Source organism: Erigeron canadensis, chromosome 4 (genome assembly GCF_010389155.1).
Source record: "Erigeron canadensis isolate Cc75 chromosome 4, C_canadensis_v1, whole genome shotgun sequence".
Taxonomy (NCBI): domain Eukaryota; kingdom Viridiplantae; phylum Streptophyta; class Magnoliopsida; order Asterales; family Asteraceae; genus Erigeron; species Erigeron canadensis.
Window position 1 is genome coordinate 22,867,996 of NC_057764.1, and position 68,353 is coordinate 22,936,348.

At 32.9% G+C, this 68,353-nt stretch overlaps 13 protein-coding genes across 18 annotated transcripts in view; 9 read left to right on the forward strand and 4 right to left on the reverse strand.

Annotated features, from left to right (window-relative positions):
• The first annotated feature begins 1,314 nt into the window (after nt 1–1,314).
• On the forward strand, nt 1,315–3,509 carry LOC122597832 (transcription initiation factor TFIID subunit 11-like). The gene is made up of 5 exons (XM_043770405.1): nt 1,315–1,377; nt 1,661–2,007; nt 2,459–2,546; nt 3,042–3,141; nt 3,230–3,509. Exons 2-5 carry the CDS (start codon nt 1,688–1,690, stop codon nt 3,355–3,357), a joined length of 636 nt encoding a protein of 211 aa, XP_043626340.1. The 5' UTR covers nt 1,315–1,377; nt 1,661–1,687; the 3' UTR covers nt 3,358–3,509.
• Nucleotides 3,510–4,043: 534 nt separating this feature from the next.
• LOC122596730 (putative pre-16S rRNA nuclease) lies at nt 4,044–7,514 on the reverse strand. The gene is made up of 6 exons (XM_043769355.1): nt 7,211–7,514; nt 7,055–7,114; nt 5,866–5,978; nt 5,214–5,282; nt 4,958–5,009; nt 4,044–4,830 (listed from the first exon to the last, which is right to left on the reverse strand). Exons 1-6 carry the CDS (start codon nt 7,469–7,471, stop codon nt 4,711–4,713), a joined length of 675 nt encoding a protein of 224 aa, XP_043625290.1. The 5' UTR covers nt 7,472–7,514; the 3' UTR covers nt 4,044–4,710.
• A 2,658-nt stretch (nt 7,515–10,172) lies between these two features.
• LOC122597179 (probable serine/threonine-protein kinase PBL28) lies at nt 10,173–10,802 on the forward strand. The gene has a single exon (XM_043769809.1). It carries the CDS (start codon nt 10,173–10,175, stop codon nt 10,800–10,802), a length of 630 nt encoding a protein of 209 aa, XP_043625744.1.
• Nucleotides 10,803–11,012: 210 nt separating this feature from the next.
• On the forward strand, nt 11,013–13,494 carry LOC122597180 (synaptotagmin-1-like). The gene is made up of 5 exons (XM_043769810.1): nt 11,013–11,084; nt 11,281–11,529; nt 12,408–12,749; nt 12,867–12,995; nt 13,082–13,494. The coding sequence occupies exons 1-5, from the start codon at nt 11,013–11,015 to the stop codon at nt 13,211–13,213; spliced, it is 924 nt and encodes a 307-aa protein (XP_043625745.1). The 3' UTR covers nt 13,214–13,494.
• A 1,967-nt stretch (nt 13,495–15,461) lies between these two features.
• Nucleotides 15,462–16,463, reverse strand: LOC122597181. The gene has a single exon (XM_043769811.1). It carries the CDS (start codon nt 16,461–16,463, stop codon nt 15,462–15,464), a length of 1,002 nt encoding a protein of 333 aa, XP_043625746.1.
• Nucleotides 16,464–17,758: 1,295 nt separating this feature from the next.
• On the forward strand, nt 17,759–20,978 carry LOC122595057 (nodulation receptor kinase-like). Its single transcript, XM_043767344.1, has 5 exons — nt 17,759–18,863; nt 18,962–19,237; nt 19,344–19,691; nt 19,798–19,926; nt 20,419–20,978. Exons 1-5 carry the CDS (start codon nt 17,952–17,954, stop codon nt 20,551–20,553), a joined length of 1,800 nt encoding a protein of 599 aa, XP_043623279.1. The 5' UTR covers nt 17,759–17,951; the 3' UTR covers nt 20,554–20,978.
• A 170-nt stretch (nt 20,979–21,148) lies between these two features.
• LOC122595059 lies at nt 21,149–24,443 on the reverse strand. Of its 4 annotated transcripts, none has more exons than XM_043767349.1 (7): nt 24,029–24,443; nt 23,434–23,523; nt 23,200–23,358; nt 22,811–22,871; nt 22,337–22,461; nt 21,519–21,608; nt 21,149–21,412 (listed from the first exon to the last, which is right to left on the reverse strand). In XM_043767349.1, exons 1-6 carry the CDS (start codon nt 24,305–24,307, stop codon nt 21,528–21,530), a joined length of 795 nt encoding a protein of 264 aa, XP_043623284.1. In that variant the 5' UTR covers nt 24,308–24,443; the 3' UTR covers nt 21,149–21,412; nt 21,519–21,527. The 4 variants fall into 4 exon arrangements, with proteins under 4 accessions (XP_043623284.1, XP_043623283.1, XP_043623282.1 ...); XM_043767348.1 differs by having other exon boundaries at nt 21,493–21,608; XM_043767347.1 differs by having other exon boundaries at nt 21,149–21,608.
• Nucleotides 24,444–32,594: 8,151 nt separating this feature from the next.
• On the forward strand, nt 32,595–33,324 carry LOC122597182 (serine/threonine-protein kinase CDG1-like). Its single transcript, XM_043769812.1, has 2 exons — nt 32,595–33,204; nt 33,287–33,324. The coding sequence occupies exons 1-2, from the start codon at nt 32,595–32,597 to the stop codon at nt 33,322–33,324; spliced, it is 648 nt and encodes a 215-aa protein (XP_043625747.1).
• A 117-nt stretch (nt 33,325–33,441) lies between these two features.
• LOC122595058 (synaptotagmin-1-like) lies at nt 33,442–35,811 on the forward strand. Its single transcript, XM_043767346.1, has 5 exons — nt 33,442–33,506; nt 33,698–33,973; nt 34,487–34,825; nt 34,912–35,040; nt 35,563–35,811. Exons 1-5 carry the CDS (start codon nt 33,462–33,464, stop codon nt 35,698–35,700), a joined length of 927 nt encoding a protein of 308 aa, XP_043623281.1. The 5' UTR covers nt 33,442–33,461; the 3' UTR covers nt 35,701–35,811.
• Nucleotides 35,812–36,207: 396 nt separating this feature from the next.
• LOC122595060 (centrin-1-like) lies at nt 36,208–42,908 on the reverse strand. 3 transcript variants are annotated; one of them, XM_043767352.1, is made up of 6 exons: nt 42,444–42,908; nt 39,610–39,699; nt 39,391–39,526; nt 37,007–37,131; nt 36,518–36,607; nt 36,208–36,398 (listed from the first exon to the last, which is right to left on the reverse strand). In XM_043767352.1, exons 2-5 carry the CDS (start codon nt 39,613–39,615, stop codon nt 36,527–36,529), a joined length of 348 nt encoding a protein of 115 aa, XP_043623287.1. In that variant the 5' UTR covers nt 39,616–39,699; nt 42,444–42,908; the 3' UTR covers nt 36,208–36,398; nt 36,518–36,526. The 3 variants fall into 3 exon arrangements, 2 of the variants coding, with proteins under 2 accessions (XP_043623287.1, XP_043623286.1); XR_006323186.1 differs by having other exon boundaries at nt 36,208–36,607; nt 39,368–39,526; XM_043767351.1 differs by having other exon boundaries at nt 36,208–36,607.
• A 1,310-nt stretch (nt 42,909–44,218) lies between these two features.
• Nucleotides 44,219–47,852, forward strand: LOC122595858 (autophagy-related protein 8f-like). Its single transcript, XM_043768321.1, has 6 exons — nt 44,219–44,345; nt 45,536–45,586; nt 45,705–45,760; nt 46,257–46,309; nt 46,759–46,877; nt 47,601–47,852. The coding sequence occupies exons 2-6, from the start codon at nt 45,550–45,552 to the stop codon at nt 47,696–47,698; spliced, it is 363 nt and encodes a 120-aa protein (XP_043624256.1). The 5' UTR covers nt 44,219–44,345; nt 45,536–45,549; the 3' UTR covers nt 47,699–47,852.
• A 5,627-nt stretch (nt 47,853–53,479) lies between these two features.
• LOC122595884 (zinc transporter 5-like) lies at nt 53,480–58,866 on the forward strand. Its single transcript, XM_043768356.1, has 3 exons — nt 53,480–54,052; nt 57,591–57,740; nt 58,522–58,866. The coding sequence occupies exons 1-3, from the start codon at nt 53,480–53,482 to the stop codon at nt 58,825–58,827; spliced, it is 1,029 nt and encodes a 342-aa protein (XP_043624291.1). The 3' UTR covers nt 58,828–58,866.
• Nucleotides 58,867–66,616: 7,750 nt separating this feature from the next.
• LOC122595883 (zinc transporter 5-like) overlaps nt 66,617–68,353 on the forward strand; it is a 3,244-nt gene continuing 1,507 nt past the window's right edge. The window contains exon 1 of the mRNA XM_043768355.1: nt 66,617–67,332. Coding sequence (XP_043624290.1) covers nt 66,736–67,332 — 597 coding nt within the window. The 5' untranslated portion in view covers nt 66,617–66,735. The remainder of the gene's footprint in view (nt 67,333–68,353) is intronic.

A 68,353-nucleotide genomic window follows, 5' to 3' on the forward strand; every position in this document is an offset into this window, starting at 1 on the left:
ACGTAAAAGCAATTTCATTGCGGTCGACGATATGATGAATTTTTGCGGTTGGATGTAAAAGGGGCGGAAGGGGACAAATTGTAAATTAGGGTTTTTTGCTATGTGTTTCTACATGATGGAGAGATGGAGGTTGAATTTTTTTAAGTACATTTTAGTCACAGTTTATAAATTGAAAATAAAAATGTATTAAGATGGAAAGTAAATTAATTCTTAAATTTAAGGGATAAGAGTTCAGTTTTTTTATAAGGGAGTATAAATATAAAAGTATAGATATAGATATAAATAACTATTAACTTATATGTATCAATTTAAAATTACTTGCATTATTAAATAAATATTAAAAGTGTATATTTATTTTTATAAAATGTTGGTGGTACATAAATCTCACTAATATTTTCGTAAGTAAAAAATCTTGGCAAGAAATTTTTTCAAAAAAAAATCTATATAAATTAAAATTGGTCTTGGTTTGGTTTAAGTGTATTCAAACCGAAACCAAATCATCATATTTGATTTACTTCGTTCATTCATTCGGTTTGATTTAGTTTTCGATAGGAGAATTTAGAATTATCAAATAGTAGAAAGAAAAAAAAAATCAAAAAAGCTTGAACCAAATCATCTAACACACCAAATATATCAATGCCAAACAAATACCACATTTTCTATAGCTTAAATCAGATTTAACCCGATATATTTATTTGGTTTACTTTGTCTTTGTAGTTTGATTTTACTAGCATTGTACCTACGTAATGTTGTGATGCTCGTGACGGCGACAGGGTGGTAGTGGGGATGTGGTGGAGGCGACGTCGAGTAATGTACATAATTAATGTAAAAGTGATTGATGTAAAGACTTAATGAAGATAGTTTAAAAGATAAAAAACTGATAGTATAACTTAAAGATTAAAGGTATTTTAATATTTTCCGCATATAACTTTTAACATGAAACTATTCTTTTTATAAAATACTATACATAATTCCCAACAAGCTGAATCATGAATAAGCAACTCATTAAAAAAATGGGAAAATGACTAATTTTCTTAATAAAACAACTTAAAAATCCTTATAACACTTTAAAAAGGTAATATATGGTATCCACTAATTATTTTTTCTAATCTTGTCATCTGATTTTTCCATATGTGATCATTGAAGGAGTTTTAGATTATTTTATTAAAAAATTTAATTATTTCCCTTCAAAATGCATAACAAGCTTTTTCCAAAAGTACGCGGTCAAAAAGAAAAGAAAAATAAGTATAAAAATTTGATTATTTGTGTATTGTGGAGGGACTATACTTGTGTTTTAACTAATCTTCTTCTTATAATATAACCTTTTTTATTGCCAGGCATCCTTACACACACAGACGCCAGGCAGCCACAAAATTGGTTAGCATCCAAAACCTTATTCATATTTCATTAAAATTTTGATTAATGTTATCATATTGTTTTTACAGTTTTCTATGATATACTAAATATCCATTGTCCCCCCTAAATAATCTAGGATTGCTGTGACATTAAGAATACATTTATGTTTATTTTAGGCTTAATGCTATAGAAATGCAACATTTTGTATGTAACATATACAATTAAAAAAATATACCAATGTATAATATGCAGAAATATTGATTTTTAACCAAAATTATACATGTATATATGTATGTATCTATAGGTGAGAAGAAATAGTTCATAGAGTCCAATGTCGCAATCAAAAGATCCTTTTGAAGCGGCATTTGAGGAAGTAAACGATTCACCGCCTGAATCTCCATCTGCCCGTGATGAGACTGCGTCGCAAACTCTAGCACCACAACCGAACATTAACTCTCAGAGATATGATTTGGAAAACAAGATTCATCATTTGGGCCAACAGAAAGCACGATCTAAAATGGCGTCGACAAGTACAGGTGCTCCTAGTAATAAGAACAAAGAAGATGATGATGAGGAAGAAGAGGATAATATGGATGTTGAACTTGGAAAATTTCATTCTAAAGGAGACCCGGATAAAATGGCCAAGATGCAGTAAGTTTTATTTTGTTGAATGTTTTCTCGGTGCGTTTGAAATATAGTTATTGGTCATCGTTTGTTTGATTATTAGTGAGATGTCTACTACAATGCCCTTAAGGATTCTTGGTTACCCAAATCAATTTTTAGTGATATTTAGAGCAGCCAAAGTGGTCTATCTGCCGTGTGATGGTCACCACGGGCTGAACACGACTCTGTGTTTGGTCATTAGGTGTGATCATCACAGGGATGCCACAGTGTGGATCCCTCACTCTGTGGTTTTGTAGGGATTTTGTTCTTTTATTAGCTCAGTGTGATTATTTAGAGTAAAAAAGGAGTTCATTGCGAGGACAATGTGATGTTGATGTGGCAATTTGATTGAAATTTTGTTGAAGAAGAAAATAATAGAGTCAGAGTATGTAGTAACTTAATTACTAATGTAAGACCTTCACCAATGTTTATGTTTCAGATCAATATTATCTCAGTTCACTGAAGAACAAATGAGCAGGTATGAATCATTCCGGAGATCTGGATTTCAGAAATCTAACATGAAAAGGGTATGTATCATTCTTCCCTCTCCCGCATAGACCCACACTTTGGACATTTGTATACTGTTTTTGCTTTCTCAAATCAATCTGGATTAGAGGATTTGTAATAGTAGTTACAGAGTAAAAGATGGAGCCATGGAGGTAATTGGTCTGAATTAGAGAAAGCAAAATAGGTGGGGCGGCAGATTGGGTAATATTAGACTAGGATCACATAAGTTGCCAGAGACTTTCTTAAACCTTCTTTTTGTAAATAATCAATGTATATATACGTTATATGTTGACAAAATTAGATTGTTAAAATATAATCTTAACTTTGATAATGAAATGACTTGGGAAATAATTAGCACCTTTCAACTGTTAGACCCATTATGAAGAAAGTATGGCCTAAATTGGACCCGTTTTGCTATCAGTGGCTGAATTTCTACCTCTGCTTTCCATAGACCATTATACTGAGACAAAACAAATTTAACCTTACTTTATTGTTATTCTGTGCTTTGAATAAAGTTATTAGCCAGCATCACCGGAAGTGCCAAAATTTCAATGCCAATGACTATTGTGGTATCTGGAATAGCAAAAATTTTTGTTGGTGAACTTGTTGAAACAGGTACACACATAATTACATGCAGACACTTGATTGATTCAAAGATTTTGAATTCCAAAAGTATAATATAAAGCTGAATATAATTTTGCAGCAAGGATGGTGATGGCTGAAAGAAAGGAGTTAGGGCCAATTAGGCCATGTCACATACGCGAAGCATACAGAAGGCTCAAACTTGAAGGCAAAATACCTAAAAGATCGGTGCCAAGGCTCTTTCGGTAGCACAATGAGCTACTTGTATATGCAAGTTTTGATCTTTACATTTTTTGTCATCGAAATCTTCATTTATTTTCTGGGATTGACGTCATTATGGCAAAAAAATTTTTGGTGATTAAACTTTACAACTGAAGCTTGATATATTTTATTTTATTTTATTTTTCTTGGTTTTTATTTACGTATAATAAGAAGTGTAGATATGACAGATTACTCCAATTATTTAGCTCTGAAATGTTATATAATGTTTAGATCAGTATAAACCATGACTGTGTCATTATAAGTGACAAATTTTGGTCAGTCCTAATATCATTTTTATGACTTCGTACTTTTATCAATTTATTTAAGATGGAATGCTTAAAAAAATAATAATTATGAAACAGTGGTTATGAGGTGATGCATATTCAGCATATACTATTCATATTTTTTAAATCATTATATTTTTGTTTGATTTAATGGAGTTAGATTATTACAAATATGAGAAAACATCAAACAAATATAGAACATTTCTTGATTAACTAATCAAATTTGGTTTTATTTACGATGCTAGGCTAAAATATGCGTTCTTCACATTTCAATACCACCGAAAATGTAGGATAAAAGTAGCATAGCGTATCATTCCTGGTGCAGGTTATGCACGATTTAGATTAGCACAGTTCTAACGAAAACTAACATAGTAACATGTGATCACAGAGTTATGCAGGAATTTTGTTTTTGAAATGCAATTAAACAAATCTCACAAATTCCACACATATTTACAAAATAGAGTGATACAGGCATTGAGATTCTTTTTCAAATATGTTTAAAGAACAAACAAGAAATTTCAAGAAAAATGAATGAATGACATAATGTCATTTATCATACTTACATTCCAATACTTATTACATATTTACAAACCAAGCAGAAGTATACAAACTAATGCAATTAACTTCCATTCCTCTTCTTCTCAATGAAACACGTCCAAGTTTCAAAAGTTAATGAGCCAAACTCTCCCAAAGAAGTTTCATTTAGGTTGTGTCCACTCCAATCGGTCAAATGGGTAAACTTAACAGATTCAGCAGAAAAGGGAACGGGTCACAAATTAGATGAAAGGCCCACAAGGCGGCCTAAATGTATAAAACCTTGTTAACCGATTTATTGCAAGAGGTTAAACTTTTTTTATACCAATGTAGTTATCCGATTCATCTATTGCAAGTTACCACTAAATAAAATCTACCAAATGGATAAAATAATGGTCGTGGGTTGGCCTGTACTGACCCAAACCAAATTTGGCCTGCACAAAGAAAAATACCAGTTTTGACCAGAACCCCTCTGCCATTACCCAATTGCCTGACCCACCCATTTTTCCACCTCTACTACATCTTAGAAGTCAAATTCGTCGGATGGTGGACCTTTTCTTAGCTTTTCTTGGAGGTCCAATTGCTTCGGCAAAACTATTTCGGTTCCTTGCCCTGATTCTGAGAAATACCTTTCCAGCACCATCTGCAATGTGAAAGGAGACAATATCAAAAAGCAACTAAAACTTGTTTCCCATTGAGCACAAGATCTGTGGATCAACATTGAAAAATTGATTAAAATGTAGATACATTGTCAAGCTATTAACTCTTACCATAGCTGCATAAGAATCAAGACTTTCTCTGCGAGCAGATTTGCTGAGGCCCCTGCAAAATTATTCTCTTAACATATAAGTTTGAAGGAGTGGATGTGCAGTTTGAAAGCTATCATGTGAACTTGACTATGAATAATCAGCAGACATTAAAGCATATACATTTCATTGAAATTATGTAACGTTAAAATTCACATAAAATCCTAGCAATGAATAGATATAAGCAAAAAAATTTAGATAGAGTGAGGACGGTTAATACAGGTTAATCATACGGTTCATTGCATCTGTAGATGTTCCATGTTCGTCCTGCAGATATACTCTCCAACCCCTACATTCACATAAAATTTGAACTTGCATTAAAAAATATAATAATAATATTCAATGCTATCATTAACTGACAAAAACATCCTTCATTGGTAACAAAACGGGGAAATGTTATGAACTAAAATTAAGATTATCAATGGAAGATAATGATGAATTGATGATACCTAGCTATAGAAGATAACATTGATTAATACAAGATATCACAAAATAAAAGTTATAATTTTTTCAAAGATAATTAAAATCAAGCATCTAATTATGAAGGAACTGACAGGGAGTTGTAAAAATAATCTACACATGTTAATTAGCATACAAACATTACTTTGAGGCATTAATGCTACTTTTATCCAGAAAATTAGTCCACTTTTGATATATAAAGGATCAAGCAAGAAGTTTCTTCATTTTAAGCGTGACAAGAAATAATTCCTAGCATGTAAATAACCATAACTTCTTTTAATTACATAAATAGGATAGAAATAAAATTATGGAAGTTTATCCTTTTTTATTGAATTCTGAAATTTGCATATAAAAACAGTCATAGTATAATTAAAGTAATGTTGGGACCAAACCACAAAATTAGCAATTTATACCTCTCTGCAGCTCGAATGGCAATCCTACCAGCTACACTCCGAACTTTATTGGATTGTGGTGTCTCTTTTCCATCCGAAGAGATGGGCAAGCCGATGATAAACTCATCTACCTCCTATGTCAAAATGTGACCAAATCACATATCGCAGAAGGACGCACAAAAATTTAGACTATGAATTATGGTGGATTGTTTAGCCTGTTTTCAATCTATGTTAACAATAGTATGTTATACTCCTAGTGGAGCACTGCAGAATACTATCTTCGGTCAAGGTTGTGTCAAACTCTTACTCCACTGTAGTAATTTTATAAGGAGTACCACATTCTACAAAAATATATATATATATATATATATATACCAAGTGCTTAGTCAAACCTAAAGATAATTCAATTCAGCTTTGTCTATCTCCAGAAAAGCTATACAAATAGCAACAGATTTATGACCTCAAAAGAGTGTATTACCTACTTTGCATATAGCTTCAACTTTACTACACAAAATGATAATAACTATTGTCAAAATCAATGGGAACAGTGGAGTTAGTATACAAGTTCAAAACTTTTCTACATTCTCAGCCTTTTAACAGTCTTCATACCAACATTATCTCCCATTGACCCCATAAAAGTCAACATTTGACCTTTTTCTCAATGTCAAATGCTCCATTCTTATAATCAAAATCATTCAAGATTTTTTATAAGCAACAATACTTACTACCTGCCAATGGGTTCGTGGCTCATTGGTAAGGTCTTGGACCTTGGGGAAATCCACCAAGGTTCGAATCCCTCTTCCTACATTTGTCCGGATACTGCCCAATTGGATGTCAATGTGGTGTCTCAAATCCTAACTACTAACTCGCTATTAAAAAGAAAAAAAATACTTACTACCTTACATATATCAAACATATTAACCACAATAGTTGAAGTTACAAAACTAAACATAAATTATACGGTAATAGGTTAAAACTCTAACACAAACCACCACCCAAGGTGGCTTCACAGTTCAGACGCCTTATGTCCTCAGCAATATGTCTTAGGTGAAAATGGGGTGGCTAGGAAAAAGGTACGGAAATTGTCACCTATATACCCTAATTAGGCCGCGTACATCTAATTCAAATACTCATCTTTCCCGGGTACATCGAAAACCTCATTTTTTTCACCATTAAAACTCTTAACAAAGATAAAAACATACACACATACTTGTTTTTGAGCAATTTCAAGCAGGCCCATTTCAAGCTTTTGACCTCTTAGTTCCAAAACCTACACACACAATACAAAACCCAAAATCAAAAAAACTTAAAAAGCCTATCAATTACTATCAAAAAAATGGGGATTGAATGTGAAAAAAAAGAAGACCTTGAGGGGTTTAATTGAAAAGCCTTTGCTAAGAGCAACACCAGTTCTTGATAAACCCAAATCAATACCTAAACTGAATCCACCCATCCAACTTGTATCTATCTTTCTTCTCATTGCATTTGGTGGAAAAGGGTGTTCTTTTACTGCGATTTCTGACTTCATAGTAGAAAACTGCATTCTTAATGAACTTGAGGGGGTGTTTGGGTGTATAATTGGAAGATTAGTGGCTGAAAATGTAAATAGTTGATGTGTTTGCGCCATTTTTGCTCTCCTGGTTTGAACTTCTCTGGTCTTGGAGAGTGTTTAGCAGTTTTGGTCACAATTGGGGAGGATGATAATATTTTGGAGTTTCTTATTTCGCCCCCCTTGACTTTGGTAGATTTTCAAAATACGCCCATAAACTTTTCATACATCATGCGTTTAACAATGATAATAATATATTTTCTGTACCTCCATACTACGAGTATATTATAAAAAGAGAGAATACTAGATTTTAGACTCATGTCCAATACTGAAAATATTATCAATATTTTATCTTTATACATTTAAGTCATAAAAGCTTATAACTTTGAAGATATACGGTTCCAAGTGTTATACTTTGCAAGTTGTAATATTGATAAATTGAAATAATCACAGGTTCGCCACTGTCATTATTAGCCAAGACATATTGATTGAATTGTTTGTCGTAGTCATTTCAAAAGGCACATGCTACAATAATTCCTCCATTAGAGAATCTTTTTAAACCAGTTATACTCATAATGATGATATTATTATGAAAGATAATTAAAAATTAAATCATAAACATACTTGTGATCTTGTAATTGACATTCATGTACAAGTCTTTGATTATGATACGGACCCATAACACGAATATATATATTTTCAATCACATGTCCCTTGATAATTAGATAACAATTAGGATTGTTTTCGTATTCTTTGATAACAATTAGGACTCTTGATTTGAGTGACAATTGTAACTTTAAACATTAATACGGGAAAATATTTTGTACCTTTTTTTTATTAAGAAGTAGAAAGAATCTTGAATGGAATTCATATTATACGCGGATTGTTTATAAAATTCTAAGGATAAGATATATTAGTAAATATATAAATTTTAATGTAAAAAATGTAAGTAAAAACAAATATAAAAAGATATACTTCTAGAACATTGAATACATATATTGAACACTATTGGAAATAATATCTGATCTTTAGATGAAAGATATATTATTCTATTTAATATATTCTATTGGATAAATATTAGCTATAATTTTATCGGATATATATTAGTTATTAATATTTATTTATTATATTAAAACTATTGGGTAAAAAGTGTAAATTTGTGATGAAAAAATAAAAAAGTGTAAATTAAAGTCAAAATTGAAAACAAAAGTCAACTTTAAAAAATCAAAAGTTGTGATTGGTTGATAAATTATTATAGCAACAGTGTTTTAATATAATAAAAGATAGTCACAGATTGAGTTATATGGGAGAAATTATCTAAGATACCCTGAATGATAAAAATATCACTGTCGTATTGCGCGAGTACTGTGCTAGTATCTAAAATAGTAATTAGCTAGAACTTCTTTTAGGAAAATGGGATTTTCATGACAAAACTAACAAGAAAATTATATTTTATTATTTTTTAAAAAGTTTTTCATGAACAAAATTCCAAATAAATGAGATTATTTTGGATATATATATTAAGGTTTGGAGAGATACATAATAAATTAGGGGCGATTCTAAATAGTAACTACAAGTTTAGTTGGAGTATATAAATGTTAGAGAAATAAAGAAGTGTAAATTTGATTTTATTATATCACTAGCATAATATTTGTGCGTGTTGCACGTTTGACATAATTTTTTTATAATCTGAATCTTTTTTTTGTAATCTGAATCTTTCTTACAATAATTGTGATTAAACAGAAGCATCGGAAAAATTAGCAAATGTAAGGTTAAGATACAGGAAAAGAAGAAGGAAAAAAGAAAAATTGGCAATTGATCCACATATTCTTATTTGTATCGATAGATTAATTCGAATAGGTAAATACTAGATTTTAGGTCCGTGTTAATTACAAGGGTTTACAATTTTATCAATATTAAATATTAGTTTATTATGATTTAAATTGTTTAGTTTACTTTAAATAGTAACTTAAATAAGTACGCGATTAGTTTATAATTTATAAGTTTTTATTAATTATATAATCTTTAAATTATAATAATAATAAATAATAAAAGAAACAATAATAATAATAATTAAGATTTTTAACATGCTTTTAAAAAGAAAAGGTGTCTTGTAAATAAAAATATTCTATTTATGATTTACCATAAAATATTTGGATTCAAATAAAGAAAAAAATATATGTATATATTTTCATATATTACTAGCACTTTACTCGTGTAATGTGGTACGCGGTGGTCGTGGCGATGACGATGTGGTGGTGGGACGACTGTTAGCAGTAGATGAGACGCTGAGTGGTGTAAATAATTGATGTAAATGGTTAATGTAGATATTTTAAATAATAAAAAATCGATAGTGTAATTTAATGATTAATAATAAGAGAGTAATGTAGGTGAAAATATTATAAAGGTTTCTAAGTGAAAATCATAAATACTTTTCAACACTTCTAAAAATAAAGTGCTATTATTTCAACATCAATTATTTACACCACACGATGCCCGCCTCTATCACCGACAATCCCACTACCATAAGGTTGCCGACACAAATCCCGCGGTATTACGCGGGTACCATGGTAGTACATGCAAATGAGAATATACAACTTAATATATAAAATGTCAACGGTGCATAACGTGCAGTCTACTCTGTATACATATGACTATATGAGACATGTATAAGGGATGCTTTTATGTATTGTGTAATACATATAACATATCTACTTTAAATCTTGGAGCTCGATCTAAGTTTTACTTTGTCTTTGAATTCTTTTTGACCACCAACACGATGGCTCACGAAAGACAGTTTGACCACCTCAAAATCTCATTACAAAGTATAAAGTTAACAACCAACAATTTTGCTACAGAAAATTTGATTGGCCAAGGTGGATTCGGAAAAGTTTATAAGGGAGTAATCGACCATTCCTTGGGCCAAGACGCCAAGGTTGCTTTGAAGCGTTTAGATCGTGTGTTTGGGCAAGGAGACCCCGAGTTTTGGAAAGAGATTATGTTGCTGTCCTTATACAGACATGAAAATATAGTCTCTCTCTTAGGATATTGTGACGATTCGGGTGAGAAGATCCTAGTGTACGAGTATGCATCCAATAAAAGCCTCGACTTTTATATCAACAACAAGGAACTAACATGGGTTCAACGTCTTCGAATATGTTTAGGGGCGGCACGTGGACTGGCATACCTACATGCTCCTAGTGATACCCAACTTAGAGTATTGCATCGCGATATTAAAAGTTCTAATATATTATTAGACGACAACTGGAATGCCAAAATCTCGGATTTTGGTCTCTCCAAATTTGCTCCTGCTAACAAAGATTTCACATTTCTTATCTCTAACGTTGTTGGCACATTTGGTTATTGTGATCCGCTCTATATAGAAACGGGCTTATTAACAAAAGAGTAAGATATTTACTCTTTTGGTGTAGTGTTGTTTGAAGTATTATGTGGGAGGCTATGTATTGGCATCAACAATGGCGATCGTCAGTCTTTTGTAGGAATTGTGTGAAAATGCTATGAAGAAAACAAAATAAATGAAATTGTTTTTGGGAGTATAAAGGATGAAATAAATCCTCATTCTTCAAAGGAATTTACCAAGATTGCTTATCAATGTTTAATGAAAGATCGTGAAGAACGTCCATCAATGGACGAGATCCTCAATGCACTTGGAACCGCACTTAGATGTCAAGTAAATTTCTTTTCTCTAGATGATCAACTAGTTTATGATAGTCTAAATCCGAAATGCAAATTTTTTCACTTTTAGTTATATCCTTTCTTTCTGTAGTAAAACCGTAACGTGTCATTGATATACTAGTATGAAAAAGATGCAACATATAGAAGTTTTGGATCTATGGGACTGACTTATTGAAATATGTTTTACTTAGTGCTCAGATGTTGGTGTCGGTAGTAAACAAACTCGCATTGTTGGAATTTTGAATGTAAAAGTACTAAAAGGATTGGAGCTTTATATTGAAAATCCTTATGTGATACTCAAACTAAGGAACTTGCGAGATCAATTAATTCCATCTATGAAGAAGACGGCCATAAGGTACGGCTACAAGAAAAGGGATCCGTATTGGAATGAAGAATTCACTCTGTATGTTGAATATCCTGATCAACCGCTAGAAATATGGGTTCATAGCAGCTCATCGATGCATGAATAAGTAATATCTTGACTCTATAATCTTCATAGGGTTCAATTTTGTTTCTTACAAAAAGGCGTATAATCACACACATATATACAAATTGTCCGCAATTAAACTTGAACCAACAACTTCACAGTCGATGGGTCACTTGAAATGTACCACTAGGCCAAAGGCCCTTTGGTTCAAGGATTCATTAAAAAGATGTACTACTTAAAATCTTGAATCATTTACTTAAAGATATCACACTTATGAATTATATGATGGTCATCCTATAAAGAGGAAATGACTGAAGTGGAAACTTTTTTCTAAACCGGCATATCTTACGGGCGTTTTATCAAACAAGTTCTATAAAAAAATAAAAACAGTAAAACCAGGTTTAGGAAACCCGGTTTTAGCCACGTCGGATGAAACCGAATTTCCCACACCCGTTTCAAATTAATTTGCATTTGAAACCGGTCTGGCAAACCCGGTTTCAAATGGAATTTTTGAAACTGGGTTAGGGAAATCTGGTTTCGTCCGAAGTGGCCGAAATCAGGTTTCCCAAACACGGTTTTATAAAAAAAAAAATTTGACAAAAACTTGTTTGACAAAACACCTGTCAATTAGGCCTGTTTCAAAAAAAAAAAAATAATCAAGTGAAGTGAAGTGGTCAATACTTGTAACTATTTTTCACAATGGCAAAATGGATAATTTGAAATTATAAGGAGGTTTGGAAATTGGAAGTTAAAGTTTGTATGTATTTACTCGTATATGTTTAGCAACCATTTATATATTGCGTAAGATGAGTAAGTAGTTATGTCAATGTATGGAGTTATGAGAATATGAAATTTGTAATTAAATTAATGCACGATATCTTTGTTATGTAGGTAGAAATCCATGAGCAAGTCGGGAGGATCAAAGATCTAATATTTAGCAACATTACTTCTGGAAGTCCACAGACTCGAAAAATTAGGCTTTTTAATGTTAAGGATGGCCGTCACGGTGGAAGCTACTTACAAGGGAAAATCATGGTTGAGATAATGTACATACCGTGCTCATATTACACTGCTTTTGAAGATATATGCCCACTACAAAAGGCTCCTACAGGGACTCCTAAAGGAGGAGGATTGCTTCTTGTTATAATCCACGAAGCCATTGACCTTCAATCAAGTTATCACAGCAATCCGTATGCTTCATTGCTTTTCCGAGGAGAATTAAGAAAAACCGTGGTTTGTTTTCTAATTACACATAATGAGTTTGGTATTAACCTTGTTTCAAAAATACAAAATCTTCTTAGTTTCCCGTATTCTTTTAAATTTGTGTATTTTGAAATTTGATTTCTACAGCCAATAAAAAAGACATCTTATCCGAAATGGCAAGAAGAGTTTACATTTGTGTTAGAACAGCCACCAACGGAGGAAAAACTGCATCTGGAAGTCATTAGCACTCCTTGGATGGGAATAATATATCGAAAGGTACAAAAGATAATCAATTGCATGCATAAAAAAATTGTATTTTACTTCATAGTTAAATTTCAGGGGTTGATGTATGTTGTCACCAGGAAGAATCGATGGGATATATTGATGTAAAGGCTGTTGATGCTGTAAAAGAAAGACGGATTATCAACCGTTACCGTCTTCAAAATGTAAAACATGGTTCGCTTATGGTGGAGTTGCAATGGAGATCAATCTAACTAGATGACCACTAGTAATAACCAAGAGTCATTGATGGCAAGCTAGCGGCAGCCACATATATCATATCATCGTGTTTATGTAGTAACTGAATGATCACCATGTCATTTTTATTTAAGGTTAAGTGCGCCGAAATTTAATAAACTATATCTGAAAAGCTATAGTGTGCATGAATTTAAATCAACCTTAATTTATTGTATCATTAATTGTATGCATGAAGTTAGTAAAAATGTTTATGGGATCTATATATAAGTCAACCTTTATTGTATCATTAATTGTATGCACGAAGTTAGTAAAAATGTTCATGAGATCTATAAGTAACAAAAAGAATATAAAAATGAATGTAGGTCAAAGAAAAGTACAGAATTTTCTCTCGTTCGTTTACCAGTATCATCATTAGGTACCAATATTTACTTGCTACATCCAAAAAGCCCGGTGAATCTTGTAAAAAAAGAGCTATAGCCTGCAGTCATAGGATGGACAACTCATTCGAAAGTTTGTAGATCAGGACTACAAAGTTATGCATAAAGGTGTTGTACTGTACAACACTGCAAATCATAATTGGTGCGACTAAAACTTGGTGGTGTACAGATCACCACCCTAAAGCATATGATCATCATCATCAACAAAACCCGAGTTTCCTGCTGAAAGTTGTGATATATACTTTCTTGCTTGGTGTTGACTTTGACTGCTTCGGCTGGAAACATAATCAAGTTATTGAGGAGTTTATCAATTTATTAACTTTTGAACTAGACTTATATATGTGTTTGTGTATGCATTTGTTTGTATGTTTTACATATCTGATGCGGCTATGACTAGGTAACACGAACACAAACTTGGTTCTTGAAGGTTAAAGGCGATGTATATCTATATCTATACCTCTTATAATACAAACTAAAAATCTATTTTAAGAAATTTAAGCAATTTTTTCAAAATTCTCAGATTGCTCATAATATACACATTACCTCTCTAATTCTATCTATACCCCTTATAATACAAATTAGAAATCTATTTTAAGAAATTTAAGCAATTTTTTCTAATATCCTCATATTGCCCATAATACACACATTACCTCTCTAATTCTATATCTCTAAACACAATCAGACAAACATCCTACTACCAAAATCTAACACACAGTCACTTCTTTTTCTCCTTCATATTTACACACACACATATCAATTCCTCCTGGCCCCCACTATTTTGTATTATTATCACCGTTTAACCGCCACAATGAACGGGCACCAACCATAGTTAATGGAAAAGGAATATTATCCCAAGGACAAATATATAAACTGAATAACTAAGAAAAAATTCTAAGAATAGGATGACTCTTTAAAATATGGCTAATTTTAGGATAATTTGCTTTTTAACTTCTAAAACTAGGATTTTAGATTATTTAATTCTTTTTCCATACCAAACCAACCAACTATCCTACTTTCCAGCCACTTTTTGCATTTTTATGTGAATTTCAATTCTGACAAAACATAACTAAATAAACATAAAATTTTACATCATCTCAAAGCTATGTCAAGAACTAGATTACAATACAAGATGATAACTAAATAAGCATGATATTTTACATCATATCAAAGCCATGTCGAGAACGGGTACAATTTTGTTGATTGTGACCGGCCTGTTGGCATTGTCCACATTTACGGGTCTTTTTGGGATGATCGATGTCCATTTCGTTTCTGATGCGGCTTTCACGTCTTCGCCCTTTTCCAACAACAAGTTTAGTGTAATCTGCTTGAATTTTCCATTGAGGATCAACCCAATAATCAACATGAGGTAACGGAGTGAAATTACCATTGTATTGTTCTCTATACGTTGAAGTATGGTACACCTTATCGATAATACGAAGGGGGTTGTCTCTTCTTTGCCGAAAAACAGCTACTGCATGTGAACATGGAAACCGGTATGCTTGCCACTTTCCGCACGTGCAACTTTCTTCATAATAATTGACCGTGTGTACGTTTCCACCAGAACCATTAATTTGATGTTTCGTTACAACTTTATACACGCCTTTACTGAAATCAAACTCTTCTAATCGGTGACTTTGAGCATGAGTATCAGTAGCTTTGAATATACGCCATGTGTTCGGTGGCAGAGATGTGTTGATGCTCAACCCCATTGAACTATACTTTTGGAACATTTGTACGGTTTTATTAAATGTATGGTTTATACACGCCTTTATGGGTAATTTTCTAGCTCCCCGCAACACGTTGTTGTAACTCTCTGATATGTTTGTGGTCAAACAATCCATCGGCAACATTCATCAAATGCTTGACACCATTGGCTTTTATTAACTTGGTTTAAATAGTTCCAAGCCATTGGATCAAGCTGCTTCATATCATTCTCATATTTTGCAAACTTTCGTTTTTGACAAGTGCTACCCATTGCCCAACAAAGTTGTTTAAGAGCCATGTTTTTAAACCTTGCATTAAAATTACTTCGAATATGTCGAAGACAAAAACGGTGATATCCCAACGGCTCATTCCATTCCTTTAGATTCTTCATAGCATGAATTATTCCCCGATGTCTATCTGAAACAACGCATAATCGTCTATCATGCGCAACATAATACCTTAACTGTCTCAAAAACCAACACCAACTATGACTTGTCTCTTCATCGACAATGGCATATGCAATCGGTAAAATCTGATTATTGGCATCTTTTGTAACAGCAACAAGCATTTTCCCTTTGTAATCGCCTCGTAAATGTGTACCATTCACACAAACAACAGACCTACAATGGCGAAATGCCTCAATTGACGGTCCAAATGCCCAAAAAATATATTTGAAAGTCATTATATTTGATGAGCTGTTTGGATGATGAAACCACTTGATAATGGTGCCGGGATTTGAATTCTGTAATGATGCAATGTAAGTAGGCAACTCATCAAAATTACTCTCCCAATCTCCATAGAGAATCTCCATGGCTTTTTTCTTCCCATACCATGCCTTTTTGTAGGAAACATTCACATTTAAGTGATTTTTTATATCAACTTGAATGTTCTTCGAAGGGTAGGAAGGATCATTCTCAATTGAATGAAGAATATGTGAGGCAATGATTGTAGAGGTCAAATTTGTGTTGTAGTTGCTTGCATAAGCTCCAATGCAATTATGTGTGTTAACCCAACGTGTGACTTCCCATTTCTGATGTGTTTTAGTCTTAAGTGCACGAATATACCAATCACATTTTGGCGCATCGTAAATGTTGCTAGAACTACCGGTTTCTTCCCCATTAGCCATCTTGCATTTTGCTACCATGTATCACCTTTGCTTTCAACCACTCTAAACTTCCTGTTTTGGGGCAATGACCATAATGTTATTTCCCTTTTTAGTTGTTTTTTACTTTCAAATCTCATTCCCTTTCGAATTTCGTTTTCTGATTCACTCCAATAATCAATGTGAATATCGTCTTCCTCTTGTGGCATATCATCATTGCCAACTCTAACATCGTTAGAAAACTTCACCCCCCTTTCGTAACATGGTTGAGCACTTCTTGTGTTACACTCATCTGGATTCTCACTTTCATTGCTTTCATCATTAGAATCTTCCCCAAGATTACTAGCTAGCACACTGTCATCATCACTCGAATCTGAGTTCGGTTGTTCACCAAACTTGTTACCATACTCATATCTATTATCATTAGGGGAATGAAGTGGTATATTATTTGTGACATGTGTAGGTGCATTTAGTGTCTCAAAATAGTGAGATTTCTCATGAAACGGAGACATAATAGGAGAATAAAAAGGAAATGCAGGTGAGGAACTAACTTCAAAGGACCCATGAGAAGATCCAAAAAATGGTGGTGGTTCATGAAAACTTTGCAAGAGACTCGAAAAACTTGTATTACTTGATGGAATTATTTGTTCATTTTGATGTTCTTCCATCTCAACGTGTATTATTAGAGAATTTTTAAAGGAAAGAAGTTTGAACACTCATGTTTGAAAGGAATTTTGAAACATATACTATATATATGAAAGGTTAATGTAAAACGAATATATTCTTCTTTCTAATCAGTTTTAGTTTTATCAGCATAAAGTTATGGGTAATTGTTTCTGCTAGATTTTCAATCAAGTAAAAATTGAAGAAAAGGAATATATTCTTAGTCAAATCAAAATATAAAATGTATGATTTAGAAATGAAAAAAAAAAAAAGAAAAAGGCTGGAAAGCGATAGTGGTTGATTGGTTGGTTTGGTATGGAAAAGAAATTAAATAATCTAAAATCCTAGTTTTAGAAGTTAAAAAGCAAATCATCCTAAAATTAACCATATTTTAAAGAGTCATCGTATTCTTAGATATTGGATTTTTTCGAATAACTAAGTACTATATATATCACTCACAAATGATATGATATACCTTTCGAAAACACAAAGCTAACACGTCAGATATTTATCTGTTTTGTCTCTTTTCATACATACACCCCACATACTAACGTGTCCATACTTTATTCACCCGTTTCATTAATAATTTTAGACATATAAACAGAAATGAAAATGTACAAATTTGACTTTATTATTCCATAAGCAGTCTACGCTGAATTAGAAATAATTCAAATTTCAACTGTTCATACACCGCGTCGAATGGCAGTCTATCTCAGCTCTGACGCTTCTTTTAAGTTTTGTGTGATAGATATCGATCCCCTTCAATTCAAATCTTTGGAACTCCATCTTAATTGCTTTCTCTTTCAATTCTCTTAATTTGATCATCACATATATATATATATATATATAATGGCTCAGGTGAAACAGTTTGGCCACCTCAAAATCCCATTACAAAGTATAAATTCAGCAACCAACAATTTTGCTAAAGAATATTTGATTGGCCAAGGCGGATTCGGCAAAGTTTATAAGGGGGTAATCGACCATTCCACGGGCCAACACGCCAACGTTGCTTTGAAGCGTTTAGATCGTGTGTTTGGGCAAGGTGATCCCGAGTTTTGGAAGGAGATTATGTTGCTTTCCTTATACAGACATGAAAATATAGTCTCTCTCTTAGGATATTGTGACGATTCGGGCGAGAAGATCCTCGTGTACGAGTATGCATCTAAGAAAAGCCTCGACTTTTATATCAACAAAAAGGAACTAACTTGGGTTCAACGTCTTCGGATATGTTTAGGGGCGGCACGTGGACTGGCATACCTACATGCTCCTACAGATACCCAGCTTAGAGTATTGCATCGCGATATTAAAAGTTCTAATATATTATTAGACGACAATTGGAATGCCAAAATCTCGGATTTTGGTCTCTCCAAATTTGCCCCTGTAAACAAAGATTTCACATATCTTATCTCGAACGCTGTTGGCACTCTTGGTTATTGTGATCCGCTCTATGTAGAGACAGGTTTGTTAACGAAAGAGTCAGATATTTACTCTTTTGGTGTAGTGTTGTTTGAGGTATTATGTGGGAGGCTCTGTATTGGCAGTAACTATGGAGATCATCAGTCTTTTGTGGGATTTGTACGAAAATGCTATGAAGAAAACAAAATAAAAGAAATTGTTTTTGGCGGTATAAAGGATGAAATAAATCATCATTCTTTGGAGGAGTATACGAAAATAGCTTATCAGTGTTTAATGAGAAACCGTGAAGAACGTCCTTTGATGGACGACATCCTCAAAGCACTTGAAAGCGCACTTAGATGTCAAGTAAACTTCTTTTCTCTTAATTGATCAACTTACAATTTTATGGCATTTTTTTTTTCACTTTTTGAGTTTTGATTTCATATGTAATTGATATTAATTAGTGCTCAAATGCTGGTGTGGGTAGTACACAAACTCGCATTTATGGAATCCTGAATGTAAAAGTACTAAATGGATTGGAGCTTAATATTGAAAATCCTTATGTGATGCTCAAACGATTCACATATAGCCTTACATCTACGAAGAAAACCGCCATTAGATACGGCTACAAGAAGAAAGGGGATCCGTATTGGAATGAAGAATTCACTCTGTATGTTGACGATCCACGTAGGAGTCAAGAGCTACAAATATTTGTTTGTAACTCATTGACATATAAACAAGTAATATATTGACTTTATAAATCTTCATAATTTTCTTTCTTAAGAAAGGCATATATATATAACCACACATATTTACAAATGTTTGCATGATTTCATTGTAATGTAGAAAGAAATTCATGAGATACTCGGAATGACCAGATTACACTTAACCAACTTCACTTCTGAAAATCCAGAGCCTCAAGAAATTAGGCTCTGTAAAGTTAACAGATATTGCTCGGAAGATCACACAGAGGGCTACTTACAAGGGAAAATCATGGTGAAAGTGATGTACAAACCGTGCGCATATTACACTAACTTTGAAGATGTTTGTCCACTGCAAAAGGCTCCAACAGGGACTCCTCGAAACGGAGGATTGTTTGTCGTTATTATCCATGAAGCCGTGAACCTTAAATCAAAGCATCACTACAATCCTTATGTTTCGTTGCTATTCCAAGGCAAATCAAGAAAAACTATGGTTTGTTTCTCTAATTACACATATATAGTGAGTTTGGTAGTACCATTGTTGCAACATCTTCTTAATTTCCCCTATTCTTTTAAGTTTTTGTGTTTCATTTTTGCAGGCGATAAATAAGGCAAAGTCTCCGTTATGGCGGGAGGAGTTTGCGTTCTATTTGGAACAGCCACCGACGGACGAAACACTGTATTTGGAAGTCATTAGTACTCCTTGGATGCCTATAATACATCGAAAGGTATAATAAATCTGTAATGGATCCCAAAATTTCATCGCTAAATTTTTGGCATTAAGAATATTTTTAGTGACCGTCTATACAATAATAAAGAATTTTGTTAGCAACCGCCTTTACAATAATAACAAAAGGTAAAATGTGTAGAAACTCTCTGGTTTCATGTAGCATCTGAGTATCTAGAGCATACACCACATATATTTCATGTATGGTGAAACCATCCTCACACATAGAGCATAAGAGATATATTTCTCCACTTGCCTTTGACAAGGTTTGAACCTGTAATCTTACAATTTTCATCTTGTGAACGCATGTGATCATATGGCGGCGATACCATTTGATCTATGATCAATTGGTTTACAATGATAATAAGTAATTGCATGCATAAAAAAGTTGTATTTTACGTTATAAAATTATGAGGTTGGCGATTTACACATAAAGTACCTGTAATAGCGTAATGTAGCAATATATATATGAATTGATGTATGTTGTCATCAGGAAGAATCAATGGGATATGTTGATATAAAGGTTGTTGATGCTGTAAAAAATAGACGGATCATCAACATTTATGACCTTCAAAAAGGAAAACATGGTCGGGTTAGAGTGGAGTTGCAATGGAGAACGCCTGAGTAACAGTCATTGATGGCAGCCACGTTTATAAGAATAACAAGTAGAAGCAAGAGCCACTGACCCATAAGGCGCCAGGTTATGTTCGATCTTCCATAAGGCATGACGTTATGTCAAACATCATCATACCAGCGCTTCACTCATCACAACATAGTCTAAAAGTTTGACTATTTTCATTCATGTTGGATAGGGTAAATTGGCGAAACAAGTTCGCTGAACTCAAGTTCGCTGAACTCAAGTTGAACTTGGGTAACACTGCCTATAGATGTTCTTGAAATGGTGTATTATGTTCCAAATGATCAACACAGATTTTTATTCGCCAAGTAGCTAAGCAAAGACTTTTGATTTGTTTCCAAAAGTGTATTTAACAGATTAAACTCCGTAATAGGGAGTTTCATTTACAAGTCATACAGAGTGAAGGTTATTTTTCATAGAGGACTTTACAGAACATTACATGAGGTCAAAATCTTATTGTCTATTCATGTCGTGCATTAAATATTTCAGTGAAGGGTGTCTCATATACAGTGAATAATATTACAAAATCTAGGCTTTATAGGAACCAGCCATTATAAACCCTATTAAACAGGGCATCAAGTCAATCTTCCATAACAATCTCATTTTCACTTTTATCAATTGCAAATACCAGTAGCAGCTCAAGCGTAAGGCAAGTAAAGCCAGGGCTTTATGCCCCAAAAGTTTAAAAGCCTCATGTTTTTATATTTATACATAGAATCTGGTACAAACGAGAATTACAAAAAAAGTTTAGGAAAATAAGAAACAGCCACCTTTGAAAGGCCCCGTAAAAAAGCTCGCTTTAGGCCCCCTATTAGGTTGAGCCGCCTCTGGCAAAAACAATCCACCAAACCTTCATCATACCATGAGCAGAGCCTTAATAACTTCATTGCAACATGCATGTTTAAAACAGGTAATCTTGATTCAACTCACCAGTTACAACTACTACACGTATGTACCTCGTTAACTCATGAATCCTCTTCTGCATTTGCAGACCCTTGTCTCATATTGCAACGTTCAACAATCTTAGTGAAATCCTCAAGGCTTAGCTGACCACCAGACATGCACAACAAATCAGCAAAGGCAAATAGCTTAAGGTTGTAAGTTTAAACCATTTACTCATATACGATTGATCTCTAACAGGACAAAGAGGCAAAATCCCTTCCGTCCCAATTTAAATGTCCTAGTTGGACATTTTGGGTCTTTCTTTTTTGATTTTGACTATCAATATATATGTTAGATGTTACATGCTTTAGTTAGATAGAAGGCTTGTGTTATACATACTTGATGTAAAATACATGAATAGATTGGGCTTTAAATGTATTTTTCATAGATATAATTTTCATCACGTATTATATAACACAAACAAATATATTCACGGTTAAAATTGCAAAAAAAAAAAAAAAAAAAACTCAAGAAATAAAATAGGACGTTTAAAAGCAAAAGTCTCAACATTAGCCAAAGTATATTTCAGATGCACAAAAATCTCTTAGTATAACATTACATAATTCTTGAAATATAGAAGTAATATTACTGGTATTATTTTTGTGATCATATTTGATGCAATAAATACTTGCTACAAATAATATTTCGGAAGTGTTCCCATCAACCCAGCCTACCCATTTTGATTTTTGATTGATAACAAAAATTACCAGTTTCAATCCGGTACCCAACCCCAACACCTCCATTTTTCCACCTCTTTAAGATAGCAAAGATCTGGTTTATACAAGAATTTGTAAGTATGGTGATCCAGACAGATTTTAGATACGGCACTAACCTTTCCATCTATATCACTATCAAATAACCGGATCATATGATCCATCTCCTCATCATTCCATGTAAAATCATGTAAAGCTGCTACTCTCCGCAAGTCCCATAAATTAATTCCCCCTTTGCCCGTTTCTGCAACAAACAAGTATCCCTCTGATGACCTATTGGGATAAAAGATTGGCTAAAACAAATAAGGTAAATGTAGCTCCAATTTTAAATGCCAAATATAGCAATCCTAGCTCACCAGGCTCCTTATGGTATATACAAAAAGACTGCTATTGTGAATTGAACTATTGATCACAATGTGCAAGCTTTATCTTGTTCCAACAAGTTGAACAGATTAGTTAGCTATACAAAATCTAGAAATTTTCTACTTTTCTACTGGAAATGATATTGCAACTTAAACGAATATTGTTGAAAGAGTTTAATCTTGGTACCAAGTAAAACAGTTGAAACAATAGAAATTAGCTTATGAAATTACCATCAAACTGAAAGAAGTGTAGTATCAACTCATCTTCAGTCATTTGCACTCGACTTGTGAACTGCTTTCCATTGTCCAATTAAAAATGCAACACACTCGGAGTTAGATATTAAACTATATACATAATCAATATTCAACCTTCCCATGTGACTTGTGACCTTCTTTGTCATCTTATTTAGTACGTCTTTTATTTTAAATTTCATTTAAATGGACCAAAAGGTGAGGCAGAACCCGTCCCAATTAACATATTACGGAACCCACCCACATGACCGCCATTTTTCCAACTAGGCAAACCTTTTACACTATTCAACAAGTCAGATGTTACAACTTTCATTGGATCTATAAGTAACAAAAAGAAAATTAAATAAATGTAGGCTAAAGAAAAGTACCAAATTTTTTCTCTTTCGTCTACCAGAATCATCATTGTGTACAATCTGCTTCCTTTCCGTATTTTTGATCCTTGATGCCTTTGTATCAGAGCGCTGAGGAGAGGTTTTGCTCGCTACATCCAGAAAGCCCGGTGAATCTTGTAAAGAAAGAGCAATAGCCTGTATCCATAGGAAAGACAACTCAGTCGAGATTTTTTTTAGGGCTACAAATTCATGCAATTGGTTGAAACTTACCTTCATTAAAGCATCATCATCAACAACAAAACCCGAGTTGCCTGAAAGCTTTGAGACTTTCTTGCTTGGTGTTGACTTTTTCAGCTTTGGCTGGAAACAAAATCCATATATTGATGAGTTATCATCTAATTTCAAGTATTATGCATCTTTTGCATTGTAAACTTGACCAATTTTTGAAAACTGATGAGATACATTATACTTTGCAAGAAGGAGAAGCATTTAAACGAACTATGGAAGTGTAAAAAACAAAGAAACGAATATAATTTGTTCCACTGTTTCAAACTTAACAAAAGTGTAACGTTCTTTTGCATTTTCACAAGTAAAAAATAGTTAGTTTGCAAAAGGATGTATCAGGCATAATGTTCCAAAAAACAACCGTTTGGGCATATCAACTCAATCTACTAACTTGCTTACCTAGCTATCTACCAACAAACCTAAATTCCGATCATAAGAATCCATACAAACGAACCCCATAATTCTAAAAATTTGACAACGCAAACCTAAATGCTACATTTTGTATACATGATCATATTTATATAATAATACATACATTATTCTAAATATCATAAAATTTCTAATAAATATCTCTTAATACCTTAACATGATAATCTTCATCATCGTTGGCTTCTCCCGATTCGCTTGAAGAGCTAAAATCATCATCTTTCGGCTTATAATCCTCATCATCATCTTCTTCATCTTTTTTCAATTTCTTTTTTCCTTTTTTGTTATTTGAAATAAAAGAAGAAGTAGAAGCAGCCAGATTATGCAAGCCCAATGCTTTCATTCTTTCTGTGTTTTCTTGTATTCTTTTCATTCTTTGCTTTTCATACTCTGTCATTTTCTCTGGGCTTTCTGATTTATTTGCTTCTGGCATTTTGGGTTTTTTTTATTATCGATTTTAAATTAATTGTGAATTATCTGAGTGGAATGAATTTGTGAATTAGGGTTTGTATAGATGGGAATTAGGATCAGAAGATTGAATTTTGGGGGATTTTTAGTTTAGGGTTTTCCTTTTTCTTATTTTCTTAATTTTTTTTCCCCAGAAGTTTAACAAACGCGGGATTACTTTACCTAGCCCACGCTTAAACCCTGCTCTACCCAAACTTCTAGATCGCGTTTGGTTCACAAAATTTGATGGAATCTGATAGAATTAGAATTGAATTCCATTTCTTAGTGTGTTTGGTTAGTTAAAGATAGAGGAATCACATTCCGTTGGAATGTTAACATTCCCTCATTTGATGGAATCTCTATTCCTTGGGGATGGGGGAAGGAATCTCATTCCATCCCTCACTTGAATCTTTAAAAAATCAAAAACATTCTGTCAAATTCCATTCCTTCAAATTCCAATTCCTTTGAAAGATTTCATTCCTTCCAAAAACATTCCGCGAACCAAACGCGCTCTTAGTTTAACAAACGCGGGAATTTTATTAGGTTTTTATGACAAACTTTTAAGCAAACATATCTACAATTGAGGGAAGGTAATAGGTTGCGTATTCGAACCTGGATTTGCCTTTTTTATTCGTTATTTTACTTATTCTTTTAGCGAAGTGGCTTGTTGATTTAAGACTCTCGTCAGAGAATACTATAGTGGCTTGTTGATTCAAGACTCTCGTCACAGAGAACACATAAGTCATCATCAATGACAGAGTTCTATACCTTGAGCATCAGCGGTGGGAATGCGGTCCATAACCATTTGCCACATGAAAATATTAATCTTTTTTGGAACTCTTAAAGTCCACTCCAGGATGTACCTGTCACTGAAGTTCTGCCCACTGATCATCTAATTCCTGATTGCTTTAACTGTAAACACGTTGCTTGTGTTACTTCTCTAAATCCATCTGTCCATTCCTTCACCATTGCCACAAACTCCATTGAGAAGCTGTTGGACCCCGTAGTATTATACTTGATCAACTCGGTACATCTCACAATTGTTCTTTATACACCAGAGCTTTGGTTGTATATAGGAAGACATCCCCAGCTCTGTTTTTTTTGTCATGAATTGCCTTTATCACATTCTTCCATAGACTATTTGATTCCATCTTGTATCACCAAAGCCATTTAGTAATAAGAGCCAAATTACACTCCTTTAATTTAGACAGACCCAAACCACAATCCGTAGCAACGCTTGGATATAAAAAATAGTTATTAAAACATTATCCAAGTGATTCTTTTTAAATATATCAATTTATTTGAGAAATATACAAATTGAATAGGATGGTTGACTTAATTATATCCTGACTACTGGTTAAGTCTAATAGGTTGCGTGTTCGAACCTGGATTTGCCTTTTTTATTCGTTATTTTACTTATTCTTTTAGCGTTTATCACATTCTTCCATAGACTATTTGATTCCATCTTGTATCACCAAAGCCATTTAGTAATAAGAGCCAAATTACACTCCTTTAATTTAGACAGACCCAAACCACAATCCGTAGCAACGCTTGGATATAAAAAATAGTTATTAAAACATTATCCAAGTGATTCTTTTTAAATATATCATTTTATTTGAGAAATATACAAATTTGAATAGGATGCTTGACTTAATTATATCCTGACTAGTGGTTAAGTCTAATAGGTTGCGTGTTCCAACCTGGATTTGCCTTTTTTATTTGTTATTTTACTTATTCTTTTAGTGAAATTTAAAGCATAGGTCTCCAGAATATTATAGTCGTGGTACTTTATTTGAAAATATATATCCGTAGCAACGCGCAGATATAAAAAACTAGTTATTAAAACATTATCCAAGTGATTCTTTTTAAATATATCATTTTCTTCGATGGAAATAGAAATATACAAATTTGAATAGGATTGTCGACTTAATTATATCCTGACTACTGGTTAAGTCTACGCTGAATTAGGTAGGCTCAATACATGTGCGAATTTGTGTTACATAACAAATAATAAGGGGTAGTTTTAATATGTTGTAATAGTTTAGGGGGTTATAGTGTCAAGTTAGAAAGTTAGGCAGTTAAGTCGGTTATGTAGTTATATATATAGGTTGTTGTAATATTGGATCAGTAGTTATGAAATCATTTTGATGTGAATATCACATTTCTTCTCCTATACAATTTCTCTCTGTAACAATTGGTAGAGCCACCGATCTTCCGGCGTTCTTCTGATCTGACTCCGATTATGTAACACCCCGAGCTAGGGCTCGAAATATTATGGAAATCACATAGCACAAGGAGGGATTATCGTTGGCAACTAAATGAAAAATAATGAATTTGGTGAATACATAACCAATCAAATATTCATACAATGCACAAGGAGCACGTGACCATCAAAGTTTACAAAAGAATATTCAAAAGATGGATATCGATCCTAAGCATTAGTCAAAAATGGGCGAATGAATCCTTGATCCATATAAGTCCATGCCTGAATCCCAAAAGCTAGTCACAATCATGCATCACGTCCTTGAACCACTTGATTTCCTGAAAAGTGTACTAACAAGTCAACACGAGGTTGGTGAGTTCGTAGTGGTGGCCCAAGAGGAACCACCGACAATAACCACATATCATAGAAACATGAACAATCATCGCATACAAGAAGTCTTACACGTCATCCAACCAATGCATCACCATATCACAACCCGATAAGAAAGCCAATGCAATGTCAATGTCATGATGCGAATGATATGCATGCCAAACCCAAATGCATATGATATGTATGGCCATCATGCCATCTATGCAATGATACTCACATGTCATCACCATGATCAATGTGGCATCTCAAAAACATCGGAGAATATACGTCTATAAACCCAGATGACCAACACCAGTGTATACGTCTATACCTGGATAAACACATTTATCTCAACAGACAACCAAATCATCTCAATGCAACCATCACAATGCAAATCCAACAATCCATCAATCCAACATCCAATAACCCAACCATATGAACAAACTATACATACATACACTTGAGAGGGCTTGCTTTCAAAGAGTCATTGATGTATGTATACAGGGTGTACCAGCGGCTAACCCTCCACATCTCAAACCTTTTGAAAGCGAAGTTGACTTTCATGTATGTACTCCTAACCTAAATATAACCTTTCTCAAAACCAACATGCACAAAACAATTCAATTCAACCTTCAATCATCATTCAGTCAACAAACAACTAATGCAAACAAATAAACACACAATGTACACTTTTCAGCCCGAATCTCAATAGATTAGGGAGATACGAACTCACCTTGATCAGCTAAGAGTAGATAATACAAGTTAAAAGCAACTAAAGTTATCTTGCGTTCACCTCACGTCCACCACCTATAATTATAATATTATATGCAATTATTAATACAATTCATTCACGTCCCAATAAAACAAGTACAATCCTACCGACTCCCGAGACTTGATAAAGTTGTTAAAACGCCTAGGTGAGGTCCATATCAAGTTTATGTAGAACTACAACACACCAAAGCGTTAGTAACTTTCTCCGAATAAGACTTAGACTCAAAAGATTCGACCCTTTTTGAAATGGGGAAGGTTTCAATAAAAACTAAGGTTACTACAAGAAACTAGATTCATTTACGAATCCAACGATAGGTCACACGTCTCGATTGGACTTTCGGTTTGAAAGATACAAGCGTTTGAAAACAATGAACGAAAACTGCCGACCAGAAAAGCCTTCACTGCGCCGCAGTGAGGCTTGGCACACCTCACTGCGCCGTAGTGAGGTTTAAAGCCAAATCTAGACGCAAATATTGGTTGCGCCGCAGTGAGGCTTGGCACACCTCACTGCGCCATAGTGAGGTTCAAGGCCAAAAACAGACGCAAGAAAGGGCTGCGCCGCAGTGAGGCTCTGCCGCCCTCACTGCGCCGCAGTCCCACTCCCTGCAGCCCAAAACCTGCACTTTCTAACATCAAAGTCGACCCAAATCACCATTTAACCTCAAAATCTATTCCGACACTTCTACAATTTAGTTTTAATCCCACAAAATCAAACATAGACTATATTTAAACATAACCCATCTTACAATTTCATTCCATAACTCGATTTAAGCTCCAATTCATGAATCAAACTTCCTAAAAACCCTAAACCACACATGCAAGCTTTTCGACTCGAATTATGACCCAAACCCACTCGACATCAACTAGAAACAGGTAAATGAAGATAAAATAAAGGTTATGGAACAAGTTTAATGTAACACCCGTCATTTACAAACATGGATTATCAAAAAACTTTCGCCTAACGGCGTTTAATAATAGCGGAAAGAGATCACATATAAATCTGCCCATCCGTAATCGGATGAAACTTTTGAAAACATATGGTGTTACTAAATGAATCATCGAAATAATAAAAGAAAATCCAAGTGTTGACACCAACATATATGCCAAACATTATTACATAGTCTTTAATCATAATATCGTAAATAAAGTAGCCAAACAAAAGGCTAAGGGTAGCTTAAGCATCAAGAACATAAATGTTATTGTCTTTAATGTCTTTACCCATGCTCATCAAGCTATCCTTTCTTTAGCTCAAAACTCATCTAATCTGATGGCACAACATTTTCAAAGAGCAAGTGTTAGCTAATAAATTAGCTAAGTAAGAATGACATATTTGAAAACATTTGCCGATTAGATATATTAACAAAATCATATCATCATTATATGTTAATATCACATGAGCATCATAAACATCATAAACATAAGAAACATCATAAACATCGTAAGCGCCATATAGCATAACACATTAGGAACATCATAATCCTAAGTGTGCCTATCATCATAAAGCTTTACTTTTCATCTTTCTTTACTTTCTTTATATCTTTACTTTTCTTTTGCCTAGGCGTAGGCTATGTGACATAAGCCACACATACTTAGGGATGTGGGGTTGTGTGTAGGCGGTCATAAACCATACATGGAGTCCTCACACCCGACATGATGGGTAAACCATAAGGTGGTCCATCGACGTCGTTAAGGAAAGACAAATTCGTTTCCAACTGAATAAACCGTTTATGCCTTTACGCATTGGTGGTTAGTTACTCCACCCGGAACAAACCATATGGCTTTTTGTAATCAGCTTTCACACGTGCACAAATCAAGCATCTTTCAACAAAATGAGCAAATTCTCCCTTGATGTTCGGCCACCAATAGATAGGCTTCAAATCTGCATACATCTTTGTGTTACCGAGGTGAACTGAATATCTTGACCTATGGGCTTCTTAAAGGATTAACTCTCGGTTACCACCAAGCAATGGTACCCAAATTCGACTTTCATATATCTTAAATCCACGGTTGTTCGTTTCCATCTTAAATCTTTTCTTCTTCCCAATGCTTTCCTTGTCGATATTATCTTTCATTAAAGCCTTAACTTGAGCTTCCTTAATGCGGTTAAGTAACCCCGACTTTGCTTGATCAACCATGCTCATCAATCTACAAGAAATATTCTGCACTTATCTACTTAATGTATCCGCCACCACATTGGCTTTACCAGGATGACATTTAATCTCACAATCATAATCTTTCATAAGTTCCATCCATCTTTGTTGTCTTACATTCATATCCTTTTGAGTGAATACATATTGCAAACTTTTATGATTAGTGTACAATGTACACTTAGTGCCATATAAGTAATGTCTCCATAGCTTCAATGCAAACACCACAACAGCTAACTCTAAATCATGTGTTGGGTAGTTCTTTTCGTGAGGCTTCAACTGACGTGAAGCATAAGCAATGACTTTGTCCCTTTGCATAAGAACACAACCCAAACCTAAAATAGACGCATCACTATAGACAACAAGATCATCGGTACCTTCAGGTAAGGCGAGGACAGAAGCTTCACATAACTTTTTCTTTAACGTTTGGAAGGCCTTTTCTTGTGCTTCAGTCCACTCATACTTCACTCCTTTCTTTGACAATTCAGTCATAGGCTTAGCTATACGAGAGAAATCTTGAATGAACCTTCGATAGTAGCCCGCTAAACCAAGAAAACTCTTGATTTCCGTGGGTGTCTTTGGCTGTTCCCATTTGGAGACAGCTTCAATCTTTGCGGGGTCAACTTTAATACCTTCAGATGAGATGACATGCCCGAGAAATTGAACTTCTTGAAGCCAGAATTCACACTTTGAGAACTTTGTAAATAACTTTTTCTCCCTAAGGACTTCAAGAACGGCTCTTAAGTGCTCACAGCGCTCAGCTTCAGACTTTGAATAATATAGAGAAGTTCTTAAATCTATTGAACACTTTCACAAGTCACTACACTAAATTGGTGGCGTAATTAACATCAATTGTAGGGGCATCTAATGATTAAAAAAAGAAAAAAAAAGTGAAAACACTAATTTTGACTAGCTACAGGTCTACATAGGGCTCTATTAAATTAACTCTATTTTTTTATATATATTAGACGTATGCCCGCATGATGCAGCGGCGATGGTGGTAGTGAAGATGGTGTGGTGACGGCGGCAATGGTGGTAGTGGTGGTAAATGTAAAATTAATTGATTTAAGTGGGGTTAATATGTTTATTTAAAGGTTGGATAACCTTGTTGTAAAATATTTCATTTAGGGTATTATAGATATATAGATGAAAATGTTTAAATTAATGAATAATATGATAATTTCAAAATCTTAATTACTTAAAGGGGGAGGGGGTACTTTGTTTTATATAGTAGTATGAAAGTATAGATATTGATGAAAATGTTTAAATTAATGAATAAAGAAGATGGGTAATGTGGTCATTTCAAAGTCTTTTTTTTTTTAACAGCAGTGGTGATTGGACTCAACGGCATGCCTCTTTATCGTCCGGTAGAGATCGACCACGTCACCAGCACAGTCAATCCGAGGGCATGACTGGTGGTGGAAGTCCCACTACCGTTCTAGAGGAAACTAGCTAATGCTAGAGAAATCCCCCATGCTCCACCTCATTGGTAAAGACATCCCAGTATGCCTTTCAAAAATTTTGAACCCGGGACCATTATTTGGCTGAAAAACATAAGGGGCATTAAATGTCTAGTTGGGCTAAATCCCAATGACCATTTCAAAATCTTAATTACTTTAAGGGAGAGATGGTAGTTTGTTTTATATAGTACTATAGATATAGATATTGAAGTATAGCTAGTGTTATATAGTGGCAACTTAAGGTTTTTGGAGGTCTTAAAACGAAGTCGGTTTTGGGGGCCTAGTTCATAAGCATATAAATTAAAGTAAACAAAAAAAAGTTAGTTCGACTTATGTTATGGAACTACTATTAATGAAAAGATGCAAATGTTGGTTCAAAAATCAGTAAGATTGTTACTTCAATGCAAATTATATAATGGTACTTCTTTTAAATTAAGTCTATCATACAAAATATTGAGGCCCTACATTGTTGGGGGCCTAAAGTGATTGCATAGTCCCTTAGTACTGTTGAGCCACCTACGACTCTTATATTTTATTAGATTGTAATGATGTTTTGATTATATTTGTTGAATCATGATAAGTTTAATAACCTTTTTAATAAACGAGAGCAAGTACCCCCGCGTTGCGGCGGTAAAATGATGAGGGTGATAGGTCATAGAGTGTGCTAGATCATAGGAAGTGATATGCCATAGAGTGTCATAACCAAATGTCTTAGCCGGACTCCATCATCAGATTTAAAAATTCGTCGAAAATATATCGAATGACATCTCTAATGAAAGAGCATGAAATTTTAAAAACACCCATATAATTTTATAATTTATCGATGTACGGTTTTTGAGATAAAAGATTTTGAAAGAATTAAAGGAATAAAATGATTTATGGAGGAGAGAGAAAGTTATATATATTGATATATATAGTATATCATGCATTATCATGTGTATATTGTTGAAATTGAATGTTGAAAGTTGAAAAGTTAAATTTGTTTTATAATATAGTATAGATATAAGATAAAATAAAAATAAAAACAAAAACCATAAACCTGTTTAAACGTACAGGTCAAACAAGTTAACCCGACTTTTTCAAACATCGGGTGAACCCAAGTGCCTGTATTTCCGCACGAAACAGTACATACGTTTTATATTATATGCAGACAACTGTATTGGGCCCTGCAAAAATAAAAATAAAAAATTTCATAGTTGTCTAAAATTAAAAAATGTAAAAACAAAATGAAAAAAATGTCAAGTGTACATTTCTTCCCCTTCAGATCTTTGAAGCTCGATTTAGTACTGCTTTCTATTTGAGTTCTGTTGGACCATTAACATCATGTCTCACGTAAGACAGTTTGACCACCTCAAAATCCCATTAGATAGTATAAAGTCAGCAACCAACAATTTCGCTAAAGAAAATTTGATTGGCCAAGGTGGATTCGGGAAAGTTTATAAGGGAGTAATCCACCATTCCACAGGCCAACACACCACGGTTGCTTTGAAGCGTTTGGATCGTGTGTTTGGGCAAGGAGATCCCGAGTTTTGGAAAGAGATTATGCTGCTGTCTTTATACAGACATGAAAATATTGTCTCTCTTTTAGGGTATTGTGACGATCTTGGCGAGAAGATCCTAGTGTACAAATATGTGTCTAAGAAAAGCCTTGACTTATATATCAACAGCGAGGAACTAAGATGGGTTCAACGTCTTCACATATGTATCGGGGCGGCTTGTGGACTGTCATACCTGCATGCTCCCACAGATACCCAACTTAGAGTATTGCATCGCGATATTAAGAGTTCTAATATCTTGTTAGATGAAAATTGGGATGCCAAAATCGCAGATTTTGGTCTCTCCAAATTTGCACCTGCAAACAAAGATTTCACATATCTAATCTCCAACGCCGTTGGCACAATTGGTTATTGTGATCCGCTCTATGTAGAGACAGGTTTATTAACAAAAGAGTCGGATGTTTACTCTTTTGGTGTAGTTTTGTTTGAGGTATTATGTGGGAGGCTCTGTATTGGCAGCAACAATGGGGATCATCAGTCTTTTGTGGGATTTGTAAGCAAATGCTATGAAGAAAACAAAATAAAAGAAATTGTTTTTGCCAACATAAAGGATGAAATAAATCATCATTCTTTGGAGGAGTTCACGAAAATTGCATATCAATGTTTAAGGAGAAACCGCGAAGAACGTCCATTGATGGACGAGATCCTCAAAGCACTTGGAAGTGCCCTTCGATGTCAAGTAAACTACTTCTTTCTCTTGATCAACTTACAAGTTTATGATATTTTGAATTCAAAATTCCTTTTTTCTTTTTTTTTTTTTTTCCATTTATAGAGTTTTAACTTTTTATTCTAATCATAAGTATGAAAAAGATGCAACATAAAGAGGTTTTGGATCTATGAAACGGACTTATTGAAATCTGTTTTACTTAGTGCTCTGATGCAGGTGTCGGCGGTAAACAAACTCGCATTTATGGAATCCTGAATGTAAAAGTACTAAATGGATCGGAGCTTAATATCGAAAATCCTTATGTGATACTCAAACTAGTCACCACAACAGATACATCCATTCATACAACAATGAAAACGGCCATATGCTACCAGAAAGGGGATCCGTGTTGGAATGAAGAATTCACTCTATATGTTGAGGATCCTGATCATCAACTGCTACAAATATGGCTTCATAACAGCTCGTCGATGTATGACCAAGTAATCTATTTGACTTATAATCTTCATAGGGTTCAATTTTGTTTCTTACGAAAAGTTTATATATAATAATAATAATAATAATAATAATAATAATAATAATAATAATAATAATAATAATAATAATAATAATAATAATAATCACACGTAATAATATATATTAGTTAATTGGCCATTTATCAAATGGTCATATTTATGAGTGCTGCCTTAAATGTCATCATCGTAATAACTAGAGTCTTTTCTACAATGGCCAAATGGATAGTTTGAAACTACATAAGTAACTAACGCCCAATGCCGTCTTCCACGGGTTTTGGGTCTCAATACCTCGACGGTGTATGGGGAGGTTAAGATGTAGACAGCCTTACCCCTACCACGACGGTGTAGAAAGGCTGTTTCCAGGTTCTATCTAAAGATAGAAAAGGACCTCCGGCCTTGCAGGTTTGAAACTACATGTATGTTTATAAGAGTTATTGAGTAGTTAAATAAATATGCATGATCGATTTCTTTGTTTTGTAGGGAGGAATCCATGAGCAAGTCGGAGCAAGAAACTGGCAATTTAGAAACTTAACTTCTAAAAGTGCACGGACTCAAGAAGTTAGGTTTCATAAGGTTAAGGATGGCTATGAAGATGAGGGAGACGTACAAGGGAAAATCATGGTGAAAATGATGTACACAGCGTGCCCATATTACACTGCTTTTGAAGATGTATGTCCCCACCAAAAGGCTCCAACCGGGACTCCTCAAGACGGAGGATTGCTTGTCGTTATAATCCATGAAGCTCGAACCCTTTACTCAAATCATCACAGAAATCCCTATGTTTCATTGCTCTTCCAAGGCGAATTAAGGAAAACCGTGGTTTGTTTTTTCTAACTAATTAATTACAAGCATCTTCTTAATTTCCCACAATCTTTTTTAAGTTTCTTTCATTTTGTTTTTCGCAGGCAATAAAGAACACACGTAATCCGAAATGGCATGAGGAGTTCACATTTATCTTGGAACAGCCACCAACGAAAGAAAATATGCATTTCGAAGTCATTAGTACTCCTGGGAAAGGAATAATATTTCGAAAGGTACATTATATATGTTTGGATCCTAAGCTTTCAACACAAAATTTTTGGTCATCTTCAAGGATTTTTTTAGTAACATCACTTATCACTTAATACAGTGAATACCCGATGGATTTAATTTTGAAGGCGTTTTTATATTGATGTTGGTTATAACCTAATTGCAATGAATAGTCAAAAGAAAACTTTTATTAATCTTCCATAATCTAAATTGCAATGATGGTTGTTTATTTACATAGTTGGAAAAATAAAGAAAAAAAGGAACAAACTCAATTTAAAAACAATTATTAAATCAACATTTACTTCTTGTCATATTAATCAAAAAGTAAAATTTTAAGTAGTAAAACACATACTCATCTCAATTACGAGTATAAGGTAATGTAGATAAGTAATTGCATGCATAAAAAAAAAATTCTTTACATTAAAAATTCATTGTTTGATGTTTTATAATTAAAGTATTATTTTTTATTCATGTAATACTGATCTCTCTCTGTATATATATAAATTAATATATTGCTGTAAGTTCAGGAAGAATCGATGGGATGTATTGATATAAATGCTATTGATGTTGTGAAAGAAAGACGGATCACCAAATGTTATGAACTTCAAAATACACTACGTGGTTGTTGGCTTACCGTGGAATTGCAATGGAGGTCGTCTAACTAGATTACAACCAGTAATAACTAACAGTTATTGAAGACAACCACATCTATGCTCATGTTTCTTTAGTAAATGATCACCATGTCATTTTATTTAGTAAAACTGTCAAGTATTTGGATCATGTGTTAAATTGTTTGAAACTTGTTTTACTTTGTGTTTTTTTTTTTAATTTACTTGAGTGACATATTTACTTAAGTATTTGGATCATCGTTATTTCATCATGTTAGGCTCTATTGACAAAACAAGTTGGCTCAACTCAAGTTGAACTCGGGTAATATTACCTATTGATGCTCTTAAAATGATGTATTATGTTCCAAAAGAACAATGACAAATTTTTATTTGACAAGTAGCTAAACAAACATCATTGATTTGTTTCCAGAAAGTGTAGTTGAAATTGTTGTTAACAGATTAAACTCCGTTACAGATAAGAAAATGAGTCTCATTTTATGGGTGGTACGGAGTGAGCTTGTTTTTTTATAGAAAACTTTACATAACATACATGAGGTCAAAAAATTTGTCAGTCTATGCAAGTCGTTCATTAGATATTACAGTATTGGTTGTCATATACAGAGAAGAATATTACAAAATCTAGGCTCAATAGGAACGGGCCATTTTAAATCCTATTAAACAGGGCGCCAATTCAATCTTCCATGACAATCTGATTTTCACTTTTGTCAATTGCCAAAACAGACAATTTACCAAACCTTCATCATAACATGACACGAGCCTTAATGCATTTGTATAATACTCGTAGAAAAGACATAACAAGTATTGTAGGTAATCTCGATTCAAATCACCATTAGGAACTACTATGGGTCTGTACCTCGTTAACTCATGAAGCCTGTTCTGAAATTTCAGACCCTTGTCTCATATTGCAACGCTCAACAATCTTACTGAAATCCTCGAGGCTTAGCTGACCACCAGACATGCACAAGACATCAGCAAAGGTGATTAACTAGAGGTGGCAAGTTTGAACCATTACTTATACTCATATTACAATTGATCTCTAATGGGCCAAAGGTAAATCAAGATTCTAGTAGGCAAAGCATATTTCAAATGCATAAAAACCTCTTAGCATATATTCTAAAAATATATAAATGACATAATTTTTTGGTTATCACATTTGATGCAATAGATAATTGCTTCCATCAACCCAACCTACCCGTTTTGACTGATAACAAAACTACACGTTTCGATCCGGTACCCAGCCCCAACACCTCCATTTTCCCACCTCTTTTAGATGGCATAGATCTGGTTTATACAAGAATTTGGAAGTACAGTGATTCAAACAAATTTTAGATGACGTACAAACCTTTCCATCTACATCACTATCAAAGAACCGGATCATATGATCCATCTCCTCATCATTCCATGTGAAATCATGTGAAGCTGCTACTCTACGCAAGTCCCGTAGATTAATTTCTCCTTTGCCAGTTTCTGCAAAAACAAGTATCCCTCTGATGATCCGTATTGAAGGAAAAGGTTGGCTAAAAGAAATAATGTAAATGCAACTCCAATTTAACTAAAATGTCGAATATATATATATATATATATAATAGGGTAACACTCTGGTGAGAACACTCTTAAAATAAGAACGGTGAGAACACCTTAAAAACATCATTTTGATGCATTAAAAGTCCATAAAACTAACATATTGCATAACTAATTATCATTATTTAAGTGTTTAACAACACATTCATCCGTCAAAATCGAAATAATCATGTTTTTTGTTTTGTGCATCCATCTTGGATGCATATTCATCAAAATGATAGCATCCAACAAAAAACGTGATTTTTTCGATTTTGATGAATCAATGTGTTGTTAAACACTTAAATAATGATAATTAGTTATGCACTATGTCAGTTTTATGGACTTTTAATGCATCAAAATGATGATTTTAAGGTGTTCTCACCGTTCTTATTTTAAAACCTGTTTTTATTTGATTGTCCCCTTATATATATAGGGTAACACTCCGGTGAGAACACTTTTAAAATAAGAACGGTGAGAACACTTAAAAACATCATTTTGATGCATTAAAAGTCCATAAAACTAGCATAGTGCTTAACTAATTATCATTATTTAAGTGTTTAACAACACATTGATCTGTCAAAATCGAAAAAATCACGTTTTTTTTGTGTGCATCCATCTTGGATGCATATTCATTATTTGATAGCCACCCTATATATATATATATATATATGGGAAAGATAATTTGAGACCAACTAAAAAAAGTCCAAAAAAGGACCATTGATTTTCGTAACTTACACACCACCATTATAATCTACTACGATATACAAGACTTTTTTGTAAAAACACTAAGACTTTCCAGCGACGGGCCCACAGAAAAATCATGTGTAAGTTAACTTACACATGATTTTCTGGTGGCCCGTCGCCGGAAAGTCTTAGTGTTTTTACAAAAAATTCTTGTATATCGTAGTAGATGATGATGGTGTACAAAAATCAATGGTCCTAGTTGGTCCTAAAATAAGAGGTGGTCTCAAAATATCTCACCCCTATATATATATATATATAGCAATCCTAGCTAGTGCACCAGCCTCCTTATGGTATATACAAAAAATCTGTTATTGTGACTTGAACTTTTGATCACAATGTACAAGCTTTATCATGTTCCAACAAGTTTAAAAGCTTAGTTAAGGATAACTATACAAATTGTAGAAAATTCTATCCTCTTCTAATGGAAATGGTGGAGAAATAAACAGTTTTGGCTCAGTGAAGGTACCAGTGCCCATCGCTGCTATTCCTCAAGGTCTTTCAAAGGTGATTGCAGAAATTGAGATCTCATTTACACTAACATCAAAATCAGGTGGTGACGATCACAATGTCAAATTTGCAGATCTGTACATCATCAAATGGTCATCTTTGATGATACCACCTATTATTATTGTGATGACCAATCTAATTGCTATAGCAGTTGGCATGAGCAAACAATCTATAGTGCTATACCGTAGTAGAGTCGCCTTTTGGATGGGATTTTATTTTAATTTTTAGTTTTTGCTCTTTTGTATACTTTTGCCCATGAGCCCCTTTGCAAAAGAATACAGCTGAACCAAACCCCAAAAGCTAAAAGAAACCCCACCCAAAAGGCGACTCAAATGAGCCATTTGATGATGTACAGATATGCAAATTCATCATCCTTATCGTCACCGCCTGATATTGATGTTAGAGTAAACGAGATCTCGATAACCACTTTTATAAGACCTTAGAGAACAACACCGAGATGGGCACTATTACATCCAATGAGCCAAAACAGTTCATTTCTGCAGCATTCTTCTAGCTCTAAACCAAGTAAAATAGTTGAAACAATATCAATTCATCTTCAGTCATTTGCACTCGACTCGTGAACTGCTTTCCATAGTCCAATTAGACACCCAACACATTCAAAGTAAGAAATTATTATATATTACAAAATCCAAATTCTACCTATCCCGTGTGCCTTTTGAACTGCTTTTTTAAATTTAAGGTGTGGCAGAACCCGGCCCCTATTGACATTATGCCACTGTAACCTATTACTCAACCCACCCACACAACCGCCCTTTATCCAACTCGTCAAACCTTTTACATCAACTATCTACCAAGTCAAATGTTACAACTTCCATGGGATTTATAAGTAACAAACAGAAAATAAATATGAATGTAGGTCAAAGAAAAGTACCACATTTTTTCTCTTTCGTTTACCAGAATCATCCTTGTGTACAATATGCTTCCTTTCAATATTTCTGACACTTAATGCCTTTGTATCAATAGGCTGAGGAGGGGTGTTGCTCGCTACATCCAAAAAGCCTGGTGAATCTTGCAAAGAAAGAGCAATAGCCTGCATCCATAGGATGGAACAACCCAGTCGAAAGTTTTTAGGTCAACAAGGACCACAAATTCATGCAGCTGATCAGAAATTACCTTCATTAAGGCATCATCATCATCAACAAAACCCAAGTTGCCTGAAAGCTTTAAGACTTTCTTGATTGGTGTTGATTTTATCAGCTTTGGCTGAAAAGAAGATCAAAATAGTAATGAGTGATAATCTTATTTCAGTATTATACATCTTTTTTATGGCAAACTTGACCGTTTTTTAAAATTTGAAAAGATACATCATACTTTGCAAGAAGGAGAAGCATTAAAACGAACTATGGGAGTGTAAAAAACAAAGAAATGAATATATGTTGTTCCTCTCATCGAAACATACCAAAAGTGTAGTGTTCTTTTGCATTTTCAGAAGAAAAAAAATTCGTTTGTTTGCACAAGGATTCATCAGGCATAGATATTTTTAAAAAAAAAACCTTTTATGTTGATAGATTGCAAAAGAAAAAAAATAAAAGACATTAAAACGTTACATCCTGAAAAAACAGATAGCTTTTTTTTTTTGGAAAATTCAACTTTTATTCACAGCCTTCCCCACCATAGTGGGCGGAGCCAAACGTATACAAGAAATTAAAGTTACACCATTCTTCCCACATTAAATTTCTATGCTTTGACTTATTTCTATACCAAAGGAAACCAAGTGATTTGATGTCATGAATAATCTTGTCCGTGTGGATCCCCGCATCAGAAAACCTTTTTATCATTCCGAGCTTTCCACACCAACACGCCATGAAAATAACTCCTTCAAAACCTTGTTCTTGTTCCCCAACCCCACGTGATTATTGATCTCCGCCAAATCTACGATGGAGAAAATAAAGAACCTGCATGCCTTAGTCCACTTACTAATATGATCCCAGATTGTCACACCAACATGACACACACAAAACATATGCTCAACGGTTTCCTGAGCTTCGCCACAAAGGTTGCACACATCGTTGTCAACAAAAACATTCCTTTTAGCAAGAGCCGTCGTTGGGGGGGTATGATCCATCTCAGCCCGCCACACAAAAATGTTACATTTTTAGGTTAAAACCCATTTAGACCATTCAAAAGTGAACCTGTTGCTAAAATCATAACTTTCAAGTAAGAAATCTTTTACTGATCTCACCGAGAATTCCTTGTTACCCCCGTTCCATGTCCACCTGTCATCTCAGTTGACAACCTGTATCATTTCAAGCAACACTTGGAGATCATCAAACTCCATCCTTTCTTCCACCGTACCTGGGTTGCGTCACCAGTTCCCACAACCGAGTATCTTATTGGACGACTCGTTAACACCTCTTTCAGTTCACGACTAGCCACTTTCACCTTGCTTATAAATTTTACAATAGATTTCCATGTACCTGTGATAGCCTGATTTATAGGAATCAATGACCAGCATCTGCTTCCCGCGGGAATGGCTTCTATCACCTTTCTCCATAGACCATTAGGTTCATTTCTATACCTTCAAGTCGACAACAGAGGTGTTCACGTCTCTAAGTCTAGTGATACCAAGACCCCCATTTTTAACAGGTTACGCCAATCTCTCCCAAGCCACCCAATTGATCTTATTGGTATCCGCCGTTCCGCTCCATAAAAACCTCCTTATTATTATTTCTAGTCCATCTATAACTTTGGTTGTTGCTTTAAAGTTTAAACAAAGATAGATAATATGTGGGCAAACTCTCTAAAACCGATTTAATCAAAGTGACCCTTCCCCCTATTGATAAGCATTTGCCTTTTCACCTAGAAACCCTCGTTTCAAATATTTCAAAAATAAATTCCAGCTGGCAACCCTTTTCATATTGGCGCCAATCAGAATCCCGAGATGTATGAAGGGAAGTGTTCCCGCTTTACAATTAACTCTTTCAGCCATGTCACTAATTTCTCCATTTTCAACACCAAACCCGTAAAAACTTGACTTACACATGTTTTATTTTAAGACTCGACTTACACATGTTTATTTTAATATACTCCTATATGAAAACTTATTTGGGAATTCCACTTCCCTCCGATTTTGATTTTTTAAGTCATATACAATCACTTATGAAATGCACATCCAAACACCTCCTAATTAGACTGAACAAGTACCACAAGGCTGTATAAAGTAACACTATACTATCTTAGAGCAGTATAGGTTCATCCTAGTTCTTTACTGGAATACCAATTCAATAGGTGTATAACATCATTTATTGCCTGGTAAAACTTCTGATAAGTAGGTCAAAATTATTCGCTTCTTAATTGCAAAGTTGAAATGGATAATTCAATCCATACATAGCAAAATTTTACCCTTTTACTGAATGTAACATTCTTACAACTTGGTGCAACTGATTGCAACTAACTTAAATTTCATGTTACTGATGAGGGAAAATTGCACACAAAAGGTACTGTACATATCCAGATATTCTATTAAAGGTACAGAACTTTATAATTGTCAATTAAAAGAATTGAACTTCACAACATAAAAACTTCTTTGACCTGTGAGTACCTAGACGGTCAGCCACCACGACAGACAACTCTCTACGTGATTGTTTGACGAATTTTTCGCCTATTAATAACATCAACCATTTTTCAACAAGTATTCCAAAATGGTTTGGGCATATCAACTAAGTCTTACTAACTTGCTCACCTAGGATTCTATATATAAAGTCTAGTTATCTACCAACAATCCTAAATTCCTATCGTAAGAATCCGTACAGCCGAAGCCCGTATTTCTAAATCTTTTGCAGGACCTTAGCTCAGACTACGGTTACATGTATCGCAAACGGGTCAAAGCCTCAAACAATAAAACTACCAAAACTATATGCTACATTTTGTATACATGATCATATTTATATAATAATACATACATTATTCTAAATATCATAAAATTTCTAATAAATATCTCTTAATACCTTAACATGATAATCTTCATCATCGTTGGCTTCTCCCGATTCGCTTGAAGAGCTAAAATCATCATCTTTCGGCTTATAATCCTCATCATCATCTTCTTCATCTTTTTTCAATTTCTTTTTTCCTTTTTTGTTATTTGAAATAAAGAAGAAGTAGAAGCAGCCAGATTATGCAAGCCCAATGCTTTCATTCTTTCTGTGTTTTCTTGTATTCTTTTCATTCTTTGCTTTTCATACTCTGTCATTTTCTCTGGGCTTTCTGATTTATTTGCTTCTGGCATTTTGGGTTTTTTTTATTATCGATTTTAAATTAATTGTGAATTATCTGAGTGGAATGAATTTGTGAATTAGGGTTTGTATAGATGGGAATTAGGATCAGAAGATTGAATTTTGGGGGATTTTTAGTTTAGGGTTTTCCTTTTTCTTTTCCCGGGAAGTTCAACAAATGCGGGAATTTTATTAGATGTTCCGAGGGGTGCTACGTTTAGTCAGAGCAAAAAAAAAATTTTAAAGTTTTTATTTTGCTACCTCAACAATTTATCAATTTTAATTTATAAAAAATAATTTTAACTTATAAAAAAGTCATATACTCCATTGAAAAGGTTTTTATAAAGTTTTTTTCTACTTAAATCAAAAAAGCTTTTGCTTAAAGAGTTAAAAATCCTCAACCTTTACCTTAAAAAAAACCATTCTCTTCAATAATATAAAGCTTTTAAAAGACTCTATTTTGCTTTAAAAAAAAGCTTTTGTTCAACATCCATTGAAGATGCCCTTAAGATAGTCACATGTTTTGGTGATTACGGTAATGATAGTAGTTTACTTATTAATGTAAAAATAATTGATAAAAAAATAGTATTGTTAGTTCAAAGAGAGATATATATTGTAAGAAATTTTATTAAGATTATTATAAGTATATTAAATGAAAATATTCAAATTAATAAATAAATAAAAAAGATAATTTAGGTAAAAAAAAAAACTTTTAAAAAAATAGTATATGTCAAATGATTTATATATTTAGTTAGAATTACATTTACACAATTTGGCATTGTACATAATTTTGAACTCATATTATTGTTCAATTTTACTTAGTTTTCAATTTAAGATGCATTTTCTTTGTAATCAAACTTTTATTATACAATTAATTAAAAGTTTGATAAGTTTAAAGTCAAAAAATTATTTAAATCTTTCATATAAGATAAATCTTTTAACTCAAATGTATATATCGATCTAAAATATCTTCATTATAGTTTATGAACCCTTTGCATATGAAGGTGTGAATGTAATATCTCCTGTGAAACTATAAAAAAAAGTCGGATGCAAATTAATCATTTTATTTTTAATAAATTAGTTTATATTATTAATCTTTTACTTTTTGATATATATCCATTAACCCTTTAAATCAATTTCTTTTATATCAAATTCCTACGACACTCGTCGTCATTCTCACTCATTGTCGTCGTCGTCGTCAGCTGCAAATAATTGTAAATAGTTAGAAGAAAATATCAGATAAAGTAATACTCGTAAAATTTATCCAAAAACGTTAATAAACAAAGGAGGGAGGGGGCCAACCGAATAACGTGACAATAATAATAATCATCAATCACCCCAATAATGCGGCTACAATATCCACTATATCTGACGTGTGAGTTTATCCATCGATTACCCATTTATATTTATTTTCATTAAATTGTTAAATAAATAAATTATACATCTCGTAAATTACTTGGAGGTTACTCATAAAATACCTATATAAAAATAAAAATTAAAAAATTTATATCTATATATATACTTTTTCCATCCATCAATCAATCAAAGTCTATAGACGCAAGCCTATTCATTGTCTTCCAATAATAATAATAATCCTCTAATTTCAACAAGTTTCTGCCTCTCTTTGTTCTATCAACTGTATGTATCCATCTATTTTTCAACTGTATTTGAGTTATATATATATATATATGTATATGTGTGTGTTTGATTCGATTGTTCTTTATATATCTTAGTTCATTACGTGACATGATTTACTACAGAAAGTTATTAGCTTTGTTAGTTTTCTGATGTATTAGACATCAATTACATGTGTATATATATATATATATTATATAAGTAGGTATTACAGTATTATATGCTTTTTTATTATTAGTATGATTATTGTGTTTTTGTTATTGTTATTACAAAGGGTCAATGATATATATTTGTTTTGACTTTTTCTGCTATCAAAGGTTGTTGCTTTTCACTTCCTGTCTTACAAGAAACTTGTTTGGTTTTAAGATGTTATTATTCAGATATTATTCGGGGCTTTTAGGAGATTTTTGACCTTTAAAGCTTTTCCTTTTCAATTTTTTTTTTTTTTTTAATGTGACTGTTATACATAAATTGTTGGAATTGTTGTAGATAATCCGTTTGTTAACAACCCATATGAGGTTTTCTTTGTTTCTTTTTAGAAATTTTTCATGTTTGAGGTACAATTAAGGTTGCCGTTATGAAAACCCATTTTGTTTCTAAGAACAATAATAATCTCCAAAAAAACCGGTAGTGAAAGTAGACTTGAAAAAAGCCTCAGCCTCAGCGCCTTCTATGTTAAAACTAGTATTACTTGTCTTAAGATTAATTTGGGCCTGAATAAAGAGGGTTATATCTGTTGAGTAGAGGATTGAAAGTATTATGATATGTACTTAGTTTGTTTCTATACGTTATTCTTCGTATGTAGCAAGTAGTAGGGGGCGTATATTGTATATGAACAAAGTGTATCTTTACGCGTACTGATGGGAACATACACGGATAACTTGATTTAGGTTTACATATGTATTATGTTAAATGAAGTACTTGTTAAGGGTAAATAGTTCAATAATTGTTGGTTTGTTGCTTTGTTTTCTCTCATAAGAAAAACACACTATTTTGTTAATTCTTTAATGAAAGTTGCAAGTGCATCACCAACTTTATAAGTGTGTCCTGGTTTTCTAAAAAAATGCCTCAAGAAGAGACATATGATTATATATGTAATTTGCGAGTTGAAGAGTACATATGCTTTTTTGAATGAGTTGTTTTGTTGTTTAATGTACAATAATAACTAATCCTTCTTGATCTTCCTTTTGCAGTTCGTGAAAACAAAATGGCCAAAGGTGGATTTAAGCAAGAACATGAATTCTGTAAGCTCATTTGTTTGCATTCTTAGTGATTGTGTAGAATTTCTTGAGTCTTGTAGCGGAAATTGTATATATTTTCCGAACAATTAGTTTGTGTTTTTTATTGCTGTTTTTTCTTCAGCAAAGAGGCATGCGGAGGCTTCAAGGATTAGGGAGAAATACCCTGACAGAATTCCGGTATGTGCTAATTATTTGGCCTTTTGTTGTCCATATTTCACTGGACAATATTTATTTTTGATACTTGATTGATTTGGTGTGATACACAACTGGATATATGCTACTTTTCCCAACTCTAGGACGTAACATCTTTGTTTTTTAATACCATTAGAATTAGAATTGCATCAATAAATGTTTGATGCAACTTAATTGGATTGTTGCCCCTTCAAATTTGTTTAACTAATAGTCGTTTGCATTTTATATTATTAAAATCATAGCATACGACATTTCCATCATATCAATAGCTAGACTTGTTATAATTCTCTGTGATATGAGACATCCATCTACCCCGTAGAAATTGTATATTTCGACTTCAATGTGGTATTTTTATGTGCTGTTGATGTGCTTGACTAATGGTGTGATTACCTTCTATTGAGCGTCTGTAAGGACTGTAAGAAGAGAATTAAGTATGTAGCTTGAAATTTTGTCCGTGTCTTATTAATCTGTTTTACTCAAGGTAATTGTGGAGAAGGCTGAGAAAAGCGACATTCCTAATATCGATAAGAAAAAGTAAGTCCCTCTTTCTTAGGATTAATCCTGCTCTTGATGTGTTTTGTTTTCTTTGTATTAGTGGGAAGCTTGGGTAATGGGTCAAAATGGGTTCCTGTCAAGATGGGTTATGTTGTACATTTTGGATTTCCGGGATGACCCTAAACATTGTGTGTCCAAAGTTTCTTAGTATTCTATTTTGTGTGGCGAATTTCCAAAAATGATCTAATAATGTTTTTGTATAAAATTATATATAGCGAGGTTAACACTAAAATTACGCTTTAGACGTTTTACCGGTTTGACGTCTTGTCCTTCTAACTTCTAAGTCAATGGTATATGTTATCCGTGAAGGAAATATCATAACCCTGATTAAGTTCCATGATCAGCCTAGTGTTTGAAATTCTGTATGTCTAGTATAAACTATGAAGGTTCACTATATGACTATATGGTTTGTTATATGATTACTACAGGTACCTTGTCCCAGCTGATCTTACTGTTGGACAATTTGTCTATGTGATTCGTAAACGGATTAAGCTGAGTGCAGAGAAAGCTATTTTTATTTTTGTGGAAAATGTGCTTCCACCCACAGGTATTTCTACATACAATAGGTGTATTCAATGATAATCTGTTTTGGGTCTCTATTGTGTGAATTTTATTTTCAGTTTTTAGTCGGAAAAAATCCTTTAAACTTATTTTCATTTAGAGATGTCTCTTTTTAAAAGTTATATAGAATTCTTGTAAATTGTGAATTATTCTTATGGGGAGATGATGGCAGAGGTTGTGTTGGGCAACAGATAAAAACCTAAACAAACCTGGTTGGATTGACATGAAACAGTGGTGATAATTTCATATGGTATGATTAATGCATCATGTATGACCAGATATATGGTATATTGTTTCAATTATGAAGTTATGTTTTGCATAAAAGGATCTATTTCCGTATAGGATTTTGTTAACTATAGCCCTTAAGGCTATGGTTGTTAACACACAGAAAAGTGTTGTACATAATATTAGCTGACATTTACCATACTTTTGTGTAATATCCATAGCCCCTATGGATATGGTTAGCAAAATCCTTCCTATTAAGCCAATTTTTATTAATTTTACATGTTAGAGAAAAAAGTATAACTTGAATGAATCGATTCATAAATGGTCTGAAAATGTCTTCTAAACTATGGATGTCGGTGTTTTCATTGTGTATGGGGACTTTTCTTAAAAAAAACTTGGTGACATTTAGTTCAAACTAAAATGTATGAAATTTAGATTTAGATCAACTTTTTTGTGTTGCTAATATGATTGTTGATGTTTATAGGAGCAGTAATGTCTACAATATATGACGAGAAGAAGGATAATGACGGATTTCTATATGTTACCTACAGTGGCGAGAACACATTTGGGTCGGTTCTGTAGTTTCTTGGAAGATTTGTTGGTCATTTCATTATACTAAATAAAATTTATGATTCATATAACTTGTATAGTTGATTGTCCTGTAAATATTTGCTTCTAATCTGTCGAATTTCAACCAAATAATCATAACGCAGCATCCTTCATTATTCGTTGAAAAGTCTTGCATTATCTCAAGACAAACAGCCTACTAAGTTGGGATGACCACAGGATAAGAAAGCCTGGTAGTGAAGTAAGGATAACTACATCTTCCAAAGATTACACTTTTACGTACTTGTTATTTTCTATGTACAAATGCACAATGATTAAACAGTTACCCCAATTGTTAGAAGACAAAGTTGACACATGAGTTAAGGGGACACTAGAATGATATGAAAACAGTAACTGGTTCTCATTGTTTTGAAAGGAATCGAGTTGGCTCAATTGGATTAGGATAGGGGCCAAGTTAGAAAATTTTAACTTTTAGATTAAAATCAAAACTTGAACTCTGAGCCTTCTTTATCTGACCTAGTGATAATACTTTAGATCATGGATGGTAAACGAACAAAACATCTGCGAAGGGGTTGGAAAATTGCTTAGTGGGAAGTTCATGTATGTTTATCCGTTTAATAAGTGAATGAACACGAATAATATTTCTGGTACATTTCGTTAAACGAACAACACAAGCATATGTTTTGTTGGTTTATAAATGTTCGTGAACGTTGGTTAAATTGTTCGTCACTGTATACGTTTGTTTGTTTGTTTATATATTCTTGTATGGTGATATATACATATCTATTAGCTAATATGATAAAGTTGAAATATTGACGAATATTACCAGTGAAAAGGAACATTATTTATATATTCAGCATTCTATGCTTTTAAAGGGACATAATGAAAGAGATGTTTTCTTAGCATACGAATATCCATTCATTTAATACTCATGCTCGTTTAAGCTAATGTTTGTGTAAGTGTTTGTGTTTGCTCATTTGTTCCACTAAACTTAAGCGAACGAACATCAATAAGCTTCGTTCATGTTTGTTCGGTTTATTTACAACCCTTCTTAGATTATCTGGAGTGAAAGCCATGATGGAGGTCAAAGTGATTGATGCCCAATTGCCCATATCCAGCTTAGCGAACTCAAAGAACTAAAATAGGAATACCGGTGATATATAATATCCAAGAAGAATTATAAAAACTAAAACACAAAACATAAAGAGGATTGCTTTAATTAAGATAAACGTACCATCGCCAAATGGTTAGTGACAAAGAGGATTGCTTTTTCGTCTCGAGATCGTGTTTTAAGCTAAGCTTATTTGTGGGTGACAAGTGACAGTAGGTATATAATTTCCACATATGTGAGTCTGGATAAGTTTCTAGTGCCCTCCACTGAAGACTTGCTAGAATAGCTTGCGTGGAGAGCTGTATTGACTGTTTCTTCAAATCATTCGATGATAGAGATTTCTTATCAAGGGTTTAAGTTGAGTATCTATTCGACAAGGGGCTCTCTAGCATGGATCAAGTTAAGATAACGTATGAAACCTCCAGATATTTGCAACTAATTCTCATCTTTTGGCGAGCAGAGCGTTTGGCAAGCTATTGCAGGAGTTTTTTCTTGGAATCCAAGAGATGACAGTATGTCTATCGGGCGTAAAAAACGTAACAAGGTGAACAGACTCTAACCATCGAAATTTAATTGAAAAATTCTTCATTTCTCAAACTTTCCAAAAAAACAAAACAAAAAACTTTGATCAAAGATAAAATTCCTAGTCCTGATCAAATACAATAATCAGACCTATAATAATTACAAGAGCAAAATCTATTATTCTATGATTTCATCCTCTTTTCAATCCTATATATAAATCCTTGTACTCATATTATCAAAAAAGTCAGACTGTTAGAAATAAGAATTGGATCAGATCAAATCATCATTTCCATATTAAGAAGATTATGACTTTGGCAGCAAGATAGACGACTTTGGCAGCAAGATAGATCAACTTCCCCACCATAGCTATTTTTACTCCCCACAACACAATGGTCAGGGGGAGGAACAATGTGACACATTGAGTTGGCTTAGTTATAATTCCGAAGGTAGTAAAAATACCGTGGTTGACTCTCAAGATTAGTCACAGTCCTCTTAGTCTGAAGAACAGTCCTCTCAGTCTCAAAATTCCAGTGCCACCGAAAACTCTGAAGAACAGTCCCCTCAGTCTCAAAATTCCAGTGCCACCGAAAATACTGTTCCAAACCTAATATCTGAGGTAAGTAATTCTTCACTGAGTAGTTCTTTTGATGTTTCAAATGAAAGTGTACTAGATCCCACGAATGAGAGTATGCAGGAAAGTGGAGAACAGGTTGAACAGAATGCTGTAGAAGTTGAACAGAATACTATAGAAGCTCCAGAAAAGTATGTTCTGCCACCCAGGTCAACTCGAGGAATACCCGCAAAACGGTACTCTCCAGAAAAATTCTCCAGAAGCTCTAAATATCCAATGGCCAACATGGTGAAAGGAAATCTATCTAAAGAAGCAAAAGCATTCACAACAAAATTATATTCAGAAAAGATTCCATCAAGTGTAGAGCAAGCTTTGAAAGTCACAAGGTGGAAGGATGCTATGAATATGGAAATGGATGCACTGATTAAAAATGAAACTTGGGATAAATGTGTTTTGCCACAAGGAAAGGAGCCAGTAGGATGCATGTGGATCTATACAATTAAGTATAGACCGGATGGTGAAATTGAGAGATATAAAGCTCGATTAGTTGCCAAAGGATACACTCAAACGTATGGAGTTGATTATTCGGAAACCTTCTCTCCGGTTGCAAAGCTGGATACAGTGAGAGTATTGTTCTCTATAGCAGCAAATAAAGGTTGGCCTCTTCATTAGTTTGATGTAAAAAATGCTTTTTTACATGGAGAACTAAAAGAGGAAGTATATATGGAACCCCCACCTGGTTTTTCTCACAATTTCAAAGATACAGAAGTATGCAAATTGAAGAAATCTCTTTATGGGTTAAAGCAATCTCCTAGAGCATGGTTTGGCAGATTCACATTAGCTATGAAAAAATATGGGTATAAGCAAAGTAATTCTGATGATACTCTGTTTCTTAATCATAAAGGGGGTTTGATAACATGTCTGATAATCTATGTTGATGATATGATTATCACCGGAAATGATGAAATGGAGATCAAGAAGCTAGAAGAAAGTTTATGTGCAGAATTTGAAATGAAGGATTTGGGAAATCTTAAGTACTTCCTCGGGATTGAAGTGTTGAGATCACAACAAGGAATTTTTATTTGTCAGAAAAAGTATATACTTGATTTTTTGGCAGAAACAAGGATGATTGATTGTAAACCAGCAGATACACCCATGGTTATTAATCAGAAGTTGTTCATGAAATTAGATGGTAAACTTGCTGATAAAAACAGGTATCAACGAATGGTGGGGAAGTTGATCTATCTTGCTCATACTCGTCCAGATATAGCATATGCTGTTGGAGTAGTGAGTCAGTTCATGCACCAACCTCAAGAAGAACACATGGATGCAGTATTAAGAATTATCAGATACCTCAAAGGCACCACTGGTCATGGAGTTTTGTTTAAAGCAAATGGTCATTTTGATATTCAGATATATACAGATGTTGATTGGGCTGGAGACAAAGGAAATAGGAGATCAACATCAGGGTATTACTCTATTGTAGGAGGAAATCTTGTCACATGGAAGAGTAAAAAGCAAAAAGTTGTTTCTTTGTCAAGTGCTGAAGCTGAGTTTCGGGGTATATCTAAAGGCTTAGTAGAAGCATTATGGTTGAAGAAGCTTGTGACGGAATTGGGATTCGCTTCGAGAAAAAGTATTCAGATCATGAGTGATAACGAAGCATCTATTCAAATCTCAGAAAATCCAGTTCAGCATGATAGAACCAAGCATGTAGAGGTTGATCGTCATTTCATTAAAGAAAAACTTGAAGACGGGGTTATCAAATTACCATTCGTCAAGTCTGAAGATCAGCTTGCAAATATCCTAACCAAAGCTATGGGAACGGTTATGTTTCACAAATGTCTAAGCAAGTTGAATTTTGGTGATCCTAAATCATCATTTCCATATTAAGAAGATTATGACTTTGGCAGCAAGATAGAAATCAAGACTTGATTTTATTTCTTTTTTTTTAGACGTGAAAGTATATGTACAAATACGGGCTCAATTTGTATTGTTTTATCATCACAATATAATATAAATCAATTTTTCTCTTTATTAACACAGACAACCTGTATCCGTGATGGATTTCACTTTTCTTGTGTTTATAGTATTTACATTTTTTTAATTATTAAATATCAGTGTCATCTATTACGAATTATTGTGCGATTACATCATCAGTGTGTCTAGCTCATTTGAAATTGACTTAGAATTCTTTTCCATCTATTAATTTAGTCCTTGAATCGATAGCACGAAGTTTGATTCGCCAAAAAGATGAAGAAAAAAAGTTAGAGCCCACGTACACAAAGAAGAAGAACACGTTTTATTAGAGATCGAAGCGGAACCAATGATCAACTTATGCATGACTGAGTTATCGATGGTTCCCGGGTGGTTAGATCAAAACGAACTTATCTAGTTTGAAAATCAGTTAATTCAAGTCACGACAATATATTTATGACATTTTTCGAACGGTCAGTCGGGATAAAACATCAGAAAAATCTTACTCTATAATAGTAAAGCTTTGCACGTACCTTAAACATCTTCAGCTAAGATATCTATAATATCCTTTATAAAATCATAAATCACTCAACTTTAAAATAACTATATCACTCTGATCCCTTTTACATTAATCACTTTTACATTAATACTCACACCACTACAACCATTACCGCTGTCACAACCACCCGTTGTTGCCGTTCCATACCAACGCATCGCACAAACATGTGTCTAGTTTCTTATTTGATCACCCGCATTCTTCCGGTTACCATTTTTTTTCCCTCCCAACTCCCCATTCATTCCCTTAGCTTGAATTGATATTTACCAATACCCATTAATATATACACACTAACGATTTATATATATAAATTATATGTTAACTAATTTAGTATATTTCTAGAAAAAATATTATGTGGCATGTTCATAGTTTTTGTTAAAAAAATTTTAATTTATTTATTATGTCATATATAGTTATCTTTACATTTTAAAATTTTTTTTGATTAATATACCCGGGTTGAACCCGGGTTTATTAGCTAGTATAATATAAATATAAATGGTATATTTATCAATATATTAATGATTTTATATTAAAATTTTACAAACTATATATAGTTGTTGATTTAATTTTTCTTTTTTTGAAAGGTGAAATTTGTTGGAAACTTTGTGTCGCTATTCAACACCGGGAGGTCTAACATACGTTGTCTTAACCGGGTCCGCTCTAGAGAGCTCTCTCGAAGTAGAAATGTCTATTTTAAATACCCGATGTAGGGAAAACCTCCTATTAATCCGCCTGAAGATACGACAATTCATAGGAGTAACTCGGCCTGCACCCCCAAACTTGAACTTGAGTAAGTCAAGCCCTCATATAGGGACTTAATTCCTATGTCCTCCCAAAGGCTTGAACACAGAGGAGATGACCTTTTAAATATTGACCTAAAATCCCAACCAAAATTTTAAGTTTGCAACACTTTTAGATAACGAGGACGAGTTTAATTTCACACTCAATTTCGAAACTTACATATCTATCAAGATAATGTATTCACGGCTAGGGATCTTTTCAGACCCTATAAAATGACCAAAAGTGACTCATTGCAAATTGATTCGAAAGTGATCGAAAATGAATCTTCAAAAACCAATATTCATTGCATTTTTATTATCAAACATAATAATAACCAAAGTATATGCCGAATGCACTTGTGAACCACAAGAAATCCCCGGTGACAAAAACAAAGCTCTCAAGTACAAACTTATTGCTCTTGCTTCCATTCTCGTCTCCGGTGGCATTGGCGTTTCCATACCTTTCGCGGGCAAAATTATCCCAGCCTTACGCCCCGAGAAAGATGGTTTCTTTGTAGTGAAAGCATTTGCAGCCGGTGTGATATTAGCTACCGCTTTTATTCATATACTTCCACAAGCTTTTGCAAGTTTGACATCTCCTTGTTTAAAAGAACATCCATGGGGGGATTTCCCTTTCACGGGGCTTGTTGCAATGATGGCCACGATTGCAACATTGTTGTTTGAGACTTCTTCGGCTGCGTACCAAGTTAGGGCGGCTGCGACAAAAGTAGTTGGAAACGGCGGAGATGAAGAAATGAATGATGGTGTTGTGGTTGAGAGCCATGGCCATGTTCATGTGTCCATGTTCGGCGTCGATGATCCTGAAGTTCGTCGTTATCGGATTGTTTCTCAGGTATACTCACTTATTACAACAACTTAGTCATTTGTTTTTTTAACAACCTAAATACTATTAATTATCAAATCTCTCAAAGTTGTCAAAAAACAAGCAATAGTAGTACATCATAAAGTCAGGACTACAAGCCAATATGTCTACGATAAATATATATGGATCTTCTTATTCCTAATAGAAATCCGTAAGAACTAAACCAAAACAATCAAATGAAAAACTTCTATATATACTAGAGCTACAATCCTCACAAAAATACCATGTTTTAAAAGCTATCACCACCAAACTTAATAAATTAAATAATCGTCTCAAATGAAGATTGGACATGTAAAGCTTTTATCCAATGCCCACGTACGTGCATTGTTCCACTTATGCAGCCAATCCGAAATTGAGACCCGAAAATCATTATAAAACTCACAAATCCCAAATAGATGGAGAGCATCTTCCAATCCGGACATACAAATAAATAGTAGTAAATTTCAAATGGTGAAATTATATTATGTTAAATATTCATAATTATAAATTTATAGAAATTATTTATTGTCACCATGTAATCATTCGAGAATAGAAAGTGAATGCAATTTCAATTTCATGTAGTCAAATCTTGACAAAGACAAGTGTATAAAATATATCTTGTAGTTATATGTAAAGATGATGTTTCATCGGACATAAGTTATATGCGGTATGCATTATGGGTACCAACATGGGACCAGATGTTCTTATCCATTTATTTTTTTTCTTATAAATTATTTACATCAACAGATTGATGTGTAACAAATTTAAAAGTTCCGTATTACAGTGATAAATGTGTACAAATTAATCTTATATTTGTACATGAAATCAAGTTTTTGTTATCGATTTCCTTGTAAAAAGTCTACACATTTTGTAGGTTTTTTTTTCCCCTAATTTTAAATGTGAAAATTTTAAATTTATTCATATTTATTGATGTACCCAACTTATAAGCAATATTTATCACTCTAAATATTTACAAAATTTTACGTTTTATGATAGGATAGATTAAAATGTGTACATGCAAATGCTAGATACTTAAATTCATTATACTTTTACACCACATATATTTAGTTACGCATCAGATATGCAACATATATAATTAAGTTAAACTTCACAAATGATAACTCTTAACATAATGTTCTATAATTTATAAACGCTTACAATTACTTGTTAATAAGAATCAAAATGCCTTAAGAAAAACGTTATTTCCTTTTTTGTTATTTTGTTTGTTAACTAACTTTGTCCGACTAATTTCGTTCATTCATATAACAAATATCTATATATGTCGAAGCGACAAAATTAATAATTTGAAGGTGCCATTCAATGATAAACAAGAGCATGTTTTTTTATTCGATGAATATTTGTCTTCGGTACTCGAAATTGATAACAACCAGAAAGTCATCATGATTCACTTGGAGAGACCCACACCTTGGATTGATCGATAGAATCATTTATATATTAAATTAGTCACGTACACTTCTCATTTATGATCAAGATAACAGATTTCGTATTTAATGATCAAAATAATATAGAGACGGATAAATCGATGAATGTTTGTTAGTTAAATTGTATACCATTAGATACCTCTAAAATGTATGCGGTAGAAAATTTGTGGGGAACCATTAGACACCTCTAAAATGTATGTGGTTTAACCAGAGGTGGAGACAGGAATTTAAGTTGAGGGAGGCTCGATCGCCAACGTTTGCATTACCGATTTGGATGTCGAATCGATTTTCTTAATGATCCACTGGTCTAACCGGCTGAAACGAATTAAAACTATATAAAATTGCAAATAATAGAAAGGATTATGTTTCTACTTTCTAAATAAATATTGCAAACCATTTTAAATTAAACATAAAATATGTTGATAAACAAATTATATACCTTACATTACCGAAAACAAAATAAGAGTATATAATAGTTAAAAAGCTAATACGAGAATAAATAAATAAAAAGCCTATCAATGATACCGATCATTTCAATTATGCTAAGTATATTACACCACTTCCAAAAGCTTTTCTCACTCCCTATTAAATACTTTCCCTTTCCCAATAAAGACCATCTTTGACATAACAACCAGTCAACCACTACACCATCCTTGTCAAAAACAACCAGAGCTCTTCTTCGTTACAAAGCCGACAATCTACTTCATGATTTCCAATCAACTTCTAGGTCTACCCGATCCAATATCTCCAATCTATTTCAAGATCTCTAGCGATTTACTTCTAGATCGATCTTTAATTGAGTGAAGGGTTGCAATGGAAAGCTGGCTAGTTGGCGGGCTGGGGGCTAAGCACCCCCAGCCACCCTTCTATCTCCGCCACTGGGTTTAATCACATACAAAAAATGAAGGCATACACAATTACACGTATGTGTAAAATATTACTCGTATTAAGCAGTATAATTTGCAGGTTTAAAATAATTGACTAAATAACATTTCTTAAAAAATAAATAATTATATAGTATTTTCATTCCGGTAACAAATTAATGTCGGTATTGATATTAGAATCAATTGAAAGGACAACAATACTAGTGTACTACACTACTAATTGTTCACAAATTCATAAAAAAAAAAAAAATTTGATTCACAGATCACAATGTGAAGTCCTGATCAAATTGTATCTTATACCACCACAAATAATATTACATTTTTATTCATAATTTTAGTTAATTGAACAAATTATAAAAAATTTTCATGTTTTCATGTATGTAAAACTATAATTAATAACTAAAAGTGCTAGAAAAATTTATTTACACTAACATATGTGACATTTTATAAATTCACAATTTTTGTTGTAAACTTTCATATTTGGTTTGTCACAGTTATTTTGTCTACACATCTTTCTTAGTTAGGTATTATTTGGAAATGTCTTAATTAAGAAATCATCACTTAATCTTAATGGACTTAATTGACTTAATTGATTAAGTCAATCAAATATGTTTGTTTATTGACTTAATAAACAAAAAAAACAACTATATTGACTTAATACATACAGACATTATATCTACATTCAGTCACTTAATTGATAAATAAACAAACAAGCCCTTAGTGTGGACTAAAGTAGTATAAATTATATATGATAATTCACACTTAAAATTGTAGATATATATTTAAAACTTCATACTTTTTAGTGTAAATAAATGTTTACATAGTTTTAATTTAATATACTTATACACACACAAAAGCGTGACAAATTTTCATAATTTATTTACGCTAACTAAAAGTGTAAATAATTATAATATTATTTATAATATATGCACGCGTTTAAGTTTGTTTTTTTTACCCTAAATGTTATTTCCACTCTTCTCAATATTATTTTTTTGGACAGGAATTCTATAGTTTAAACCATTCATAATTTTTATCTACCATATAAATTGTTTACTATTGTTAGAAACTTGAAACTTACAAGTGGACAATAATTATGGGACATGGAAAGTACGACAATAAACTGCTTAATTAGATATATTTTATCTTAATTCAAAAAAAGAGGAAGAAGTTAACTCTGAATTATTTTCATGCGTTTAATATTAGGTGTTAGAACTTGGAATTATCGTTCATTCAGTGATTATAGGATTGTCTTTGGGTGCTTCTAAAACCCCGAAAACCATAAAACCACTTCTTGCTGCGTTGTCCTTCCATCAATTCTTTGAAGGGCTTGGCCTTGGTGGAAGCATTTTTCAGGTACCTTTTGTATTTATTTATTTATTTTTTTTTTTTTGAGAAAGTTCATGTATTTATAAATTTGTCGTTATTGTTATACAAGGAAAATAACAAAATTAATTGATTTCCAGCTAGTTTCTAATTTTCAACCTTATTAAGTTACAACAAACCCAATGACATATTTTCAAAATATTGTATGTTTGTTTTGTTTTTGCCTTTCAAAAAAGTTATAAGTTTGTTTATAATTGGGTCAATTTTTTTTATTTTTTTTTAGGTTCAAATTATCAAAAAATCCTAACTTATAAAATTTTATTATGTAGGTTTTGATTTGAAATTGTTCAATTAGTCGACAAGTCTAACTTAAATATTAAGTGGGTTGGGTTTGAGTTAAGCTGTTCAACACGCTATGAATCTACCAACAAGTTAACTTGTAAACTTGTCAACCTAAATTTGACATGATTACAACCTTTATTAGTTGCTATATATAGTTTTTCGGGTAGGGATAAAAGTTAGAGAGACTTTGACCCTTAAATTTTGAGGGAATACTCACCGTAAGTTTTTCTATCTTCATTAGGTGGATTGATATAGTTACTCACATCATATCAATATCTTTTTGTCTCCATTCGTCATGTCAATGGATTTGGGACAAAATGTGGCATTCCTATATGTTTTTTCAACACATGCTAAAAATAATTGTGATTTGCTTATATGATGAAAAAATTTAATTAAACACATAAGAGAGAACAATGATTTACAAATTAATGAAGGAAACCTAAATGATATTATGGTGCGATTATTGTAGGCAAAAATCAAGCCGGTGACTGTTATATTGATGGGAGCTTCTTTTGCCCTAACAACTCCAAGTGGGATTGTTATTGGAATATTGGTAAGCAACACGTATAATGAAAACACTTCGAAAGCTCTAATGGTACAAGGTGTACTAAATGCTGCTTCAGCCGGAATATTGATTTATATGGCACTTGTCGATCTTCTTTCACCTGATTTTAAGAATCCGAGGATGCAAAACAACAAGATCCTCCTCCTTAGTTCCAATATTTCTCTTTTTCTTGGTGTTGGTCTTATGTCTCTCTTAGCTTTATGGGCTTGATGCCGTCTACACATGTAGAGTAAAAGTGTGTATCATAAAAAATACACGTAATATATATTTAAAATGCATTTTTTATTAGTACAAGACAGGCATAGAAATCAAACTGATTAATAAAATCTAAGAAACAAAACTACAATATTTAACACAATAACTAAAATATAGTAACTGGGTAATACATGGTGTTTGATGATTTCCTAAAAGATCTTTAAACTTTGATGTACATTAGATTTAAAACTAAATTCATGTCGCTAACTAACGGCATTGGGTTATCAAACACACCAACGTTCTTAAAGTATATGTTTTATTTGTTGGTAGAATATCTAAATATATATGGATGTAATTGGTCGTATAAAAATTTAAAAGTTTAATTTGTAATTATTAAAAAGATAACAAATTTATAAGACTCTGCCTCAAATCCTATATATTATAGTCCTAGAAGGTCATGGGCCCCTAAAAATGACGCCAATAATTATTTGTTATGGTGTTTGTTTTGTGTCTATGTAAGTGTGTATGTGTGCGTGTGGATGGTGTTTTTTGAAAATAATGAAGAGATAACGGGTAGGGGTTGCTTTTTAATGACGTTTTGCATTGTCGGATGACGTTGAATAATCTGTTCGGTGACATATAAGCGACTTTTCCGGGTCGTGGAAAGAATATTCAGATCCAGCTCAAGAGTCGACTTAGATTATGAGACTACCAGGAATTGAGCATTCATGGAATGCCCCACCCTCACTCTTATTAAGCCACATGGCATCCAATCATACGGAGGGGCATTCCCCCATTCCCTTAGAGTGAGGGAATGCCCCTAAAAGGTATTCCTTTTATAAAGAAATGGGATACAAACAAAAACAAATGCATGTTAACAATATATGAAATTGAACGCGTTACATACTAGACGGGGAACACATTTTAAGGGTGTGGAACGCCCCCCGGGACCGATGACGAGCGTTCCGGGGTGTTCCCATGATTATAACGCCCATTTAAAGGGCTATTCAGTTCAATTTGGGGAGTTGGACACTAGGGAATGTCCCTCTTCCACTCCTTGCATGACATGTGCCCATGTGGCATATGCTAATCATAAGGGGCATTCCCCCATTCCTTTGAGGTGGAAGAATGCCCCTAAAGCATTCTTTTTTTTTTTCTAAAATAAATGTTATATATATTATTTATATTATATATATATTATAAAATAAAGTGTATACTTCTTAAATAGAAGTTAATTTCATTAAAACTAGTTAATAAAAATTAAAACTAAATATACAATAAAAAATGTAAACTAAAAGAACTAAATAAAAAGTAAAAAAACTAAAAGTAGATAATAAAACATGCTAAAAACTAGACGTCATCATATTCGTATTCGGCGTGATTTTTTGTTTCATTTCCTCAAAAACAATTCATTCACTCGGTGGGAGATGAGACAAGTCCTTCGCCAAGAAATGCATATCTTGGGTTTGTTGTTTTTGTTTCTTGAGTTGAAAATTTTGGAGTTCGATCCCTTGGCGTTGCTTGCCCACTTCTTGCAAATTTCGCATATCCACCGCTATGTTATACGCCTCGTCATCCACCACCTGGCCCATACACCGTGATGACCCTGCCCGTGCGGCTTTTTTAGCCGTGTTTCTCCCCACCGGACGTCTCAACCTAGACGGTTGAGGCTCTTGTTCCTCCTCCTCCGTATCATTAAGGTCGAATGCAACCCTCGCATCCAACCCGACACTTTCTTGACCCGAGTTTGGGTGTTCCAGGGGAAGTCCTGGGCGTTCTGAGCGAAATAATCGAGAGAAGATGGGCTACTCCTCACGGTCTTAGAAACTTTTAATGACGTGTGAAACCACATTCCCACGATTGTTGGAGGAAAGTAACTGTATTTCTTTTGGGATTAGTATCCTAAATTGTTACAAACTTTGAACGAATGTCTATAGTGTGAAATTAACTAAAGTTGTGTTCATTATATGTAATCATCTTTAAATTATGTGTATTGTATGTAAAAATGCATACGTGGCAACCATATATAGCTGCCACTTGTTAGTTTTTTATTGGTCGGATACATTTTTTTACATACAATACACATAATTTAAAGATGATTACATATAATGAACACAACCACATTCGTCCAAAGTTTGTTACATTTCATGATACTTATCTCATTTCTTTTTTATAATTGAGTTCTGATAATGTAATCTAAAATGAAAATATGTTCCCTTTATTAGATTCTATATTAACTTTTTAAATTGGATTACATGCATAAAAAGGTAACTTAGTTTTTTTAAATTCATAAAAAGGGTAACATATTTATATTTTGATTATTAATGGGACTATGTTTTCAATATGTAAGCAATAAATGTAACATCGTTACATTTTAACGTTAGAGTGTCAACATCATTAAAAAAGTCTACGTGACATTTATCTTCGTAATGCACACCCCATTTCTATACAAATAACAATGCGAACCCCATCTCATAATTTATACCCATCACCGATAACCGATTTTTCTTCCAACAATTTTATACCCATCATCGATTTATATCTATTTTAATGATAAATGACACCCGATTATTGGAAATAACGATGTTGTTTTGTAAACTATTTAGATCCACCAGTTTCTTTTATGACATGACCTTTTTTTTGATGTGGCATGTCATGTTGGCAATTAACGAATGTTTAACGTTATAAGTTGGCGTTGTTATCTTTATTGCATACAATTTGAAACTGAGTCCCTTTAATAATCAGAACATAAATATGTTACAATTTTTAAGAATTTTAAGAAAATATATTAACTCTTTTATGCATTTAACCCATACAAATTTAACCCTTTAAAGTAAACAACACTCCTATCGAGAACGAATCTTCCGTCCAGGAGTTCGAGTGTGATGGTCCCCCGGAACCTGAATTGGAAGGGATTATTTCCCTACCCGACGGATTCACCACTCATTCAACATATTGCATAATTTGAATTTGTTACAGTTAACATTACGTATAGACGACTAGATTTTTGAATTTAAAACAACTTAAGTAACTTTTAAAAATAGTACAAGTTCTTTGAAAATAAGTAGACCAATTCAATGAGCGATGATGGATATGTTTAACAAATGTGTTTAAAAATATGTCTAATTCATTCGACTTTTTACATACAAATATCATATTTTCTCTTTTTTAATCTTTATCATTACATTTGTCATTTGTCAATGCTTCTCTATTAAAAAAATATATTATAGATGTCTTTTAAACACATTAAACATGTTCCTAGTTCGATAACTCAAATGATGATTCATTGATCTAATTAAGTTGGATGTTGATTGGGCTATCATTCATTTTTCTGAATATAGATTAGACCATAATCCATTTAAGATGGACCATTTATGTATTGGAGTATTGGACTATGATACTCAAATCCATATCCATCAATGGATAGCCTAACCAGATTGAAGGCATTGAACGACTTGAAGATTAGACAAGTTGTATTCTATAAAATTTTAAACTTGATATCTTATCTATCTATATTTATTGGTTGGATATATCTATTTTTGTAATGAAATTAGTCTATGTTTCTTTCATGATATATTAGAATTGTACTCATGAAATACACAATGGTGAATTATTTATAAAATATTTAAATTCAAATTTGAGTCAAACTTTTAAATATAAATAACATTCTTAAAAAAAACTTTGTCAAAACAAATCGCTAGAATATGGTGGATAATGGTGAGTAATATAAGTTGCTGATGATGACTCTTAAAAAAGTATTTGTTTTTGTTCATTTGAATTTTTTAAAGTTTTTATTTTTTTTCTGTATACTGATTATTAAGTTATCAATTATACACGATGACAAGGTAAGATGGAAAAATTTTCTACTTCTTCAAATTTTGAAAGTTAATACTGGACCATATATATTTAATGCTTTCTATATAGGTAAGAGAAAGGAAATCAATAGGGATAGATAAAAATACTTTCACTGATGAGGAATCTGGTCAGCATCGTCTTTGAGGATGTAAAATATTTTCAGGGTCTTGCTCGAAATAAAATATAGGTCTCTAATATAACGAGTCAATAGTAAAATATAATATGGTATTACAACGATAAACGTGTTCAATAATAATATTATGCTCTTCAAATTTTTTCAAATTAATAAAACATTAAATTAAATAATAACTAAATATTTAGAAATGAAGAATACCCGTTAAAACAAAAAGGTAGGACATTGTTGCAATTTGACAAAGGACCAAAGGGCTTTTAATAGATTTTAATTTTTTATAAAAAAAATGATTAATCAACCTAATTTATATGTCAAAAAAATCAATCTAAAACTTTAAAGATGTGACATGTGGATTTCATTAAGTCTCTTTTCTAATCTTATCTCTTGATTTTTGTACATGTCATCATACTATGATTAGGTTGATTTTTAGACTTATGAATTAAATGGATTTACCATTATCTTATTTTATACCGAGTATTATGACATGAATTGTCCATTGGTGACAGTGGCGGAGCCAGAATTTTCAGTATGGGGTCTCCGAACAGTTTTTATGATACTGATATGCGTAAAAATAATCTAAAAAGTTAAATTACATGAGTATGGGGTTGTCATTGACATTTAAACTAAATAAATACATAATAACAATATTAAAAAATAGAGTTTTATAAATATTGTGCAGTTGTCATGGCCACCACATAACTCTACCACTGATCGGTGATATTTGAAAAGATAGTGATAGAAAGGAGTTGGGTCAACAGTACAAAGTATGAGCTTTTATTTCTCCTATGTATCCACCACATAACTCCGCCACTGATTGGTGATATTTGAAAAGAAAGTAACAGAAAGGAGTCAAGTCAACAGTATAAAGTATGAGCTTTTATTTCTCCCATGTATCTATTTTAGGCGTTAATTTACTAAAGCGTGTATATCAACAAATTTTATGAAAATTGTAGGCCCCAAAATAACTAACTAGAGTTTTCCTTTGGATGTGTTGTAATTAAAGACCATAGGGCTTAACAGTTAATACCATAATAAGAAAAATCACTCCCTCATAATTATTTAAACTCTTTGTCACGATACTTCTGTCACCTAATACTAATCTTAATTTAAAACTTATCCTAAATATAAATTCGACCTTCAATCGAGTTATGTCGTCTTCTCTTTACGGTTACAGATGATCAAGTACACATCATTAGTCTATTATGTTTCATTAATTATACAATAATTGATCTATGCATACTGTATATTCATTGCACAATCAATGTGTTTTTAACCATTATTTTCTATTTAAATAATAGTTAAGTATAACTATATGATAATAAAGCATAAACTATAATACGGTAATTCAGCAACTTAATTAAAAACATATGAAGCCTTCTTATTTTAAACCATATATTGATATAAAATTAAGTTGTAGCTATTTGATTTTTCATCTTTCAATTGTAAATGATAGAGTTATGCTATTACAAGGACTGGAAATGATTTCATTATAACGACGAAATCCAAAATTTTATTTATCTATAATATTTTCCCGGTCACAATATTTTTGACGTCTTATTCATTAAATTTTTGTTGCCTAAGATTACACCATGTCGTCATTATGTCTTTCTTTCTTAATGAAAACAAAAATATTTAAAATCTCGTTATCATCTGTCACCACATAATTCAAACATTTACGGCAAATAAACTGATTATTTTTTTAAAGACAAAAAACTAGCAATATTTTTAAAATTGATATGCTCACTTCAAATTCAAATCCTGATAATGCCTTAAAACCACGTATGACGAAACAATCACTTAAAAAAAATGTGTACACCATCAGTTTTTAATAATACACCACCAAACGTCCTTTATTGTGTTGTACAGTATAATCTTTTAAAACACATTTAATGGTGTATCGTAAAAAACTGATAGTGTAAAGATCGCTTCCCAATTAAAAAGGAAAGTATGAATTCGAGGAAATATTATTGAAGTATGGTAAGTATATCTTTACTACCTTATAAAACAATCTACCTCCTCTTCCTTTCCAAATAATGAACCAATAATCTCCAAATGCTCATCTCCTTTTGTTCACTAATTTAATATCTTCATATAATAATATATATAATATCATTAATGAAATTATTTATAGAAAAATGATTGATCCTTCTAAACATTAGTCTAAAAGTTCTTCCTAAAGCCTTATGAATGTGACAAGTGGATTTCGCTTAATCTCTTTTCTAATTTCTCCCTTGAATTTACACATGTCATCATTCAATAAAATAGGAGGATTTTGAAACTAATGAATTAAGAGGATCAATCATTCCCCTTTTTGATAACCTACATCTTCAACCCTTTAATTAATACATCATCCCTTTTAAATCAACTAATTCTGCATTAATAACTACACTGGTACCAGCGTCACCGCCGACCAGTCATCATCGCCACCATCACCCATCGTTGTTGTATTACACATATACCTCTTTATTATAGATATAAACATGTAATCACGCTTAATTTGTGGTTATTATAACTATACAATTAATACTACAAATATATAATGTACATTTATGATAATTATATCCAACTTTGTGGGTCATATCGAGCATTACTCACTCAATGACCAATGTATTTTTTGTTTTGTACATGGTTGCCCATTGAACTGAATTATTATTTTGTATGACCAACAAACTTTTCAAAATTGTATATGGTTGCGTAATATGTAACTTGTTACCTGCTATAACTGGTTAAAACATATATTTTTTATTATTTAAATTGATATGTGGATAATATTGGTTGAGTTTTAGGTATCTCTCCTTTCGTTTTTCCGACGAAAATTCCAAAAATGTTATTGGACCAAAAATCAGGGAAAGGTTTGTGAAAGATTGAATTCTGAATCAATTGCGACCAGTTTTGTGTTTGGATTAAAAAAAAGGCAGAAGTCACATTTTTTTAATTCCTTTTGCCGGCAAGTTTTTGAATTTTTCCGGCAAGGCTTAAATCATAAATCTGTTGGTTAGGATTTGTTCGGACTTTAAATCTGATCATTTTTGTACCGAATTTATATCTTAGTTACTTTTCTTTTTATACATGGTTAGGATTTGTTCGGGCCTTTAAAGTTATTTGTAATTATATCTTAGTTACTTACAAACAAGTCGATTATCTTTCAAAGTTAAAGTTATTCTATTGGTAGGGTATTTGACCTTGGTGGGATCGGCCTAAGTTCGAATCTCACTTTCCACATTTGTCGGGGTAGATTAATGGGGATTTTTCGAGAGTCTTGAGTTTTATCCCAGACATACGTGTAATTTAAAAGTATGAGTAGATTAAAATGTCGTTCTAAAAAAAGTTAATTAAAGTTAATTACATAATTTGTCTCGATATTCTATGAGTTATTTTATATGGATCCAATTAAACATTATGGGTTGAACAACTTGAAAATTACACAGGTTGTACTTTATAATTGTGTATTTAGCTTGATAATCTTTTTCATTTTAGCAAGTTAGATTATTACAAACAACGATGGTCAATCTTTCTATAGACATGGTCAATATGAAAGATGGAACATAAAAAGTCATATATCTACCTTGAAAAAGAGAAACCGCTTACAAAATGATCTCTATCAATAAAATGTGTGGACAATGAATATTCAAGGTACGTTTCTCATAAACCTTAAAATTCTAGTAGTGATCGAATGTCGACATTATTTGGAAGCATTGGCGTGTTTGTTATCAACGTCAATTTTGATAACTATTACAATTCGTGTATTATTCGACCCCTTTTACTGGTGCATTAATATTTATATCAACTTAATTAGTTAATGAATTGCTGTATCTCATATACTAAACAAAATTAGTCACTATAAAAGAAAAAAATTACCCTATATATAATAAGAAGCTAGATCCAATTAGTGTATGCATGCATTGCAAATCAATTCCAATAGTACTAATTACTAAATGGAACTTCAAAAGCTTTCACTTTTTGCATTTTTGTTACCAATTCTAATAACAACCCAAGTATTTGCTGATGATTGCACTTGTGAAACTGAAGAAATCGCTGGCAACAAAAACAAAGCTCTCGAGTTCAAGCTAATCGCGCTTGTTTCCATTCTCATTGCTGGTTGCATAGGTGTTTCTTTACCCTTTGCGGGCAAAGTTGTCCCTGCCTTACGTCCAGAGAAATACAGTTTCTTTGTAGTGAAAGCATTTGCCGCAGGTGTAATATTAGCAACTGGTTTTATTCATATACTTCCTGATGCTTTTAAGAACTTAACTTCCCGTTGTTTGAAAGAGCACCCATGGAGGGATTTTCCCTTCACGGGGCTTGTGGCGATGGTGGCCACTATTGCAACGTTGTTGTTCGAGACTTTGTCTACCGCATATCAACAAAGGGTTCAGACTGAAATTGTAGCTAAACTCGTGGGAAGTGGCGGCGATGAAGAAAATAAGGGTGGCATTGTTGGTGCACATATGCATACTAGGCATGTACATTCTCATGGATCAATGTTGCAAATTGATAATTCTGAAATCCATCGCTATCGAATTGTTTCACAGGTACACTACAAGAAAAATATCGATTAGTGACTATTTTGCTTAATGACAACTAAAATTTGGTCACTATCACCTTATATAGTTACCATTAAGAAAAAGTGGTCACTAAATTTTGTTACTAAACAAAATTAATGGCAAAAAAATAACATTTTTTGGTCTCTAAACAAAATTAGTGACGAAAAATTACCACTTAAAATTTGGTAAATAACCACTCAAAATTAGATGAAGGGTTGTCTCAAGTTCATATGAGGTTTAAAAATACAAATCTTGCTAGAAAAATTATTTCCAATCTTAGTTACTTATTTTTAGAATTAATATTACACACAAATATTTATATTATGTAATAAATTATCTGGATGTGCACTATATGTATTGAACTCGTCATTCTGTCCATTTGATGTAACTGGGGTCTACCACACAGGAGCCCAAGTGAGCATCACTACAATTAATTGGACGGATAATCAACGAGTTCATCACATATAATGACACCATAATAGTTTATTGTATAACATAAATATTCATGTGTAGTTTATATAGTGAGGACCCTAATCCCAATTTGTTTCTTTTAACTAGATTCATGTATTTCATGTTGACGTTTTCTAAAAATTAGGTTTATTGTAAGCGAGACTATATGCATGTTGATATAATATATAATATAGTTAGTGTTAATAGATTTAAAAGAATAACTTGAAGTTAGTAAGAGTTGAAAGATTGAAGTTTTAATTTGCAAAAGTCGATATTAGATCTTTAAAGTTCAAATTAGGACAATTTTGTTGTGAGTATTTTAGTTGGATTCATATATGAAATATATATATATTTTTTAATAGATATGAAGATTTAAGATGATATTAGATGATTTATGTGGAAAATGACTTAGACCCACCTTCAATACGAATTTTCAGATGTGGTAATAAAGAAGTGACGAGAAACATAAACTTGAGCACTGATTTTATCCGACAATTCTTTTTTGTGAAACCAACTATTTTTATCTTGGGAGAAGATTCCTAAGTTACTTTTGACCCTT

What these genes read in the sequence shown, in the direction of transcription:
- LOC122597179 (XM_043769809.1), top strand. Translation starts at nt 10,173, where the DNA reads ATGGCTCACGAAAGACAGTTTGACCACCTCAAAATCTCATTACAAAGT.
- LOC122597832 (XM_043770405.1), top strand. Translation starts at nt 1,688, where the DNA reads ATGTCGCAATCAAAAGATCCTTTTGAAGCGGCATTTGAGGAAGTAAAC. An exon ending in AGAAATCTAACATGAAAAGG is followed by an intron (nt 2,547 to 3,041) that starts GTATGTATCATT and finishes CTTTGAATAAAG; the next exon opens with TTATTAGCCAGCATCACCGG. An exon ending in TGGTGAACTTGTTGAAACAG is followed by an intron (nt 3,142 to 3,229) that starts GTACACACATAA and finishes ATAATTTTGCAG; the next exon opens with CAAGGATGGTGATGGCTGAA.
- LOC122595059 (XM_043767349.1), bottom strand. Translation starts at nt 24,307, where the DNA reads ATGCCAGAAGCAAATAAATCAGAAAGCCCAGAGAAAATGACAGAGTAT. An exon ending in ATGATGATGCTTTAATGAAG is followed by an intron (nt 23,359 to 23,433) that starts GTAAGTTTCAAC and finishes CTATGGATACAG; the next exon opens with GCTATTGCTCTTTCTTTACA. An exon ending in GACGAAAGAGAAAAAATTTG is followed by an intron (nt 22,872 to 23,199) that starts GTACTTTTCTTT and finishes AATGGAAAGCAG; the next exon opens with TTCACAAGTCGAGTGCAAAT.
- LOC122595884 (XM_043768356.1), top strand. Translation starts at nt 53,480, where the DNA reads ATGAATCTTCAAAAACCAATATTCATTGCATTTTTATTATCAAACATA. An exon ending in GTTATCGGATTGTTTCTCAG is followed by an intron (nt 54,053 to 57,590) that starts GTATACTCACTT and finishes GTTTAATATTAG; the next exon opens with GTGTTAGAACTTGGAATTAT. An exon ending in TTGGTGGAAGCATTTTTCAG is followed by an intron (nt 57,741 to 58,521) that starts GTACCTTTTGTA and finishes CGATTATTGTAG; the next exon opens with GCAAAAATCAAGCCGGTGAC.
- LOC122595060 (XM_043767352.1), bottom strand. An exon ending in TGTACACAAGGATGATTCTG is followed by an intron (nt 37,132 to 39,390) that starts GTAAACGAAAGA and finishes TTGTTTTTGCAG; the next exon opens with AAACTGGCAAAGGAGAAATT. An exon ending in ATAGTGATGTAGATGGAAAG is followed by an intron (nt 36,608 to 37,006) that starts GTTTGTACGTCA and finishes TCTGGTGGTCAG; the next exon opens with CTAAGCCTCGAGGATTTCAG.
- LOC122595858 (XM_043768321.1), top strand. Translation starts at nt 45,550, where the DNA reads ATGGCCAAAGGTGGATTTAAGCAAGAACATGAATTCT. An exon ending in AATACCCTGACAGAATTCCG is followed by an intron (nt 45,761 to 46,256) that starts GTATGTGCTAAT and finishes GTTTTACTCAAG; the next exon opens with GTAATTGTGGAGAAGGCTGA. An exon ending in AAATGTGCTTCCACCCACAG is followed by an intron (nt 46,878 to 47,600) that starts GTATTTCTACAT and finishes TGATGTTTATAG; the next exon opens with GAGCAGTAATGTCTACAATA.
- LOC122597180 (XM_043769810.1), top strand. Translation starts at nt 11,013, where the DNA reads ATGAAAGATCGTGAAGAACGTCCATCAATGGACGAGATCCTCAATGCA. An exon ending in GAACCGCACTTAGATGTCAA is followed by an intron (nt 11,085 to 11,280) that starts GTAAATTTCTTT and finishes TGTTTTACTTAG; the next exon opens with TGCTCAGATGTTGGTGTCGG. An exon ending in ATCAACCGCTAGAAATATGG is followed by an intron (nt 11,530 to 12,407) that starts GTTCATAGCAGC and finishes TTTGTTATGTAG; the next exon opens with GTAGAAATCCATGAGCAAGT.
- LOC122597182 (XM_043769812.1), top strand. Translation starts at nt 32,595, where the DNA reads ATGTCTCACGTAAGACAGTTTGACCACCTCAAAATCCCATTAGATAGT. An exon ending in TCCGCTCTATGTAGAGACAG is followed by an intron (nt 33,205 to 33,286) that starts GTTTATTAACAA and finishes CTGTATTGGCAG; the next exon opens with CAACAATGGGGATCATCAGT.
- LOC122596730 (XM_043769355.1), bottom strand. Translation starts at nt 7,471, where the DNA reads ATGGCGCAAACACATCAACTATTTACATTTTCAGCCACTAATCTTCCA. An exon ending in TTTCAATTAAACCCCTCAAG is followed by an intron (nt 7,115 to 7,210) that starts GTCTTCTTTTTT and finishes TTGTGTGTGTAG; the next exon opens with GTTTTGGAACTAAGAGGTCA. An exon ending in ATGAACCGTATGATTAACCT is followed by an intron (nt 5,010 to 5,213) that starts GTATTAACCGTC and finishes ATAATTTTGCAG; the next exon opens with GGGCCTCAGCAAATCTGCTC.
- LOC122595057 (XM_043767344.1), top strand. Translation starts at nt 17,952, where the DNA reads ATGGCTCAGGTGAAACAGTTTGGCCACCTCAAAATCCCATTACAAAGT. An exon ending in AAAGCGCACTTAGATGTCAA is followed by an intron (nt 18,864 to 18,961) that starts GTAAACTTCTTT and finishes GATATTAATTAG; the next exon opens with TGCTCAAATGCTGGTGTGGG. An exon ending in GCAAATCAAGAAAAACTATG is followed by an intron (nt 19,692 to 19,797) that starts GTTTGTTTCTCT and finishes TCATTTTTGCAG; the next exon opens with GCGATAAATAAGGCAAAGTC.
- LOC122597181 (XM_043769811.1), bottom strand. Translation starts at nt 16,463, where the DNA reads ATGGCTAATGGGGAAGAAACCGGTAGTTCTAGCAACATTTACGATGCG.
- LOC122595058 (XM_043767346.1), top strand. Translation starts at nt 33,462, where the DNA reads ATGGACGAGATCCTCAAAGCACTTGGAAGTGCCCTTCGATGTCAA. An exon ending in GAAGTGCCCTTCGATGTCAA is followed by an intron (nt 33,507 to 33,697) that starts GTAAACTACTTC and finishes TGTTTTACTTAG; the next exon opens with TGCTCTGATGCAGGTGTCGG. An exon ending in GCGAATTAAGGAAAACCGTG is followed by an intron (nt 34,826 to 34,911) that starts GTTTGTTTTTTC and finishes TGTTTTTCGCAG; the next exon opens with GCAATAAAGAACACACGTAA.